This window comes from Triticum aestivum, chromosome 2A (genome assembly GCF_018294505.1).
Source record: "Triticum aestivum cultivar Chinese Spring chromosome 2A, IWGSC CS RefSeq v2.1, whole genome shotgun sequence".
NCBI lineage: Eukaryota > Viridiplantae > Streptophyta > Magnoliopsida > Poales > Poaceae > Triticum > Triticum aestivum.
In genome coordinates this window covers 626,943,011-627,015,099 of record NC_057797.1, presented here as the reverse complement: position 1 = coordinate 627,015,099, position 72,089 = coordinate 626,943,011, and positions in this window count along the sequence as shown.

The following is a 72,089-nucleotide window of genomic DNA, read 5'->3' as shown; positions in this document are numbered from 1 at the left end:
TCCACAAGTAAAGGGGTGCAAAGGAGAGCCTCTACTTTTGTACACCGACAGTGTTGGTTCCCTTTCTGTCACTGGGATCAAGCACCATAAGATCGAACCCACTACCGGGCAACTCTTCCCATTGCAAGATAAATAGATCAAGTTGTCCAGACAAAAACCAAATATCGGAGAAGAAATACGAGGCTACAAGAGATCATGCATAAAATAGATCAAAGAAACTCAAATACTTTCAGGGATATAAAAATATAGATCTGATCATAAACTCGAAGTTCATCGATCCCAACAAACACACCGCAAAAGAGTTACATCATATGGATCTCCAAGAGACCATTGTATTGAGAATCAATAGAGAGATATGAAGCCATCTAGCTACTAACTACGGACCCGAAGGTCTACAAAGAACTACTCACGCATCATCGGAGAGGCACCAATAGAGGTGGTGAACCCCATCCGAGATGGTGTTTAGATTGGATCTGGTGTTTCTGGACTCTGTGGTGGCTAGATGAATATTTCATCGGCTCCCCTAGGGTTCTGGTATTTTGGAGGTATTTATAGAGCAAAGAGGCGGTCCGGGGGGCACCCGGGGTGGGCACAACACACCAGGGCGCGCCTGGGCCTCCTAGCACGCCCTGGTGGGTTGTGCCCCCCTTGGGGCACCCCTCAGGTGCAACTAGGGCCCATTGCCTTCCTTCTGGCCCATAAAAAATCTCCATAAAGTTTCGTGGCATTTGGACTCCGTTTGATATTGATTTTCTGCGATGTAAAAAACATGGGGAAAACAACAACTGCCACTTGGCACTATGTCAATAGGTTAGTCCCAAAATGATATAAAATGATTATAAAACATCCGAGATCGATAATAAAACAAATGGAACAATCAAAAATTATAGATACGTTGGAGACTTATCAGCATCCCCAAGCTTAACTCCTACTCGCCCCTGAGTAGGTAAGTGATAAAAATAGAGTTTTTGATGTGAAGTGTTGTTCATCAGGTCATATCATATGTTTTTCTTTATAGCATGGACATTTGGGCTTTTGTGTGATTCAAAGCAATAGTCTAGTTTTGACATAATAATTTAGATACTCAATCATATCAACAAGCAACCATGTCTTTCAAAATATCAATGCTAAAACAAGTTATCCCTAGCCCGTCATGCTCAAACATTGATCCATTCATGAAACACACTCGAATATTAACTACACCCAATACTTGAGGACGATCATACTGCCACCTAGTTGGTGCTTTTTATGAGAGAAGATGGAGACTCAAATTTCAAAATAAAAATTGAATAAAGTAAAATAAAGGCCCTTCGCAGAGGGAAGAAGGGATTTGTAGAGGTGCCATAGCTCAAAGCGAAAAATTTGAGATAAAACATTTTGGGAGGTGTATCCATCCCACCAACGAAAACGACTTAGAGTTCTGAACACTTTCCATGCTAGATAAGCCATAGGCGGTTCCCAAACAGAAAATAAAGTTTATTCCTTTTTCCACCATTCTTTCACTTTCCATGGCTAGCCGTATCCACGGGTGCCCTCCATACCAACACTTTCCAAGGAATTTATTATTTGACAACATAAAGTAAATTCATTTTTATTTTTGCATTTCGGGATTGGGCATCCCTAATACCTTTGCCTTACTCTTGTGCAATGACAAGTGAATAAACAGTCATCTCGAGAATAACACATCTAGCATGGAAAATATTAGCCACCCCTCACCGCTCCGCGAGCGAAACAAACACACAAAAGAGAAGTTTATTTTGAAAATTAGAGATGGCACATGCAAATTTGCTTAGAACGGCAAAAGAATACCGCATATAGGTAGATATAGTGGACTCATGTGGCAAAACTGGTTTAAAGGATTTTCGATGCACAAGTAGAGGTCATACTTAGTGCAAATTGAAGGCTAGCAAAAGATTGGGAAGCGACCAATCAAGAAACGAATAATATCATAAGCAAGCATTAAGCATAGTTAACACCGAATAATGCACCACAAGTAGGATATAATTTTCATTGCATGATTACTGACTTTCGTGCATGCATAGGGAATCACAAACCTTAAACCAATATTCTTACTAGAGCACAATTACTCATCAACATAACTCACATATCACATCATCATATCTCAAAACTATTACTAAGAATCAAGTTTATTTTGTCCAATGATCTTCATGACATTTTCTTTACATTATCCTTCTTGGATATCTATCACTTTGCACTCATTTTCATGTGTTGCTCTTCATAAGCTCGAACAAATATAAGTGAAGATCATGAGCATAACAAAATTTCTTTCTCTCAAAATAATTTAAGTGAAGCAAGAGAGAATTTCTTAGAAATTTTACTAATTCTCAAAATAAATCTAAGTGAAGCAAGAGAGAATTTATTCAAAAATAACAAAGCACACCGTGCTCAAAAATATATAAGTGAAGCACTAGAGCAAGTCCTAACTCAGAAAATATTTAAGTGAAGCATAGAGAGCAATTCTAACAAGTCATGATATAATTTTAGCTCTCTCAAATAGGTGTGTCCATCAAGGATTGATGACTTAAAACACAAAATAAAACAAGCAAAGACACATATCATACAATACGCTCCAAGCAAAACACATATCTTGTGACGAATGAAAATATAGCCTTGAGTAAAATACCGATAGTTGTTGGAAGAAAGCGGGGATGCCACTCGGGGGCACCCCCAAGTTTAGTTGGTTTCTCATTATTGGATAATAGCTTGGGATGTCGGGGCATCCCCAAGCTTAGGCTCTTACATCCTTCCTTCATCCATCGTGAGATAACCCAAAACTTGAAAACTTCAATCACACAAAACTCAACAAAGCCTTCGTGAGATCCGTTAGTATAAGAATAATAAACTGTCGGGGAAACTGATCCACGAACACCTATGGGGCCGGCGGACCGGGCCCCTTTCGGTTCAGCGGGGGGCGGAGATCGCGCCAAGAGCAGATCGAGGTGAAGCACACGAGCAGTTTACCCAGCTTCGGAGCTCTCCGGAGAGATAACACTCCTACTGCTGCTTGTCTGGTTGTATTATGTTCTTGCTCCAGAGAGAGAGCGTAGTGTCTTTTTGGGTTACAAATGAGTCAAACCGAACCCTAACGTGGCCCACCCCCTCTACGTTGTGCATGGGCCTCCTTTTATACGCTAAAGGGGTCACCGACAGGTGGCAACGCAGAGAAGGGTACAAATGTAAAAAGTGAGGTAGTTGGTACAGTTATTTGTACAGTGCACCCTACCTAACTCTGACGGCAGGGGACAAGGGCATTAAATGCCCGTCTGGGTCGCCCAAACAGTGCAGAAAGGGACCGTTAGGGGCGCCACCGTTCGCCACGATGGCGATCCTGTCAGCTTCGCATGCCACTGCGCACCGCTGGCTGCACAGCCTCCCGCCACGCGCGCCCAGAGAGGCCCCCAGAGCGACACGTTGGTGGATGCGCTGGAGCGTGGGCACAGAGTGGCCGCCTGCCGCGGCAAGCGCCTTGTCGCTGCTGTTATCTTGTCGGGTCCGGAAGCTTGTCGCTCACCGGGCCTCGAGGTACCTGGGTTGGTCTTCCCGGCAAGCTCCTCTTGTCGGGACCTTGTTGCCTTGCCGGAGCGCGTGGCGCGTCGCGGCAAGTTCCTTGGCGTGCCTTGGTTGGCCTTCCCGGCAAGCTCCTCTTGCCGGGGCCTTGTCTCCTGAGCTTAAATACTTTGTTCTTGAATGGCTCCAAGGGAACCACGGAGGATCTTGGCGTTCTCCCGGCAAGCCTTGCCGCGGGGTGCTGCAACTGCCCGTGCACAAGTTCGGGGTACTAGGGTACCCCTATTCTAGTACACCGACAGGAGCCCCCGGGCCTGGGCCAGACACGGTGCCGAGCGCTGTTGGGCCAGGCCCAACACAGGGCACGGGCACACGCGGACTGGGCCACGCCGAATCTCGCTCCGTATCCACTGCGCTCTCCCCTAACGGCACGCGTTGAATGCGGCGTCGTGGGAGAGATCGTGGGTGGTTCTTTATTCGGAAGGGTGAAACGTCCGCCCCGTCCCTCTTTATAAGCAGAGGAAACAGGGGCAGTTCGTTCCCCCTCGCTGGTTGCTGCTACTCCATCTTCACGAACCTCTGCCGCTCCCCCCTTCTTCTTCTCGAAGCCGAGAGAGCAGCGCTTCGCCCCCCATTGCCTCCAGCATCACCAACACCATCGACCTCCCCCACCAGCTCCGCCATGGCTCCGAAAGCCGACAAGGGAAAGGGCGTGAAGTCGGCCGAGGCGCAGCGGCTTGCGGCGTTGCGGAAGGAGCGGGCGATCTTCTCCCCCCAGCTCGGCGTGCAGGAGCTGAGGGAGTACTTCTACCTCTTCTGGGCGACGGAGACGCGGGCGCATCCGCGCACGAGGGTACTCCCGGCCGCTGCTTCGGAGCTGGCTCCAAACGGGTACCCGTTCTTCGCGCTATTCTTCTATTGCGGGCTCTGCCCGCCCTTCTCGGAGTTCTTCTGCGATATCATGAACACATATGGCTTCCGCCTCCTTGACTTCACCCCCAACGCCGTTCTGACCATGGCAGTTTTCGCACATTTGTGCAAAAACTTTGTCGGAGTCCACCCCAATGTTGCCCTTTTCCGCCACTTCTTCATACCTCGGGTAGAGAGAGGAGAGCCGCTTGCCGGAGGGATCGCCTGGATCTCGAGAGTCGGCAAGAAGGATGCGTACTTGGAGGGTGAGCTCCGCAGCAAGTGGGATGAGTGGAGAGCGGAGTGGTGCTGGATCGTCGAGGAGAATCCGCAGCCCTTCACCGCTGTCCGCCAAGCTCCAATAGTGCGCGGCAATGACTGGAGCAACGTGGCCCCGGAAGACGAGAGGCTGAAGATCGCCATCACTAGGATCCTCCGCCTCAGGCTTGCCGGGCTCACTATAGGTGCTGTCGGCGCAGATTTCCTCCGCCGCCGCATTGCCCCCTTGCAGGAGAGGGGGAGGCCCGCCTGGGAGTTCAAGAACTCGGCGGACATCATGAGGCTGCGGCCGGGCCTCAACTATAACTTCACCATCTTGGAGCTGGATGCAATGCTCCTAGAGTTGTTCAAACGCGACCCCCAGCACCCATTCACGCTGCCAAGGGGCGTCGTTCCATTGTGCAATAATTCTTCGCTTGACCGGATCCGTGCCATGATGCCGTTGTGTGATTCACACGGAATCGTTCAACTTGGCAAGAGCCCGCGGATGACGTCGTGCAAGCGTTCTTCGACAACTTGGAAGAAGTGCCGGTCCACGCTGACGAGCAGAAGAGCCTCACCCGTGACACCACCGACGAGGAGCAGCAGCGCATCGCCACTAGGGCGGAAGAGGTTGCGGCTGCAGCTATCGCGGGCGTGTTCGGGTTCACTGTGGAGGAGGCGGAGGCGGCAGAAGCGGAAAACCTTGCCGAGCGCGGGGAGTTCATTGGCGAGGAAGAGCCTGCCGGTTCTGAAGCCGAGCTGAGCGAGGCCGGCGAGGAAGAGCCCGAGCCTTCAGAAAGCTTGCCGCAGGCGGAGCCCCTGGCCCCGCCAAGGAGGCGTCTTCGCAGGGCCACGGACATAGCGGGGCGGCAGACGGGTCTACAACCGCCGAGCCGTGCGACATGCTCCACCGCGGCAAGCAATGTTGCCGCGGGAGCGCCTCACACAGCAGCGGCAACTGGAGTGGGATCTTCCCGGGCCACCGCCACCGCCCCCGCCAAGCGGGCAAGGGATCCTACTCCTCCGCCTCGCTGCACCAGAGGGGAGCCAGACTTCGATCTTTCCGCGCTCAGCTCCGACGAGGAGGAAGAAGAGTAAGTTTCCTTGGTGCTCTTGTAGTTCTTCAATCTTGGCTATTTTTATCTTGTATCCGACTTGCTTCAATCTGGACTCCTTTCTTTTCAGGACGCTGGCCCAGAGAGCGGCGAAGAGGTCCAAGGCCGCGGTGATCGTCATCGAAGATGACCCCACCGTGTCAGCAGGGGGTGGGTCCGAGACCACCTTGACGGACCCGGCAACCACTCCTCAAAGCAGCCCCCAGCGCAGCCCCCAGCGTAAGTTCATAGTTAGCTTTCTGCTGTCAGGCGCACATGAGTGCTTTTTCCTTTGTTGATATCTTGCTTGTTGATTTGTGTAGGAGCAGAGCAGCCACATCAGGAACGCCCGGAAGCTGGTCCCGAAGTGCCATCTACTTCGACTACGCCGCCAAGGGAGGGGTCCCCGGCAAGGGAGCATTCTCCGGCAAGGGAGAACTCTCCGGCAAGGGGCAGCACTGTCGATCCTGCGGCGGCCGAGACCGCAACTGCAGATCTTGGCACAGGTAATTCCCTTGGTTTCTTCTTCTTCTGATTTTCTTTTGTCTTGGATTTTTGATTGATATTTCTTCCTTCTTCGTTCTTCAGACCCATCTGCGGCTGAGCCAATGGAGACAGAGGGCGCCGGCAAGGAAGGAGCCGGTGCTGATGAGGCCGCCGGCGAGGAGGCCGCCAAGGCTGCCGCCGCAGAAGCCGGCGAGGGGTCGGGCGATTGCACTGACGACCTGAGGCCGCAGGAGCGCCAGGCGCTGCACCGACCGCTGATCCCTCTGCCACTTCTGCGGAGCCGGGCTCCGAGGAGCCCCAGCCCGGCGCTTACTTGAAGGCCGGCGACGATATCTTCATCAAGCTACCCTGGGCGTCGAGCTCCAGGGTGCTGGTCGAGGGGGAAACTTTTGATGGGGAGGTGCTCGCCTCCGCCGGGTTGTCGTTGGTCGACGCGCCCAACAGCAGCAGTGGCGAGCCTGAGGAGGAGCAGCTGTTGTGGAAGCTGTTGTCACTCTACCACGCCCGACAAGCCAAACTGGCTTCCCGGGAAGCGCTTGTCGCAAAGGCGGGAGTTGACATCGAGAAGCGCGCGGAGGAGCTCCGGGGCCACAACCAAGAGGCTCTCCGGTCCCTAGCACAGGAGCGGGAGCGACTCGACGAGGAGCGCATGGCCTTCCTTCTCGAGAAGGCCGAAGCTGAGGAGGAGCAAAGGCTGGCCGCCGAGAAGCAGTCCACACGAGAAGGCGAATTGGTGCAGCGGATGTCACATCCCTAGCTGCTGGTAGTGCTCTAGGCTAGCTCATGTGTTGCATCATGTTTAAATTTTGCCTAAAATTGAAATGGGGATGCTCAAACCCTAGCATTAAATCAATTCAACTAGGGTCAAAATAAAATCTTTTTCAATGAACCCAAAATGACCTCTGAAAATGTTCATGATTTCTGGTAAAGGTGAAAACCTCTGCCAAAAATGATGCACATATTTCTAGGCCATTCTGGATTTTTGAATTAACACATATTGTATTTGAGTTGGAGCAAATATATGTTATATATATTTTTAATGCTTCAATAATTCTGATATTTTGTGAGGGGCTCTAGAATATTACTTTCAGTCCCTGCAAAAATTATTGGAAGAAACAAAAATGGTTTAGTGCTTGAACTAAATCAAAATAGATTGAAATAAATAGAAAACAACAATTAAAATAGAAACAGAGAAGGAGGGGGTACCTGTTACTTACCTGGCCCAGCAGAGAAGCCAGCCCACCAGGCCCATGTGCCAGTCATCCTCAACCTCGTGCCAGTGGGCACGAGGGTGTGTGGCCGCAGCGCGCCGGCACGCGTCCCGGCCACCTCCTGCTTGCCGCTTCCCCCTCGACGCCCTGGTGAAGCCACGACACCCCCCTGACCGCCCCTCTCTCTCTCTCTGCACCCCCTCCTCCCCTCTGCTCTCTCTCCCTCTCGCGACCGAGCGGAGCTCGTCGCCGCCGACGCCGCTACCGCGGCCGCAGCCATCCCGAAGCCTCACCGACGCCCCAGGAAGCTCCGCCCCGACCCCCTCTTCCTCCCCCACCGAGCCAAGCCCCTCGGGAAGCTCTGCTTCGCCTCCACGCCATCGTCTTCGTCCTCGACCGCCGCTGATGGTCGCCGTCGATTCGTCGCCGTCCGAGCTTCCCCGAACACGCTGAGGCCACCACTGCACTCCATGTGAGCTCCTAATCATCCTCCCCCTCTCCGTTTTCTCTCTAACATGCCGTAGCCGCCGCGCCCCTCTTCCCCGACAGTACACCGCCGCACAAGCTCATCGCCGACGAGGCTCCGGTGGCCATTTGGTCCCGTGCGTGCCTCCGTTGGGTTCGTGAGCTTTTGTAGAACACGTAGATGCTAACCATAGCTCCTCCCGTGCACGGTGTCGTCATTTCTATCGACGCCCGAACTCCGGCCGCCGCCACAACCTCGCCTCCGGCGAACTCCGTCCACCCCCGCACCTCCCGTTGGTTCCCCTAGATGCGCGCGGGCACGGGCTATCCTCTGGTGCCCCTGGCGCGTCGATCCGTCGTCTCTGGCGCAACTCCGGCGAGCCACCGCCGCTCTGATCGTCGCTGTCGTCCAACCGTCGGCGCCTCTGACATGAACCGTCATTAGCGGCTAATCCCCCCCCATTAACACACTAACAGACACTGACAGCGGGCCCCGTAGCGGGTCAAAGCCCGAGTCAACGCGGGATTAGCCCCTGTGTCGCTGACGTGTGGACCCCGCATGTCAGATTTGACCTGGACCTGGTCGTTGACTCGCTGACGTCATGCTGGCGTCAGGCTGACGCAATTAAATCATTTCTGGATTTAATTTAATTCTGAAATTCCAGAAAATGCCTAAAACTTCAATAAATCATAGAAAATTAACCGTAACTCCAAATTAAATAATTTATATATGAAAAATTATCAGAAAAATTCAAGGAATCCATCTGTACCATTTTCATGCATGTTAGAACAACTTATCACTACTGTTTAGGGCAAATGAAGTGAATGACATTTGAATAATCACATATGGAGTTTGAATTTGAATCTTGTATTCAAACCAACTTCATTTAATCTGTTGCTAGTTGCATTAGCTCAAAACACATTCATTTTGCCATGTCATGATCATGCATCATATTGTGCATTGCATTGATTGTGTTCCTTTCTGTGTTGCCGGTATTTGTCCCCTCTCGATAGACGTGATACCGATGACGTGATCGTTGACACTGATGAAGACTCAATGTTATCTTCAGAAGTGCCAGGCAAGCAAAACCCCCCTTGTTCATTCCGATAAAATCCCACTCTCTCGCTCCTGCTCTCTTTTACTGCATTAGGACAACAACGACATATTTGATACTTGCCGCGGTAGCTGAACCCTTTATCCTTTGCATGACCTGTCATTGCCACAGTAAATAGATGAAACCCACTAGCATGAGTAGGAGTTGTTTGAGCCCTGATGTGCCTACTCATTCATGCTTGTTTGTCATGCCTGCTACTGCTTAGAGTTGAGTCAGGTCTGATTCATCGGGGATGAATCAGAGGCGTGTGAACATGTCCTACTGTGTGTGAGCTAAGTGTGTGAACACGGTTTGGTAAAGGTAGCGGTGAGAGGCCATGTAGGAGTACATGGTGGGTTGTCTCATTGCAGCCGTCCTCAGGAACTGAGTTCTGTGTTTGTGATCCATGATCAGTTACTACCACACATTGGGCTCCGGGCGCTCCAAGCCCTCTCGACTTATTAATCAACTCGATCTCTGTCCAGGAGTTGCAACTAGTTTCTGGTGTTTGTAGGTAGTGTTAGTAGTCTACCAAGTGGCACCCGGTACAGGTGGGCTTGGGACAGACTAGGCACAGTGGCCCGGTGTACCAAGTGGCACCCGGTTGGTGGGCTTGGGAACCCTGCACACATCGTTTGGGGCCGTAAGCGACACCCCGGCCGGATCTCCTTGCGGATGGAACCCGAATAGGCGATAAACCTGGACTAGAGACTTGTTCGGTTAGTCAGGTCGTGGCCGACTCCCTCGCCCGGTTTCCGCTTGAAGGTTGCCGAGGTACATGACGTGTACAGGGCGGTAAGTGGCGAGAGCGTGTGTGAAGAAGTACACCCCTGCAGGGTTAACATCATCTATTCGAATAGCCGGATTCCTCGGATATGGAAACTTGGACCCCATTGCATAGTTCATAGACAAGTGAAAGTGGATACTCTAAAATACGCAAGATAAGCGTGAGTGCTATGGATGGCGTTCTCGTAGGGAGACGGGAACGGATCCATAGTGGTGTATTGATATGGTGAATATGTGGACTCGTGTGCGCCACCTCAAAAGAGTTACTTGCAGTCGTAGTTCAGGATAGCCACCGAGTCAAAGCTGGCTTGCTGCAGTCAAACTCCACCATCCCCTTTGTTGATAATGATGCATATGTAGATAGTTCTGATGTAAGTCTTGCTGGGTACATTTGTACTCACGTTTGCCTATTTTATGTTTTTGCAAAGAGACTTCGGTCTCGCTAGTAGTTCCGCGTGGACTTCGACGTTTAGCTTGTTACCTCAGCTACGATCTTGTGCCCTCGGCAGGATCTGATAGATAGTCAGGCTTCTCAGCCTTTTTCATTTATAGATGTCTGTACTCAGACATGATAGCTTCCGCTTGTGCTTTGACTTGTATGCTCTGATGTTGGGTCATGAGACCCCTGTTTGTAATATCTCGCTCCTCGGAGCCTATTGAATAATTACTTGAGTCGTAGAGTCATGTTGTGATGCCATGTTGTATTTGCACATATCGAGCATATTGTGTGTATGTTATTGAAATGCTTGGTATGTGTGGGATCTGACCTATCTAGTTGTTTATCTTTAGTAGCCTCTCTTACCGGGAAATGTCTCCTAGTGTTTCCACCGAGCCATGGTAGCTTGCTACTGCTCCGGAACACTTAGGCTGGCCGGCATGTGTCCTTCTTCGTTCCTGTGTCTGTCCCTTCGGGGAAATGTCACGCGATGAATACCGGAGTCCTGTTAGCCCGCTACAGCCCGGTTCACCGGAGTCCTGCTAGCCCAGTGCTACAGCCTGGATTCACTCGCTGATGACCGACACGTTCGATGCTGGGTCATGGATGCCTGTCCCTGTAAGTTTGTGCCACTTTGGGTTTACGACTAGCCATGTCAGCCCGGGCTCCTTATCATATGGATGCTAGCGACACTGTCATATACGTGTGCCAAAAGGCGCAAACGGTCCCGGGTAAAGGTAAGGCGACACCCGTGGGAATACCGTGCGTGAGGCCGCAAAGTGATATGAAGTGTTACATGCTAGATCTATGTGGCATTGAGTCGGGGTCCTGACAGCGTTGGTATCAGAGCTTGACTGCCTGTAGGATTACCAAGCCAAACTGGTCGAAGTTGAGTCTAGAAATGCTTTAGTTATATAAGGGAATTGATTGTGGGATGGAACATAAGACTCTTTTTACTCCTTATACTTTATGCCCTTCTGATCTGAGTCATCTTATCTTTCCTACGGGGATTAAGAACTAGGCTATCTCTTTTTTCTATCAGGATCACGTGTTACTAATCCGTAGACTTATAAGATTGTTGATTCAAGCCTCAGTTCGGCTCCTACTACCTCCGTATGTTAACTGTTGATCTCGAAAACCTTGATATTGTGCTTCTAAGTGGTTATGCCACCATTTTTGTGAATGTCTCAAATCTTTTGAAGCATTTACAGCCGTCATGCTGTCCGGGTCATCCCAGGTTTCTAAAATAGTCGGATGCATTTGCAAATCCCTTCCTTCTGTTTCCAATGTGCCTTTGGTCAGATTAATCACACAAATCAGTGAGTTGAGGTACTTTATTGCCTTGACATATATGTTGGAGCTGGTATTATGACCCTAGGTGTCTTAGGGGATCATCTAGTAATTTAGCCATGATTTGTGTCCCAGTGTGATGATTCTGGCCATCATTCTTGTAAGCATCCCGTGATGCCACTTAGTTAGTAGGCATTTCACTTCCGGGTTTTGAACCCGAGATTCACTCTACTTACTTCATGTAGATAGTGTTTCCTAGTTCCCTTAGGTTATTAGTAACCTTTGCGTTAGTCCTCGAGGTCCGTGGTATATCGTTCTTCCAAATACCATGAACCATTATGGCAGAAGTTTGTTGGATCAAAAGATCACAACAGGCCCTCTATGAGTTCTCCATTCTATATTGCGACTCTGCCAGCTCAACCTTTCTGCATGGGTTATCCGGAAGAATTATGTTGAACTTGGTTCGACATACTAATCTATGCATCCACAACTCAGAAAGTTATATGTTCCTTGAGTTGTCCCTCTTTAGTTGTTTTCTGGCCCTCGTCTATCAATTGATAGTCAGGAGTAATTGTGCATTCGTGTTATCAATGCTTATTACTCTTGTGGTCCGTCAAACCATTCCATTCAGGATGAATAGGAGAAACAAACTCCAGAACCTCATCCATATCTAGGATTGGGTCAAAACAATTGTATTCCGCAGATCAAGTTGCAATCCAACTTCTGGTCTGCTCTACCCTGAAGTATTACCTTCTTTATGACAGGAATTTCATGAGAATTGCACCACCTTTTGTGAATTCTAGACATAGTGATACTTCTCGCCATCCTTTTTCGTTCCTCGGTTCCGCGTTGTTGCAGCCGGAGTGCCGACAAGTGAATCATGATGTGTGAACTCAATACTCCTAGCAACCCCATTGCTTGGTAGTTAATGGACAATAATCTTATTCCTAGTATGTTGGTTATTGAATCACCATTCTAAGATTGATCGTGCTACCTAGTCCTTATTTCCTGATTCACTCTTTGATTGATGAGTAGGATTTTGTCAAGTCCTCGCTCATTTGATCATATCATCTTGCCCTGAAAAGCAAGATTGTTCTCGAGCTTAGTAACATATCGGTGGTTCGTGATTTCCGAAGATCTTCTCGGAAGTATTACCAGGTTGTCCCCTGACCGCTATGTTGAGCTCATGATCAAGTTGGTTTCTTGAGAACCACCTTCTCCCCAAGAATCGGTGTTAGATATCCCTGAGCTAGTTGGTTAAGCTAAACGACAACTTGGAGGGTTGGAAGATAAAAGCTTGCCTGACTTAGTTCGTTCCAAAGGGATATTCTTGTGTAGTGTGTGTTGAAGAAAGATGATATCTTCATCGATTGGTCCCTGTGATCAGTTGCTGCACCTACTGTCTTATCAATCCTTTGATTTGAGTGTGGACTATCGTCAAATCAAGTCAGAACCAACGATGTTCGTAATGTTGTCTTACTCGTGGTTGATCCCTCGAGCATACACCATTACATCTTTGGTCTGACCAATGCTATCATCGTGTTCACCTAACTATGGAATTTCTTTTAAAAGGAAACCCGGATGAATTGTTGTTGAGCCCATTGACAACATCCTTATCTCCTCCATGATTTTGAAGAACACTAAGCTAGTGTTGGAAACTTGTGTAAGCATTTTCTTCATGCCCCGTTCATGAAGTATATGTTTGGATGGAAGAAGTGACTTCCTTTGATTCACGTGCATTTGATGTAAGTTGCCGTCGTGAATTCGAGAAAGTTTGTTTTTGCTCCTCTGGAATCATCCCAAGTCCGTCATGCATGTGCGAAGTATTCTATGGTCTGATAGACTGATCATCTTCATCCCATATGTATCCCTAGCACACCAAGCCACTGAGTGATTTGTTCAAGGAAAAGGAGTTGTTGTGCAAATACTAGTTCATGCACAAGATTCCTATATCCTCAATGATGGTTCCTTACCAGAACTCGGTAGTGTTTTATTGTAAGACTACCATGTGATCATGTTTGTCTGGGACAGCGTGTTCACATGTTTGTAGCAGAACCAGCTCATGTTTTGGAGCTTACTATCGTAGTTCATTTCCCGAGAATCTCGCAACGTCATCTCGTCGATTTGTGTTGCAAACTTTCATTTTTTTTCCTAGACTCGATGAGTCTGGAATATCCTGACACCAACCAGATCTGAATCTCAGGCAGATATGATGGTTGGAACATTTCCCAAGACTTATAATATTGGTCTCGCGATAACCGGTAGAGTGGATATCGTGGCCAACACACCCAGCCGGAAGACCTGTTATTATAAGTCTTGATTGAGGAAGTTGGCCACCTCCCCATAGGGATTTCCTAGGATTTACTCCCTAGTTGCCCCTATGGATTCTTGAGCTCCCGAAGTCCGACCTTTTACTTGTTGTTCCAGTTATCAAACCATATCTATGAATGGGTTACACTAGCACATCAAGGAGAACATTAGGAGCGGAGTGCTAAATGTGTCTCAGTCGATCATCCAGATTTTATTTGCTTGGCCTCGCTAAGGTGAAATCCGAGAAAGTGTTATCCTCCTTTGCATCTGCATCGTCCATCGCTATTCATCATGGTAGTATGTTGTGTTGCCAGGATCCTTGACACGGATGTTGGTAAAACCTTGATGATTATGGAAATGCTCAAGTTCTTGAGAGCACGCACAAGCGCTACGTGTTATCATCGGCACTAATTGGGATTCCTCTCAGTTTCCTCGGAAATGCTATGACCTTTCAAACAGTGAATTCACTCTCGATTGTTGGGTTCTTCCCCAGTTAACAGAATCATTCCCAGCATTTGCATTTTGTTCCCAGCTTGCACCGTCAATGTGCCATTCTACCATGGGTCTCTTCCATTTCCGGTGGTAAGCAAATTCATCCATTACGTTGTCTTCAACAAGGTAATCCACATCATCCAAGTCCGAGTATGCCATTCTACCGACCCCGCCAATCGATTGCTATGATTTGCCTTAGGCTGATATAGAGAGTCTCAATGATCTCTATATCAAGGTAATTCTTTTTGCCACTTAAGATAATAATTTACGAATCACCCTTCTCCAGGATGTTTCGTCGTGGTATCATGGCAATTCAACTCCTCGCTACGTTGACAACCGATCGCCATATTCTTAAGTATGGAATTGTTGTCCACCTAGTGAACCTTGTCACCTGCTCCACTCCATCCCTCTAGAGGTATGCTTCGTCTCTCAGCTCGAGAGATGTTGCTATGTCACATTCCGGGAGTTAATCCTGAGTTGTTCGACCTTCGAGAAGACCGATCCTTCCAGAGTTTTCCTTTCCTCTTCTTGTCATGTTAGTTGGAGTTCTCAGAGCAAGACTTCGAGACAATGGTGGTGAACGAATCAACGTCCATTTGAAGTGCAACTGGATCGTGAAGATTATGCTAGTTTGCGTTTCCCCTTTCACCTTACCCTACGCTTGAATCTCGAGACGAGATTCTTGTTTAGTGGGGGTGAGTTGTCACATCCCTAGCTGCTGGTAGTGCTCTAGGCTAGCTCATGTGTTGCATCATGTTTAAATTTTGCCTAAAATTGAAATGGGGATGCTCAAACCCTAGCATTAAATCAATTCAACTAGGGTCAAAATAAAATCTTTTTCAATGAACCCAAAATGACCTCTGAAAATGTTCATGATTTCTGGTAAAGGTGAAAACCTCTGCCAAAAATGATGCACATATTTCTAGGCCATTCTGGATTTTTGAATTAACACATATTGTATTTGAGTTGGAGCAAATATATGTTATATATATTTTTAATGCTTCAATAATTCTGATATTTTGTGAGGGGCTCTAGAATATTACTTTCAGTCCCTGCAAAAATTATTGGAAGAAACAAAAATGGTTTAGTGCTTGAACTAAATCAAAACAGATTGAAATAAATAGAAAACAACAATTAAAATAGAAACAGAGAAGGAGGGGGTACCTGTTACTTACCTGGCCCAGCAGAGAAGCCAGCCCACCAGGCCCATGTGCCAGTCATCCTCAACCTCGTGCCAGTGGGCACGAGGGTGTGTGGCCGCAGCGCGCCGGCACGCGTCCCGGCCACCTCCTGCTTGCCGCTTCCCCCTCGACGCCCTGGTGAAGCCACGACACCCCCCTGACCGCCCCTCTCTCTCTCTCTGCACCCCCTCCTCCCCTCTGCTCTCTCTCCCTCTCGCGACCGAGCGGAGCTCGTCGCCGCCGACGCCGCTACCGCGGCCGCAGCCATCCCGAAGCCTCACCGACGCCCCAGGAAGCTCCGCCCCGACCCCCTCTTCCTCCCCCACCGAGCCAAGCCCCTCGGGAAGCTCTGCTTCGCCTCCACGCCATCGTCTTCGTCCTCGACCGCCGCTGATGGTCGCCGTCGATTCGTCGCCGTCCGAGCTTCCCCGAACACGCCGAGGCCACCACTGCACTCCACGTGAGCTCCTAATCATCCTCCCCCTCTCCGTTTTCTCTCTAACATGCCGTAGCCGCCGCGCCCCTCTTCCCCGACAGTACGCCGCCGCACAAGCTCATCGCCGACGAGGCTCCGGTGGCCATTTGGTCCCGTGCGTGCCTCCGTTGGGTTCGTGAGCTTTTGTAGAACACGTAGATGCTAACCATAGCTCCTCCCGTGCACGGTGTCGTCGTTTCCATCGACGCCCGAACTCCGGCCGCCGCCACAACCTCGCCTCCGGCGAACTCCGTCCACCCCCGCACCTCCCGTTGGTTCCCCTAGATGCGCGCGGGCACGGGCTATCCTCTGGTGCCCCTGGCGCGTCGATCCGTCGTCTCTGGCGCAACTCCGGCGAGCCACCGCCGCTCTGATCGTCGCCGTCGTCCAACCGCCGGCGCCTCTGACGTGAACCGTCATTAGCGGCTAATCCCCCCCCATTAACACACTAACAGACACTGACAGCGGGCCCCGTAGCGGGTCAAAGCCCGAGTCAACGCGGGATTAGCCCCTGTGTCGCTGACGTGTGGACCCCGCATGTCAGATTTGACCTGGACCTGGTCGTTGACTCGCTGACGTCATGCTGGCGTCAGGCTGACGCAATTAAATCATTTCTGGATTTAATTTAATTCTGAAATTCCAGAAAATGCCTAAAACTTCAATAAATCATAGAAAATTAACCGTAACTCCAAATTAAATAATTTATATATGAAAAATTATCAGAAAAATTCAAGGAATCCATCTGTACCATTTTCATGCATGTTAGAACAACTTATCACTACTGTTTAGGGCAAATGAAGTGAATGACATTTGAATAATCACATATGGAGTTTGAATTTGAATCTTGTATTCAAACCAACTTCATTTAATCTGTTGCTAGTTGCATTAGCTCAAAACACATTCATTTTGCCATGTCATGATCATGCATCATATTGTGCATTGCATTGATTGTGTTCCTTTCTGTGTTGCCGGTATTTGTCCCCTCTCGATAGACGTGATACCGATGACGTGATCGTTGACACTGATGAAGACTCAATGTTATCTTCAGAAGTGCCAGGCAAGCAAAACCCCCTTGTTCATTCCGATAAAATCCCACTCTCTCGCTCCTGCTCTCTTTTACTGCATTAGGACAACAACGACATATTTGATACTTGCTGCGGTAGCTGAACCCTTTATCCTTTGCATGACCTGTCATTGCCACAGTAAATAGATGAAACCCACTAGCATGAGTAGGAGTTGTTTGAGCCCTGATGTGCCTACTCATTCATGCTTGTTTGTCATGCCTGCTACTGCTTAGAGTTGAGTCAGGTCTGATTCATCGGGGATGAATCAGAGGCGTGTGAACATGTCCTACTGTGTGTGAGCTAAGTGTGTGAACACGATTTGGTAAAGGTAGCGGTGAGAGGCCATGTAGGAGTACATGGTGGGTTGTCTCATTGCAGCCGTCCTCAGGAACTGAGTTCTGTGTTTGTGATCCATGATCAGTTACTACCACACATTGGGCTCCGGGCGCTCCAAGCCCTCTCGACTTATTAATCAACTTGATCTCTGTCCAGGAGTTGCAACTAGTTTCTGGTGTTTGTAGGTAGTGTTAGTAGTCTACCAAGTGGCACCCGGTACAGGTGGGCTTGGGACAGACTAGGCACAGTGGCCCGGTGTACCAAGTGGCACCCGGTTGGTGGGCTTGGGAACCCTGCACACATCGTTTGGGGCCGTAAGCGACACCCCGGCCGGATCTCCTTGCGGATGGAACCCGAATAGGCGATAAACCTGGACTAGAGACTTGTTCGGTTAGTCAGGTCGTGGCCGACTCCCTCGCCCGGCTTCCGCTTGAAGGTTGCCGAGGTACATGACGTGTACAGGGCGGTAAGTGGCGAGAGCGTGTGTGAAGAAGTACACCCCTGCAGGGTTAACATCATCTATTCGAATAGCCGGATTCCTCGGATATGGAAACTTGGACCCCTTGCATAGTTCATAGACAAGTGAAAGTGGATACTCTAAAATACGCAAGATAAGCGTGAGTGCTATGGATGGCGTTCTCGTAGGGAGACGGGAGCGGATCCATAGTGGTGTATTGATATGGTGAATATGTGGACTCGTGTGCGCCACCTCAAAAGAGTTACTTGCAGTCGTAGTTCAGGTTAGCCACCGAGTCAAAGCTGGCTTGCTGCAGTCAAACTCCACCATCCCCTTTGTTGATAATGATGCATATGTAGATAGTTCTGATGTAAGTCTTGCTGGGTACATTTGTACTCACGTTTGCCTATTTTATGTTTTTGCAGAGAGACTTCAGTCTCACTAGTAGTTCCGCGTGGACTTCGACGTTTAGCTTGTTACCTCAGCTACGATCTTGTGCCCTCGGCAGGATCTGATAGATAGTCAGGCTTCTCAGCCTTTTTCATTTATAGATGTCTGTACTCAGACATGATAGCTTCCGCTTGTGCTTTGACTTGTATGCTCTGATTGTTGGGTCATGAGACCCATGTTTGTAATATCTCGCTCCTCGGAGCCTATTGAATAAATTACTTGAGTCGTAGAGTCATGTTGTGATGCCATGTTGTATTTGCACATATCGAGCATATTGTGTGTATGTTATTGAAATGCTTGGTATGTGTGGGATCTGACCATCTAGTTGTTTATCTTTAGTAGCCTCTCTTACGGGAAATGTCTCCTAGTGTTTCCACCGAGCCATGGTAGCTTGCTACTGCTCCGGAACACTTAGGCTGGCCGGCATGTGTCCTTCTTCGTTCCTGTGTCTGTCCCTTCGGGGAAATGTCACGCGATGAATACCGGAGTCCTGTTAGCCCGCTACAGCCCGGTTCACCGGAGTCCTGCTAGCCCAGTGCTACAGCCTGGATTCACTCGCTGATGACCGACACGTTCGATGCTGGGTCATGGATGCCTGTCCCTGTAAGTTTGTGCCACTTTGGGTTTACGACTAGCCATGTCAGCCCGGGCTCCTTATCATATGGATGCTAGCGACACTGTCATATACGTGTGCCAAAAGGCGCAAACGGTCCCGGGCAAAGGTAAGGCGACACCCGTGGGAATACCGTGCGTGAGGCCGCAAAGTGATATGAGGTGTTACATGCTAGATCGATGTGGCATTGAGTCGGGGTCCTGACAGCGTTGGTATCAGAGCTTGACTGCCTGTAGGATTACCAAGCCAAACTGGTCGAAGTTGAGTCTAGAAATGCTTTAGTTATATAAGGGAATTGATTGTGGGATGGAACGTAAGACTCTTTTTACTCCTTATACTTTATGCCCTTCTGATCTGAGTCATCTTATCTTTCCTACGGGGATTAAGAACTAGGCTATCTCTTCTTTCTATCAGGATCACGTGTTACTAATCCGTAGACTTATAAGATTGTTGGATTTAAGCCTCAGTTCAGTTCCTACTACTTCCGTATGTTAATTGTTGATCTCGAAAACCTTGATATTGTGCTTCTGAGTGGTTATGCCACCATTTTTGTGAATGTCTCAAATCTTTTGAAGCATTTACAGCCGTCATGCTGTCCGAGTCATCCCAGGTTTCTAAAATAGTCGGATGCATTTGCAAATCCCTTCCTTCTGTTTCCAATGTGCCATTGGTCAGATTAATCACACAAATCAGTGAGTTGAGGTACTTTATTGCCTTGACATATATGTTGGAGCTGGTATTATGACCCTAGGTGTCTTAGGGGATCATCTAGTAATTTAGCCATGATTTGTGTCCCAGTGTGATGATTCTGGCCATCATTCTTGTAAGCATCCCGTGATGCCACTTAGTTAGTAGGCATTTCACTTCCGGGTTTTGAACCCGAGATTCACTCTACTTACTTCATGTAGATAGTGTTTCCTAGTTCCCTTAGGTTATTAGTAACCTTTGCGTTAGTCCTCGAGGTCCGTGGTATATCGTTCTTCCAAATACCATGAACCATTATGGCAGAAGTTTGTTGGATCAAAAGATCACAACAGGCCCTCTATGAGTTCTCCATTCTATATTGCGACTCTGCCAGCTCAACCTTTCTGCATGGGTTATCCAGAAGAATTATGTTGAACTTGGTTCGACATACTAATCTATGCATCCACAACTCAGAAAGTTATATGTTCCTTTGAGTTGTCCCTCTTTAGTTGTTTTCTGGCCCTCGTCTATCAATTGATAGTCAGGAGTAATTGTGCATTCGTGTTATCAATGCTTATTACTCTTGTGGTCCGTCAAACCATTCCATTCAGGATGAATAGGAGAAACAAACTCCAGAACCTCATCCATATCTAGGATTGGGTCAAAGCAATTGTATTCCGCAGATCAAGTTGCAATCCAGCTTCTGGTCTGCTCTACCCTGAAGTATTACCTTCTTTATGACAGGAATTTCATGAGAATTGCACCACCTTTTGTGAATTCTAGACATAGTGATACTTCTCGCCATCCTTTTTCGTTCCTCGGTTCCGCGTTGTTGCAGCCGGAGTGCCGACAAGTGAATCATGATGTGTGAACTCAATACTCCTAGCAACCCCATTGCTTGGTAGTTAATGGACAATAATCTTATTCCTAGTATGTTGGTTATTGAATCACCATTCTAAGATTGATCGTGCTACCTAGTCCTTATTTCCTGGTGCACTCTTTGATTGATGAGTAGGATTTTGTCAAGTCCTCGCTCATTTGATCATATCATCTTGCCCTGAAAAGCAAGATTGTTCTCGAGCTTAGTAACATATCGGTGGTTCGTGATTTCCGAAGATCTTCTTGGAAGTATTACCAGGTTGTCCCCTGACCGCTATGTTGAGCTCGTGATCAAGTTGGTTTCTTGTGAACCACCTTCTCTCCAAGAATCGGTGTTAGATATCCCTGAGCTAGTTGGTTAAGCTAAACGACAACTTGGAGGGTTGGAAGATAAAAGCTTGCCTGACTTAGTTCGTTCCAAAGGGATATTCTTGTGTAGTGTGTGTTGAAGAAAGATGATATCTTCATCGATTGGTCCCTGTGATCAGTTGCTGCACCTACTGTCTTATCAATCCTTTGATTTGAGTGTGGGCTATCGTCAAATCAAGTCAGAACCAACGATGTTCGTAATGTTGTCTTACTCGTGGTTGATCCCTCGAGCATACACCATTACATCTTTGGTCTGACCAATGCTATCATAGTGTTCACCTAACTATGGAATTTCTTTTAAAAGGAAACCCGGATGAATTGTTGTTGAGCCCATTGACAACATCCTTATCTCCTCCATGATTTTGAAGAACACTAAGCTAGTGTTGGAAACTTGTGTAAGCATTTTCTTCATGCCCCGTTCATGAAGTATATGTTTGGATGGAAGAAGTGACTTCCTTTGATTCACGTGCATTTGATGTAAGTTGCCGTCGTGAATTCGAGAAAGTTTGTTTTTGCTCCTCTGGAATCATCCCAAGTCCGTCATGCATGTGCGAAGTATTCTATGGTCTGATAGACTGATCATCTTCATCCCATATGTATCCCTAGCACACCAAGCCACTGAGTGATTTGTTCAAGGAAAAGGAGTTGCTGTGCAAATACTAGTTCATGCACAAGATTCCTATATCCTCAATGATGGTTCCTTACCAGAACTCGGTAGTGTTTTATTGTAAGACTACCATGTGATCATGTTTGTCTGGGACAGCGTGTTCACATGTTTGTAGCAGAACCAGCTCATGTTTTGGAGCTTACTATCGTAGTTCATTTCCCGAGAATCTCGCAACGTCATCTCGTCGATTTGTGTTGCAAACTTTCATTTTTTTTCCTAGACTCGATGAGTCTGGAATATCCTGACACCAACCAGATCTGAATCTCAGGCAGATATGATGGTTGGAACATTTCCCAAGAACTATAATATTGGTCCTCCGATAACCGGTAAAGTGGATGTCGTGGCCAACACACCCAGCCGGAAGACCTATTATTGTAGTATCTTGATTGAGGAAGTTGGCCACCTCCCCATAAGGGATTTCGTAGGATTTACTCCCTAGTTGCCCTATGGATTCTTGAGCTCCCGAAGTCCGACCTTTACTTGATGTTCTAGTTATCAAACCATATCTATGAATGGGTTACACTAGCACATCAAGGAGAACATTAGAAGCGGAGTGCTAAATGTGTCTCGGTCGATCATCCAGATTTTATTTGCTTGGCCTCGCTAAGGTGAAATCTGAGAAAGTGTTATCCTCCTTTGCATCTGCATCGTCCATCGCTATTCATCATGGTAGTATGTTGTGTTGCCAGGATCCTTGACACGGATGTTGGTAAAACCTTGATGATTATGGAAATGCTCAAGTTCTTGAGAGCACGCACAAGCGCTACGTGTTATCATCGGCACTAATTGGGATTCCTCTCAGTTTCCTCGGAAATGCTATGACCTTTCAAACAGTGAATTCACTCTCTATTGTTGGGTTCTTCCCCAGTTACCAGAATCATTCCCAGCATTTGCATTTTGTTCCCAGCTTGCACCGTCAATGTGCCATTCTACCATGGGTCTCTTCCATTTCCGGTGGTAAGCAAATTCATCCATTATGTTGTCTTCAGCAAGGTAATCCACATCATCCAAGTCCGAGTATGCCATTCTACCGACCCCGCCAATCGATTGCTGTGATTTGCCTTAGGCTGATATAGAGAGTCTCAATGATCTCTATATCAAAGGTAATTCTTTTTGCCACTTAAGATAATAATTTACGAATCACCCTTCTCCAGGATGTTTCGTCGTGGTATCATGGCAATTCAACTCCTCGCTACGTTGACAACCGATCGCCATATTCTTAAGTATGGAATTGTTGTCCACCTAGTGAACCTTGTCACCTGCTCCACTCCATCCCTCTAGAGGTATGCTTCGTCTCTCAGCTCGAGAGATGTTGCTATGTCACATTCCGGGAGTTAATCCTGAGTTGTTCGACCTTCGAGAAGACCGATCCTTCCAGAGTTTTCCTTTCCTCTTCTTGTCATGTTAGTTGGAGTTCTCAGAGCAAGACTTCGAGACAATGGTGGTGAACGAATCAACGTTCCTATGAAGTGCAACCTGGATCGTGAAGATTGTGCTAGTCTGCGTTACCCTTCACCTTACCCTACGCTTGAATCTCGAGACGAGATTCTTGTTTAGTGGGGGTGAGTTGTCACATCCCTAGCTGCTGGTAGTGCTCTAGGCTAGCTCATGTGTTGCATCATGTTTAAATTTGCCTAAAATTTGAAATGGGGATGCTCAAACCCTAGCATTAAATCAATTCAACTAGGGTCAAAATAAAATCTTTTTCAATGAACCCAAAATGACCTCTGAAAATGTTCATGATTTCTGGTAAAGGTGAAAACCTCTGCCAAAAATGATGCACATATTTCTAGGCCATTCTGGATTTTTGAATTAACACATATTGTATTTGAGTTGGAGCAAATATATGTTATATATATTTTTAATGCTTCAATAATTCTGATATTTGTGAGGGGCTCTAGAATATTACTTTCAGTCCCTGCAAAAATTATTGGAAGAAACAAAAATGGTTTAGTGCTTGAACTAAATCAAAACAGATTGAAATAAATAGAAAACAACAATTAAAATAGAAACAGAGAAGGAGGGGTACCTGTTACTTACCTGGCCCAGCAGAGAAGCCAGCCCACCAGGCCCATGTGCCAGTCAATCCTCAACCTCGTGCCAGTGGGCACGAGGGTTGTGGCCGCAGCGCGCCGGCACGCGTCCCGGCCACCTCCTGCTTGCCGCTTCCCCCTCGACGCCCTGGTGAAGCACGACACCCCCCTGACCGCCCCTCTCTCTCTCTCTGCACCCCCTCCTCCCCTCTGCTCTCTCTCCCTCTCGCGACCGAGCGGAGCTCGTCGCCGCCGACGCCGCTACCGCGGCCGCAGCCATCCCGAAGCCTCACCGACGCCCCAGGAAGCTCCGCCCCGACCCCCTCTTCCTCCCCCACCGAGCCAAGCCCCTCGGGAAGCTCTGCTTCGCCTCCACGCCATCGTCTTCGTCCTCGACCGCCGCTGATGGTCGCCGTCGATTCGTCGCCGTCCGAGCTTCCCCGAACACGCCGAGGCCACCACTGCACTCCATGTGAGCTCCTAATCATCCTCCCCCTCTCCGTTTTCTCTCTAACATGCCATAGCCGCCGCGCCCCTCTTCCCCGACAGTACGCCGCCGCACAAGCTCATCGCCGACGAGGCTCCGGTGGCCATTTGGTCCCGTGCGTGCCTCCGTTGGGTTCGTGAGCTTTTGTAGAACACGTAGATGCTAACCATAGCTCCTCCCGTGCACGGTGTCGTCGTTTCCATCGACGCCCGAACTCCGGCCGCCGCCACAACCTCGCCTCCGGCGAACTCCGTCCACCCCCGCACCTCCCGTTGGTTCCCCTAGATGCGCGCGGGCACGGGCTATCCTCTGGTGCCCCTGGCGCGTCGATCCGTCGTCTCTGGCGCAACTCCGGCGAGCCACCGCCGCTCTGATCGTCGCCGTCGTCCAACCGCCGGCGCCTCTGACGTGAACCGTCATTAGCGGCTAATCCCCCCCATTAACACACTAACAGACACTGACAGCGGGCCCAGTAGCGGGTCAAAGCCCGAGTCAACGCGGGATTAGCCCCTGTGTCGCTGACGTGTGGACCCCGCATGTCAGATTTGACCTGGACCTGGTCGTTGACTCGCTGACGTCATGCTGGCGTCAGGCTGACGCAATTAAATCATTTCTGGATTTAATTTAATTCTGAAATTCCAGAAAATGCCTAAAACTTCAATAAATCATAGAAAATTAACCGTAACTCCAAATTAAATAATTTATATATGAAAAATTATCAGAAAAATTCAAGGAATCCATCTGTACCATTTTCATGCATGTTAGAACAACTTATCACTACTGTTTAGGCAAATGAAGTGAATGACATTTGAATAATCACATATGGAGTTTGAATTTGAATCTTGTATTCAAACCAACTTCATTTAATCTGTTGCTAGTTGCATTAGCTCAAAACACATTCATTTTGCCATGTCATGATCATGCATCATATTGTGCATTGCATTGATTGTGTTCCTTTCTGTGTTGCCGGTATTTGTCCCCTCTCGATAGACGTGATACCGATGACGTGATCGTTGACACTGATGAAGACTCAATGTTATCTTCAGAAGTGCCAGGCAAGCAAAACCCCCTTGTTCATTCCGATAAAATCCCACTCTCTCGCTCCTGCTCTCTTTTACTGCATTAGGACAACAACGACATATTTGATACTTGCTGCGGTAGCTGAACCCTTTATCCTTTGCATGACCTGTCATTGCCACAGTAAATAGATGAAACCCACTAGCATGAGTAGGAGTTGTTTGAGCCCTGATGTGCCTACTCATTCATGCTTGTTTGTCATGCCTGCTACTGCTTAGAGTTGAGTCAGGTCTGATTCATCGGGGATGAATCAGAGGCGTGTGAACATGTCCTACTGTGTGTGAGCTAAGTGTGTGAACACGATTTGGTAAAGGTAGCGGTGAGAGGCCATGTAGGAGTACATGGTGGGTTGTCTCATTGCAGCCGTCCTCAGGAACTGAGTTCTGTGTTTGTGATCCATGACCAGTTACTACCACACATTGGGCTCCGGGCTCAAGCCCTCTCGACTTATTAATCAACTTGATCTCTGTCCAGGAGTTGCAACTAGTTTCTGGTGTTTGTAGGTAGTGTTAGTAGTCTACCAAGTGGCACCCGGTACAGGTGGGCTTGGGACAGACTAGGCACAGTGGCCCGGTGTACCAAGTGGCACCCGGTTGGTGGGCTTGGGAACCCTGCACACATCGTTTGGGGCCGTAAGCGACACCCCGGCCGGATCTCCTTGCGGATGGAACCCGAATAGGCGATAAACCTGGACTAGAGACTTGTTCGGTTAGTCAGGTCGTGGCCGACTCCCTCGCCCGGCTTCCGCTTGAAGGTTGCCGAGGTACATGACGTGTACAGGGCGGTAAGTGGCGAGAGCGTGTGTGAAGAAGTACACCCCTGCAGGGTTATCATCATCTATTCGAATAGCCGGATTCCTCGGATATGGAAACTTGGACCCCTTGCATAGTTCATAGACAAGTGAAAGTGGATACTCTAAAATACGCAAGATAAGCGTGAGTGCTATGGATGGCGTTCTCGTAGGGAGACGGGAGCGGATCCATAGTGGTGTATTGATATGGTGAATATGTGGACTCGTGTGCGCCACCTCAAAAGAGTTACTTGCAGTCGTAGTTCAGGATAGCCACCGAGTCAAAGCTGGCTTGCTGCAGTTAAACTCCACCATCCCCTTTGTTGATAATGATGCATATGTAGATAGTTCTGATGTAAGTCTTGCTGGGTACATTTGTACTCACGTTTGCCTATTTTATGTTTTTGCAGAGAGACTTCAGTCTCGCTAGTAGTTCCGCGTGGACTTCGACGTTTAGCTTGTTACCTCAGCTACGATCTTGTGCCCTCGGCAGGATCTGATAGATAGTCAGGCTTCTCAGCCTTTTTCATTTATAGATGTCTGTACTCAGACATGATAGCTTCCGCTTGTGCTTTGACTTGTATGCTCTGAATGTTGGGTCATGAGACCCATGTTTGTAATATCTCGCTCCTCGGAGCCTATTGAATTAATTACTTGAGTCATAGAGTCATGTTGTGATGCCATGTTGTATTTGCACATATCGAGCATATTGTGTGTATGTTATTGAAATGCTTGGTATGTGTGGGATCTGACCTATCTAGTTGTTTATCTTTAGTAGCCTCTCTTACCGGGAAATGTCTCCTAGTGTTTCCACCGAGCCATGGTAGCTTGCTACTGCTCCGGAACACTTAGGCTGGCCGGCATGTGTCCTTCTTCGTTCCTGTGTCTGTCCCTTCGGGGAAATGTCACGCGATGAATACCGGAGTCCTGTTAGCCCGCTACAGCCCGGTTCACCGGAGTCCTGCTAGCCCAGTGCTACAGCCTGGATTCACTCACTGATGACCGACACGTTCGATGCTGGGTCATGGATGCCTGTCCCTGTAAGTTTGTGCCACTTTGGGTTTACGACTAGCCATGTCAGCCCGGGCTCCTTATCATATGGATGCTAGCGACACTGTCATATACGTGTGCCAAAAGGCGCAAACGGTCCCGGGTAAAGGTAAGGCGACACCCGTGGGAATACCGTGCGTGAGGCCGCAAAGTGATATGAAGTGTTACATGCTAGATCTATGTGGCATTGAGTCGGGGTCCTGACAGCGGAAGGCCAACCTCGACAGCTACGAGGAGGAGCTTGCCGAGCGCGAGCAAGCACTTGGCGGGGTGCTCACGGAAGCAAAGGTCGCTGCCGCAATCGCAGAGGCCGCCAAGAAAGAGCTGGAGGAGAAGGTGGCGCAGCTGGAGGCCAACATTGGGAAGAGCGGCGAGGAGCTTGCCGCGCTCAAGCGTGAGCGTGAGAAGGATGCTGCCGCCCATGGTGAGCTGCAAGGTCTTCTCGCTGAGAGGGGCAAGGAGCTCAGCGCCGCCAAGGATTCCAATGCAGACCTGGAGTTGAAGCTGGCCACGCTGACGCAAGGAGCCGAGGAGAGACCTTGTCGGAGAAGGTCAAGCTGACAAGGCGCTGCTGGAGAGCATCGTAGTTCACCCAGAACTCATTTCAGAGATACTGTGGAGCACTGACCGAGGGTCTGGTGAATATTGCCGCAGTTATCGACGAGGAGCTGGCGCAGCTGGGGATGGAGGACTTTGGGTATCCCTCCGACGAGAATCTCCAACCCAGCGCCAAGCTCAGCCTGTTCTTCAAGGGCATGGCGACGGCACTCCAGCGGCTCGGGAGAGGAATCCCAAAGCAGCTGGCCGACGAGTCGCGCAAATCTGCGCTAGGGTTCTCCAGACGGTGCTGATGAAGGTGGCCTTCCGCAATCCAGGCCTCACTTCACCAACGTCCTCAAGTTCTTGCCGCAGACACCGATCGTGACGCACTCAAGGCTCTTGTCCCACCCATTGTGGACAAGGTGAGCGAGATCAAGAGGGTTGAGGGCGATCGCATAGATAGGCGCCCATTTCTTCTTTTCCCTTGTCGCTGCTAATCATGTTATGAAAACAGTCTGTTAGAGCTGCGACAAGTTATCTTGTAATATAACTTTATTTCTGTTTATCAATTGCTATGTTATTTCCTCTACTAGATTCCTTCCTTTGTATGTTTTTACCCTACGCTTCTAGGGAACTTGTCGGCGCAGGCACCCGAGCCGCGAGCGCTGAGTGCGGAACGTCAGCAGCCTGCTGGCGGCGCTGCTTCCGACAAGAAACCTTGTCGCGACTAGATGCAGCACACTTAAGTTGTTGAGCGGACTCGAAACAAAGTAAGGGCGCAACTAGCCACGAGTTGGTTCCTCCGCGCACAGGTTTTCCATACAAAGCAGGGTCGTTCGAGGAAGATAACTCAAAAATTTAAAAACTGATTGCTCAAACTTTGGCAACTTAGCTTTTCTGTCGTTTGCTTCCTGGCAAGGCAAAACTTTGCTTGAACGACGCCTGGTCCATACCACAATCTTCTCCTTCCCCCCCCGGCAAACATGTGTGCGAGGGAACCTTCTTTTCCTTTGTTGAAAAGAAGAAAGAAGAGAAAATAATGATATGGAGCCCTTCGGCTCGTTATTGCTTACCGGATGTAGGTGCTGCACAAAGTGTCAGATAACGCATGCAAGAAAGAAACTAATGCATGAAATGGACAAGTTGTGCGGAGCACATGGGGTTTTGTTTATGCACGGGATCTGCGCCCGGCTTTGTACAAAGGATTACATGCAACAGCGGCAAGACTTGTACAAAAGGTGGTTGCCGGAACGGGGTTCCGGCACCGCCCTACGGGAAAAACTTACGAAGATGTTCTATGTTCCAGGAGTTGCTCACCGGAATGCATCTTCGGTCTCAAGGCGGACAGCGCCGGGCCTTGTGACTCGTTTCACCCGATAAGGGCCTTCCCACTTCGGCGTCAACTTGTTGGAATTCTTGGCGGACTGAACGCGCCGAAGAACAAGGTCGCCTTCCTCGAAGCTTCTGGCCTTAACTTTGCGGCTATGGTAGCGGCGCAAAGCTTGCTGGTATCGAGCAGCTTGTATAGCAGCCTGAAGACGATCTTCCTCAAGGAGCAGCGCGTCGTCTTGTCGCAGCTGTTCTTGCTCAAGCTCATCATAAGCGAGCACTCGAGGCGATCCGTATACGAGTTCCGTGGGGAGAACTGCCTCTGCTCCATAGACTAGAGCGAAAGGTGTCTGGCCAGTGGCTCGATTTGGCGTCGTTCTGATCGACCAAAGAACCACCGGGAGCTCCTCGATCCAGTTTCTTCCGCACTTGCGCAGCCTGTCGAAAGTTCTGGTCTTGAGCCCGCGCAGCACTTCAGCATTTGCCCTCTCTGCTTGACCGTTGCTTCTCGGATGAGCAACAGAAGCGAAGCAGACCTTGGCGCCAAGGTCTTGGACGTACTGCATGAAGGTGCGGCTCGTGAATTGCGTGCCGTTGTCGGTGATGATCCTGTTAGGGATCCCGAAACGTCAAACAATTGACCTGAAGAACTTGACTGCTGACTGTGCTGTCACATTCCTCACTGGCTGCACTTCCGGCCACTTTGTGAACTTGTCGATTGCGACGTACAAGTACTCAAAGCCCCCAACAGCTCGGGGGAAGGGGCCGAGGATATCGAGCCCCTAGACCGAAAATGGCCAGGATAAAGGGACCGTCTGGAGAGCTTGAGCTGGCTGGTGTATCTGTTTGGAGTGGAACTGGCACGCTTCACACTTGGTTACTTGTGCAGTTGCATCCTGGAGGGCTGTCGGCCAAAAGAAACCTTGCCGGAAAGCTTTGCCGTCAAGTGCTCTTGCGCCAATGTGGTGGCCACATATGCCTCCATGTATCTCTGCCAACAGCTTTTGTCCATCTTCCCGGCGAATACACTTCAATTTCACACCGTTGAGTCTTCTTCTGTATAGTATGTTATCGACAAACTGGTACATACTTGACTGCCGGGCTACTTTTTCCGCTTCTTCTTGCTCTTCGGGAAGTTCTCCTGTCTGAAGGAAATGGACAATCTGTTGTGCCCATGCTGGAGCTTGTGGCTCGACAACAAGGACTAAAGGCACATCTGCTGCTGTGGGAACATCCGCTTCTACGGCAAGGGCTTGCGGCCCTGCTGGAGCTTGATGTTCCCTGGCAAGCTTGCCGGAGAAAAACTTGTCGGGAGCGCCTGCTTCAACGGAACAACCATAAGGCTTGCCGGAGTAGACTGCCCCTCAGCATCCTTGGTGTTGATCTTGGGGACTTTCTTGGCGGCGGCTTCGGGGAGCTCTGCCGGAAAGTAGTCACTAGAAACCAACTTCCTCTTCTTGCCTTGTCCAGTTGATGGTGTTACGGATGGTTGAGTCAACTTGAGCACAAAGATCCCTGGTTCCACAGGTAACTTTAGTGCGGCGCACTTTGACAGGCCATCAGCAATGTCATTCTGAGCTCTTGGGATATGCTCCATCTGTAGGCCGTCAAAGTGCTCTTCTAGCTTCCTCACTTCATCAACATATGCTTCCATCAATGGACTCCGGTAGTTCTTGTTCACTTGGCGGACGACAAGCTGTGAGTCACCCCTGACAATGAGCTTCTTGATCCCAAGGTCTGCTGCGATTCTGAGACCGGCAAGCAATCCTTCGTACTCTGCAGTATTGTTGGTTGCTTGCTCCTTGGGAAAGTGCATCTGGAGTATGTACTTGAGGCGCTCTCCGATGGGCGCGACAAGCAGCACGCCCGCACCGGCGCCTTGCAGTGAGAAGGCACCATCAAAGTACATCAGCCACTCTTTGCTTGTCTCTTTGACGGGCATGCTCGTCTCTGGAATTTCTTCATCTGGTGTTGGCGTCCATTCTGCTATGAACTCTGCCAATGCTCTGCTTTGGATAGTTGAAGTGCTCTCAAACTTGAGGCCAAAGCTTGACAGTTCCAGCACCCACTCGACAATCCTCCCTGTCGCTTCTGGATTTTGCAGTATCCTCTTCAGCGGAAAGCGAGTGACGACTGTGATCTCATGTCCTTGGAAGTAATGGCGCAGCTTTCTCGAGGCCATGAGAAGGCCGAAAAGCAACTTCTGCACACCAGAGTACCTTGATCTAGCCCCCTGTAGAAGGGAACTGACAAAGTAAACTGGGCGCTGCACCATTCTCTTCTGCATCTTATCATGCTCCTGCGCAGATCCATCTTTGTCGGGACCAGAGCTTGTCGGCGAAGCCCCCTGCTTGTCGCTGGATGCATCTGCCATGGTTCCTGGCTCATCATCTGCCTCCCTCTCCGCCACTAACGCAGCACTAACCACTTGATTGGTTGCCGCTATATACAGCAGCAACTTCTCTTGCGGCTTAGGTGCGACAAGTGTTGGAGTGGAGGACAGGTATCTCTTCAAATCCTGCAGCGCAGCCTCCGCCTCTGGAGTCCATTTCATTGGACCTGCCTTTTTCAAAATTTTGAAAAATGGCAGGGCGCGCTCAGCAGATCTAGAGATAAACCTGCTGAGAGCAGCCACGCAACCGGCAAGCCTTCGTACATCCTTGACGTGCTTTGGTGCTTCGATCTGCTCAATGGCCTTGATCTTGTCGGGATTGGCTTCAATTCCCCGCTGAGACACGAAGAACCCGAGAAGCTTGCCGGAAGGGACTCCAAACACGCACTTCTCGGGGTTAAGCTTGAGGTTGATCTTGCGCAGATTTGCAAATGTCTCGTCTAAATCTTGAATCAGGGTCGCCCTGTTCTTGCTTTTGACCACTATGTCATCCATGTAGGCTTCCACATTTCTGTGCATCTGCGGCTCAAAAGCGTGGTGGACTACCCTTGCGAATGTTGAACCAGCATTCTTCAAACCGAAAGGCATCCGTACGAAGCAGTACGTGCCACACGGGGTGATAAATGCGGTTTTCTCTTCATCTTCTTCTGCCATGAAGATCTGATGGTATCCTGAGTATGCATCAAGAAATGAAAGCAAATCACATCCGGCTGTGGAGTCAACAATCTGGTCAATGCGCGGCAAGGGAAATGGGTCTTTGGGACAAGCTTTATTAACATCAGTGAAGTCAATACAAAGCCTCCATTTCCCGTTAGCCTTGCGCACGACAACAGGATTGGCCAACCACGTGGGATGGAGCACTCCTCTGACAAGGCCTGCTGCTTCCAACTTCTTGATTTCTTCTGCGATGAATTCTTGGCGCTCCACTGCCTGTTCCTGACTTTCTGCTTGACGGGCCGCGCATGAGGACAGACGGCAAGGTGGTGCTCAATTACTTTCCTGGGAACACCGGGGATATCAGACGGTTGCCACGCAAACACGTCGACATTCGCCCGCAGGAAAGCAACGAGCGCGCTTTCCTATTTGGGGTCAAGAGTGGCGCTGATGGTGAAGGTACCACCAGTGCCGTCCTCCTTGGCGGACACCTTCTTGGTCTCAGGTGGAGCTGCCATTGCCTTCTTACACTTGCCGGTGGAGCTCGATGGTGCGTCCTCGACGGTAGCGCAGCACTCCGAAGAGGTGCGCTTGCCGGAGTGGGCATCAGAGCTCTTGCCGGACTTGGTCTTCTTCTTCCCCCCGGGAGCTTCAGCGGCAAGTGTCTTGCGTTCTGCTGCGGCTGCTGCTTCCCGGTAGATCTTGTCGGCACAGATAAGAGCATCCTTCTTGTCGCCAGGGACAGAGATGACACTTATCGGGCCTGGCATTTTCAGTACGTTGTACGCATAGTGAGAGGCTGCCATGAACTTGGCGAGTGCCGGACGGCCAAGGATTCCATTGTAAGGTAATGGAAAGTCAGCAACATCAAATGTGACCCTCTCAGTCCTGAAGTTCAGCTCGCTGCCAAATGTTACCGGCAACGTGATCTTTCCCTTCGGCTTGCTCCTTCCCGGGTTGATTCCTTGAAATGTACCGGTCTCTTCGAGCTCGCTGTCAGGGATCTGGAGTTTCTGGAGCACCGCGGAGGAGATCAGGTTCAAGCCGGCCCCGCCGTCAACTAGCATCTTAGTGACCTTGAGGTTGCGGATTGTTGGTGAAACCAACATCGGCAAGCACCCGACCGCAGTTATGCGATCAGGGTGGTCCTCAATATCAAAGATGATAGGCGTGCTGGACCATTTCAGAGGCTTGCGTGACTCGACGGGTGGTTCTGCTGCATTAACTTCCCGCACCCACTGCTTGAGCTGATGGTGCGAGGTATGCAGAGAAGCACCACCGTCAACGCACAGGACCTCTGTGGCTTTCTGGAACTCCTGCTCATCAGTCTCCTCATCATCCATGTCTTCATCGTCGTCGTCATCTTCATCCTTGTCGCGGCCGCGAGGAGGTCTGTCTCCTTGCCGCTGCTTGGCCTTGCCGCGGCGTCCTCCTCGGCCGGGACGTTTCTTGCCGGATCCCCCAGCACCTTCCTGCGCCTTCTCCTTGTCGCGCCGCTCGTATTCAGCTTTCTATTGCTCAACAAGCTGCTCGACTTTCCTGCAGCTCTGGAGATCATGGCCCTTGGTGCGGTGGATCTTGCAATACTGCTTGTTGGTGCCGTCCTGCTTGTCGGCGACTGCCACCTCCGCGGCAACCTCCTTGCCGGAGTCACCAGCTTTGGCTTTGTTGGCGCCACCACCATTGCCGGACTGCTCAACAACTAGCACCTCTTTGCCTTTCCTCCTTCTGTTGTTCTGCCGCCGGTTTTTCCTTGCCGGGGCAGCATCTTCACTGTCAGATCCTCCCGCTCCTACATTCTCTCCGGGGAGTCTCCTCCCTTCCTCAGCACGTGCACACTTGTCGGCCAGTGCATATAACTCACTGACGTCCCTGATCTTGCACATCGCCATTTCCTCCCGCATCCTGCGGTTTCGCACATTCTGATGGAACGCGCTGATCACCATGGCAGGGTGGACGTCTGGGATGTTGTGCTGCACACTGCTGAATCTCTGAATGTACTTGCGCAGGGGCTCTCCTTCCTTCTAGGCGAGCAGATGAAGATCACTCTCCTGGCCATGAGGCTTGTGTCCGCCTGTGAAGGCGCCGACAAACTGATGGCACAGATCAGTCCAAGAGGATATGGAGTTGTCCGGCAAGTGCATGAGCCAGGACCTGACGTTGGGCTTGAGTACCAGCGGGAAGTAGTTGGCAAGGATCTTGTCATCCCGTCCCCCAGCAGCCTGCACCGCAATGGTGTAAATGTTGAGGAACTCCGACGGATGCGTCTTGCCGTCGTACTTCTCCGGTATGTCTGGTTTGAAGTTCTTCGTGCTGGGCCACTGGACCTGCCGCAGCTCACGAGTGAACGCAGGGCAACCTACCGCGTACGGCAGATCGCATGGTTCCCCTGGCGCATGCATGTCAACAGAGGGCCCAGTGCGCTTGTCGGATTGACATCGCGCTTCTCTTTGGCGCTCGATGCGAGTTTGAGCGTCTCCTTGTTGTCGATCATGAAGAACTTGGCGCTGATCGCGACGAGCTCGTGGATCCGAAGATGCGGTGGAGTCGCTATCGAGGTGGATCCGGCGAGTCGGCGATCTTGGCCTTCGGGGTGGTGACTGCATGGTAGTTGCACCTCCACCCGTTTCGTCGCCACCGGCTCACGCCTGGCAACCCTGCCGCGGCGGCGACGCGCTCGGCCGCCGTGGAGTGTCGCCGTTGGCGTAGCCGATGAGACTCTAAATGGTGGCCCTCCATTCGTCGATCTTGTCCGACGTCGGAGGGTAATCTAGGAGAAGTTGAGCTCGCGCCAAAGCTTCTGCTGGAGTGGTGGGTGGCAGTGGCAGACGGCGCGAGGAGCGGGACGTGCTCGAACTTCTAACTATGTTAGAAGGAGCAGTATCCCGTCCAGGCGATCGTGCCCCGCTCGTGCCAGCACGCTGGCGTGCATGCTGGTCTTGAGCGCCCCGAGATCCACCAGCTTGGTATTGGCCTATCATGCGTATGGCACTGCAAGTGCCATGACGCTGTTGGTTTTGCGCCTCCCGAGAGTGGCGTGGAACATGTACAGTCGCCGAGGTTTGTGCAGCCTTGTCCTTGGACCTGGTAGCATCATAAGCTTCCTCGTCGACGTCCATTCTTCCGCCGGCGTCCATTCCACCACCCGTTTGCTCCAATGGTGGCGGAAGTGACGTGGACGGGGCGGCCACCGCCGAAGTCTTCTTCTTCGATGGCATGTCGATGAAGGGAATGAAGATCTAGCTCGTGTGAACATCGGATCAGGTTCACACAATCTCGACGCCCCCTACCTGGCGCGCCAAAGATGTCGGGGAAACTGATCCACGAACACCTATGGGGCCGGCGGACCGGGCCCCTTTCAGTTCGGCGGGGGGCGGAGATCGCGTGAAGAGCAGATCGAGGCGAAGCACACGAGCAGTTTACCCAGCTTCGGAGCTCTCCGGAGAGATAACACTCCTACTGTTGCTTGTCTGGTTGTATTATGTTCTTGCTCCAGAGAGAGCGTAGTGTCTTTTTGGGTTACAAATGAGTCAAACCGAACCCTAACGTGGCCCACCCCCTCTACGTTGCGCATGGGCCTCCTTTTATACGCTAAAGGGGTCACCGACAGGTGGCAACGCAGAGAAGGGTACAAATGTAAAAAGTGAGGTAGTTGGTACAGTTATTTGTACAGTGCACCCTACCTAACTCTGACGGCAGGGGACAAGGGCATTAAATGCCCGTCTGGGTCGCCCAAACAGTGCAGAAAGGGACCGTTAGGGGCGCCACCGTTCGCCACGATGGTGATCCTGTCAGCTTCGCATGCCACTGCGCACCGCTGGCTGCACAGCCTCCCGCCACGCGCGCCCGGAGAGGCCCCCAGAGCGACACGTTGGTGGATGCGCTGGAGCGTGGGCACAGAGTGGCCGCCTGCCGCGGCAAGCGCCTTGCTGCTGCTGTTATCTTGTCGGGTCTGGAAGCTTGTCGCTCACCGGGCCTCGAGGTACCTGGGTTGTCTTCCCGGCAAGCTCCTCTTGCCGGGGCCTTGTTGCCTTGCCGGAGCGCGTGGCACGTCGCGGCAAGTTCCTTGGCGTGCCTTGGTTGGCCTTCCCGGCAAGCTCCTCTTGCCGGGGCCTTGTCTCCTGAGCTTAAATACTTTGTTCTTGAATGGCTCCAAGGGAACCACGGAGGATCTTGGCGTTCTCCCGGCAAGCCTTGCCGCGGGGTGCTGCAACTGCCCGTGCACAAGTTCGGGGTACTAGGGTACCCCTATTCTAGTACACCGACATAAACCACTACTATAAGTGTTGTATCAAACCAATTCATATTTTGTTTTGGTATTATCTCTACTGTATTCCAACTTTTCTATGGCAAAAATTCATCAAAGAAAACCATAGAGCCATCAAAATAAGCATACAACACAAAGAAAATAGAATCTGTCAAAACAGAACAGTCTGTAGCAATCTGACTATTTCGAAATCTTCGGTAACTCCAAAATTTCTGAAAACTTAGGACGACCTGAGAAATTTGTATATTGATCTACTGCAATTAGAATGGGTATTTTATCGCTCCCTGATTAAAAACTAAAATTAATTTCGTGGGCGTAAAAGTTTCTGTTTTTTCAGCAAGATCAAACAACTATTTACCCAAGAAGATCCTAAAGGCTTTACTTGGCACAAACACTAATTGAAACATAAAAACACAATCATAATAGTAGAATAATTGTGCTAAAACTCAAGAACAGAAAGCAAAAAGAAAAAATAAATTTTATTCATTGGGTTACCTCCCGACAAGCGCTATAGTTTTACACCCTTAGCTAGGCATAAAGCAAGGATCTAAGTTTTGTCATCCTTGTCCAACTCTTCAATCAAACACTTAGAATCTCTCAAAGATTTAGCATAAAGATTTTCAATAACAACACTCCTAGGAATAAACTCAAAGATTTCATTCTTGCAAAAAGGATCTTTTATCACTTCAACAAAATCTGAGTGGATACTAATCATCTTAAGATCTCCTTTATTGCTATCACTAGGAGTTGCACCCTTATTTTTGGATCTCCTACTCTTTACGGGAGTTTCCTCAATAATTTTAGTGGTAGTAAAAGCCATTCTTAGGTTACTAAATATTTCTTCCAATTTATCGATCCGAGATGAACTTTCTTCTATTCTTTCAAGGATTAAAGTACCCATTTCTTTTAACAACTTAAAAATACCGCCCGCTTTTGATCCAAGATTAGTGGCAAAAGTATGCGTCTTTTTATGTATAATTTCCATATGGTCTTCGGTGAGCATTTTCTTTTCGATAGCATCTAGTCTTTCCATAACATGCTCAAGAGTCAAAATTGTTTCATTAACCATAAGAGGTGGTGAGCCTACTAAATTTCCCATAGCATTAAGAGCATCAAAAGGAGGGCTCATTAAGAAATTTCCACCGGTAATCGTATCAAGGATGAATCTATACCAAGTGGTGATGCATGTCGGTGTCAAAACCGGCGGATCTCGGGTAGGGGGTCCCGAACTGTGCGTCTAAGGCGGATGGTAACAGGAGGCAGGGGACATGATGTTTACCCAGGTTCGGGCCCTCTCGATGGAGGTAATACCCTAATTCTTGCTTGATTGATCTTGATGATATGAGTATTACAAAAGTTGATCTACCACGAGATCGTAGAGGCTAAACCCTAGAAGCTAGCCTATGGTATGATTGTTTTGTCCTACGGACTAAACCCTCCGGTTTATATAGACACCGGAGGGGGCTAGGGTTACCCAGAGTCGGTTACAAGGGAGGAGATATACATATCCGTATTGCCAAGCTTGCCTTCCACACCAAGGAGAGTCCCATCCGGACACGAGACGAACTCTTCAATCTTGTATCTTCATAGTCCAATAGTCCGGTAAAGTATATAGTCTGGCCGTCTGAGGACCCCCTAATCCAGGACTCTCTCAGTAGCCCCCGAACCAGGCTTCAATGACAATTAGTCCGGTGCGCAGATTGTCTTCGACATTGCAAGGCGGGTTCTCCAAATTCTAGGTACCTGTTGAGTAGTGTTCGGCCTCCCATAAATGTTGCACTCCTTGGCTTCCGCACCTAATAATGGCTATCTTCCACGCGTCGAGTGAATGCGAGAAGCCAGGGCATTTTACATTTGCCACCCTAGCCATGTGAGTGAACCGTCTATTAAATAGACGGGGATTCTCAGATCCAGATCACACCATCCTCCCACAGCGAGCATCCGTCGAAGCGCGCCTGAAAAAATCCATTCCAACATGGCCGACCATCGCAGCTCCTCCTCTCGCTCCCGTAGCCCTAAGCCCGGCGATTAGAAGAAGTGTTCCATCCCTCACAGCCAATTAGTAGAGTTACAGACCCAAGGATTTCTCCCTCCAGCGTATATGGTCCCCGTTAAAGCCGGGCTCGCCACCTATAATGGCGGGGAGCAAGCGGAGAGCTTACCCAACCCAACCAATGGGGAGTGGGTATGCCTTGTCCCTTTCTTATTAAGGGGACTTGGATTTCCAATTCATCTGTTCCTCCGCGGGCTCCTGGAGTTCTACGGCCTCCAGTTACATAACTTTACCCCCGCTTCCATATTACACATCGCTGGTTACGTCGCCCTTTGTGAGCTGTTTCTGGGCTGCGAAGCTCATTTCGAGCTATGGCAGCGGCTATTCTGCCTTGTGCCCCATACACAGAAGGGGTCAATATATCAAGTGGGCGGAGCCGAAATATGGCGCCTTGCCGGGACCGTATACCTATCCGGTACCCCGAAGAAGACGTCCAAAGACTGGCCCTCGGAGTGGTTTTACATGGAGCACGTCCCCCTTCCAGATCCTATTCGGATGGGCCTTCCCGAGTTTAGCAACGCCCCTTTGAAGAAACACCGCAGCTGGCACCCTCGGAGCCCCCAGGTGGAAGATAGCGGGGAAGTCCTTTACCTGATGGGCCGGATAGAAATGCCGGCCAAATCAGGATTGACAATAACCGAGGTTATGTCCATATGTATAATGCGGGGGTGCAGCCGTTTCAATATCGGGGACAACCCATGTGGCACTTCAATGGAGAAGACGATGCCACCTGCTGCGGTCGCAAGGGTCCGGACTCCGTTGCTGCCCTAGCAAAGATACTGTCCGATTTGCATAAAGGAGAAGAAGAGGAGTTCATCTGTATTAAGCCACGGGATGGATTCTCCATGTACAACCCCCAAGCTGGGTGAGCTGCTACTTTCCACTCCAAACCTTTCCGCATTCTTTGTCATGAGTATTTACCTTGCTATTCCATAGCAGGAACCACGAAAAGTTGTGAAGGAGGTCCACAGCCCGTCTCCACAACCAGAGGACCCTGACCAGGCCCTCGACCCCGGGCTTGAAGAAGATCCGGACACATTTGTGGAGCTCATCGACAAAACGTTCTATCAGTTGAGCTGCGACGGTACCTTGGTGGCCATCATAGCCGATTATCCTGGACTACTTCCCGCATCACATGTAAGTAAATCCTAAGCCCTAACTTCCAAAAAGGATCTCTTTTTTTGCACTTCACCTACCGCACACATATGGTGTCTTTACAGGGAAGGTCCTCGGGATGTCGTGACGAACCCGCAGTGACTCACCAACAAGGGGCATCGAATCTGGGTAGGCTCAAAAGGAAGGCGGTCAGGACTGAGACGCCGTCGCAAAGGTACAAAAGAGAACCCTGCTACGTGGTAGTTGTCTTTTAAAATATAATAACGCCCATGTTCCCTAATAGGAAAAACGCTCGCCGGACTATATCCGAAGAGGTTGCCGGTCACGCCTCCACCAGTCGGGCTCCAGAGCTGGACATAGAGGCAGACGCTAACATGGGGTCAACGCCAGATGTTCCTCCTACAGAGGATGCGGATAGGCTATCCGTTACAAATTCTGAAGTGGAGAGCGCCATGAATCACAGGCATCGTCGGGCCGTACTCCGTGACGCTTGTTTCTCCCAAGAGGCGTTCGATGCCTTCAACTCAGGAGATGCGTATATCCGAGCTGCTCAAAATGATCTTGCCAGTATATCAGTATGTAAGAGATATACAAGTAAGGAAATCTAATAATTATGTATATCAGTAGCCCCTGAGACTTGAAACAGTTGGCACAACTGATTTAATGATCATTGTTTGCATAGGTTCTTACAGAGAAGAATGCCCAGTTGTCTCTAGAGTTGGAGCAGTGCAAAGCCCAGCTTCAGGCCGCAGTTGCCGCGGTGAAGGAGTCCGAGAAGGCCCCATCTGGTAACACTTGTTTTTATTGCAAAGAATGTCAGTTACCAGGTAGTATGTGGCATGCGTGCAAATCTAACAATAGATTATGCATATGGTCCCAGAGTGAATCTGGATGAGCAACACGCTCAACGACAGCTAAATGTTGGCGAGCGCATGCTTACGAAAGTTAGGTGGGAGAAAAACGATCTCCAAGACACCAATACCTGGCTGAGCGTTGAACTAAAAGATGTTTGGGCCCAGCTTGCTGACTCCATAAAGGAGAATAAGAGGCTTCGACACGGCATTTTCAGTAAGTGCTTGAACAAACTTTTATAGAGTTTGGCGAAGAAACCAGCTGACAGAGTTATATCTGTAGGTATGCTGACGGGTCGTCCCGCGGAGGAGATGCCTGGGTCTACACGCGATCTTCTGCCAGAGCTCTCACAACTACACGAACAAGTACGGCAGGTGATGTAAGGGATTACCCAAGCCTTGTGGCCGTCCGCCTCCCTGCCAGTAGGCATGAGAGAGCTTGTGGAAAAGCTCAAGGGAGCGCGGCGGCGCTTCTGACTATGGAAGATATCAGCCTGCCAACAAGGTGCAAGGGAAGCCTGGGCCATGGTGAAGACGCGGTATACCCAGGCTGACCCGAACCACATGGCCGAGGCCAGACCCGTGGGGCTTGACGGGAAAGAGATCTCCGTCAGTTTGGTTTATGACCAGGTAGAATTAGCCGCAAAGTATTCTCAACAGGACTGTAGGCTAGACAGCTTGTTGGATGGTATAGAAGAAGAATTTAGTCAGCCTAAGTGACTTTGTACTTCAAGTGACATATAGTGTCCCTAGCCGGATTGTAAATCATTTGTCATGGCGGACCTTTTTGCTTCAACCTCCGGACCCGACAGTCCGGAGTGTATCCGAATACCTTCTCAGTTATGTAAGAACTGGAGTATGCGTGGAAACCAGGCGTAGGGGTCATAAGTGCTTGAACAGACAAGTACCCAACTAGCTATGTTATATTACATGGATTGTAAGAAACATCTTCCAGGGAGAATAGTTCCGTTAAGGGTTCCTTTCCCTAGGTATGCATGCCCTAATGTGCATGTTGGGACTGCGAAAAGAGAAGCGGGATATAAACTTAATGGAGCATGTGGTACAATAAATAGAAATCATATTTTGTTCACCGACCGAATATTCCCTTAAGAATGCTAGCTTTCAGCTTCATCCAGTCTGAGGTACACATCCGGCTGACCCGGCAGTAACAATCATAGAGGTGCTCCCCTTATGCCCTAGCCGAATTAACGAGAACGTAGGGCATAAACACAAGAGCCAGGCAACCCAGCTTGGCCAAAACTTAAGTCATATCAATGCATATAATGGCAAAAAAGGTACATGTGAAAAGTAACACATGTGCTGGGCCGAAAGCCCGGACTGTAGTTATATTAAGCTTCTATATAGGAAGCCCCCAGGTATCATGAGCGCGGGTAGCACGTCAAGATTGTGTAGTCAATACACATTGTAGCCTTGTAAGGCGTTGAAGAAAAAAGGGGAAGAAAAAAGAAATAAAAGACAGATAATGACTATATAAAAAATTGGGAGAGGTAGGGAGACGCACACGGAGTCCGGCACTAGGCATAGAACCTTCGAAGTCAGGCCGCATTCCATGGATTTGGCTCGAGTCGATTGTCCGATGCATCCCGCAGACGGTACGCTCCACCGGTCAGAACTTGGTCAATAGTGAAGGGACCTTCCCATTTGGGCTTGAGCTTGTTCTTTTTCTTCTCCGATAGGCATAGAACGAGTTCACCAACGTTGTAAGTTTTGGCCCGTACTTCTCTGCTTTGGTATCTTCGAGCCTGTTGCTGATAGAATGCGGCACGGGCTTTTGCCACGTCGCGCTCCTCCTCCAGGGCATCCAAACTGTCCTGCCGATCAAGCTCGGCTTCTTTCTCTTCATACATGTGCACTCGAGGTGAGTCGTGAATTATATCGCAGGGCAGTACCACCTCTGCGTCGTACACCATAAAAACGGTGTGTATCTGGTAGTGCGATTCGGCGTGGTCCGCAGCCCCCATAGTACGGAGTCGAGCTCCTCTACCCAGTGCGTATTTGATGCCTTCAAGGATCGCACTAATCTGGGTTTAATGCCGCTCATGATAAGACCGTTAGCTCGCTTGACTTGACCGTTAGTTTGCGGGTGATAGACAGAAGCATAGTCGAGCTTAATGCCCATATTGCTGCACCAAAGTTTTACCTCGTCGGCTGTAAAGTTCGAGTTGTTGTCGGTGATGATGCTGTGGGGGACGCCGTAACGGTGTACAACCCCGGATATGAAATCTATCACTGGTCTGGACTTGGCCGTTTTAACAGGTTTGGCTTCTATCCATTTGGTGAATTTACCCACCATGACTGACGGTGTCCTGGACTAGGGGGTACTCACCACGTCGTCTCCCGATCTATTAGATTGGGCCGAGGCCCCCCATGGCCGTATACTCATGGGCCAGTTCGGATAGCTTCCGCATACAAGGAAGATTCCACAAAGACTTGGCGATTAAGACAAGGACTTCTCCCCACCGGCGTATCCGGCTAGGACTCTTGTTAACCTAGGCCTCTCGTGCATTATATAAACCAGGGCCAGGCTAGTCGATAGAATATACAACATACCCAACAACAATCATACCATAGGCTAGCTTCTAGGGTTTAGCCTCTCCGATCTCGTGGTAGATCTACTCTTGTACTACCCATATCATCAATATTAATCAAGCAGGACATAGGGTTTTACCTCCATCGAGAGGGCCCGAACCTGGGTAAAACTTCGTGTCCCTTGCCTCCTGTTACCATCCGGCCTAGACGCACAGTTCGGGACCCCCTACCCGAGATCCGCCGGTTTTGACACCGACATTGTTGCTTTCATTGAGAGTTCCGCTATGTGATCGACAAAAGGATCGATGGCTCGCCTGCAGATCAACTGCGACTTCGGCGTCTTCGTCACCAGTTCGACTGGTCACCTTGGTTCGACCAAGAATTGCGCCCCGTGTTTGGATCACCATGTTCGGACGAGGGCCTTCATCAAACATCAACTCCGATCTCTATCAAGATCACGGAGGAATCATCTATGGAGCTCGGGGGCTCAACGTCAACATTGCCCTCAAGCGACCGTGTTGTTTTTTTTTGGACAGCGAACTCGTATCTGTCGCCACCACCTCCTCGAGTATCGCTTTGACGATCGTTTTGGTGGAATTGTGCGGAATTGAGTCTATAACAACCCTGGAAAATTTCGTCGAGTTCCGATGGAGGAATCTCTCGCAATCCATGATATACCGGAGCCCTGTAAAATCTGGATGGGAATTTGAATGAGTTTAGGGCGTGGTGTCCAGCTTCTAGCTCGGATGTCCTTTGGAAAATCCAACCGTTGATCGGCTGCGGAATTCCTATATCTACCACCTCTCAAAATTTCAGCTCGATTCGACCGTCCAAACTCCGGGAACCTTCCGATTAGTGCATCACTTTCTGGATCTGTTTTCTGCGCGAAAACGAATCCGATCTGAGTTCATATTTTTTATGAACGGGATTTCGGACATCCCTTTTGAAGGAAGTTTTGTATGGGGTATTGTGTTTTGTTCCCGAACACATCCCACTAACTTTAAGATCTTTTGAACATGATCTTCAACATCATGCTGGTGTCAAACCAGTCCGGCAATATTACTCCACGGCTGCCGACCTACGCTAGACACGTCATCACTTTAGTCGGGCTCAACTTCTTCGGATCATCATCTCGGCAAGCCGAACAAGAGTCCGGCATCGCGAAGGATAATTCATCATCAACATTGCCGCCCCGCGAATTACACGGAGCGGGCATACCGGCATCACCGCACGGTCGCTTCATCAAGCCGGCATCGACCACGTCACGACCTGCACCGACAGGGCCGCGCTATTGCTTCTTCAATCTGGTGTCCATCACGCCGACCTACTTCGACTCATCGCTGACGTCGAGGCTTCGACATCTTGGCTGGACCGGGGGCTTCGCCATCTCTTCATCAACCTACTCCGAACACTTCGGCGTCACTAGCCGACCAGCTCCGTCACGTTAGCTGGGCCGAGGGCTTTGCCTCGGCGAGTCAACCTTTACCAGCATTGCCATGCTGCCATTTTATCACCCATCAGGCAATGGGTGTGCGGAGCGAGTCCCAATTTTGGGAATCACCTTCCTTCGGATTGCTACAACAAATAAACCAGGTGCTATTAATCCCAGTATTTTTTGCTTGTTTGGGTTCATTTTTCCCAAGGAATTATTACTCTAGTTTGTCCATGATATGTACACAGGTCTATCAAATGGTGACCGCATTAATGACGGTCAGTGGTGGTTCGATCAGTTTCCGTACATAGTCCGGCGAACGCCGCATCCGGAGCTCGGACCGACCTGTGAATTCAGGCTTTGCCACGCCTTTACTACATCACGCCGACGCCCTGCATCGACATTGACTTCGGCGCCAGGCCATATTTCTTCTATTCCTCACTTTGCATAAATTATTTATTATGCAACATTTTTTTTAATTATCATTGTTACCATTATCTTCAGTTTGCACTATTTTTTGTGCATAGGAAAATGATCCGAGGACTTTGGCGTCACTCTGCCGGTCTGCATTGACCGTGCTATGTCACCACTTCGGCGTGTCGGGCTCTCCGCTCCGCCACCTCGGGACCAGCTTGGGGGATGGAACCTTGCCCCGCATCAAGCTCGGACTGCGTCATCAATACCGAACACATTAACCAGCTAAGTCACTTTCATGCTCAAAGCTTTAATTTCTAACTTGTGTTCGGTTCGACCAAGCATTATACTTTTTTGGAAAAAAGTTGCTTGTAAAAAAATTCCTTGTCCAAACTTTGTTTTTGACGCATAAATTCAAATACCCAATTCATTTGGGGGCTTCCTTCATGAAGCTTTTCCACTTGCATATGATTATACTTGTACGGCTTCGTTCCTTGTTCGTGTATTACGCCACAATATGCACCATATTGACTTAAGCGATTTGCAAGCTGGGTTGCCTCGCTCCTGTGTTTATCCCTACGTTCCCGATTGTTCGGCTAGGGAGTAACGGGAGCACCTCTGCGATTGTCACGATCGGGTCGCCCGAGCCGGACCTCAAAAAGGGTGAAGCCGAAAGCTAGCGCTCTTATAGTTTTCAATGATGGTCGGCACACAACGGAACTCATGAGTACAAAAAATCTATTGCACAAGTCTCATAATAACAATGAGCACCGAAGAAAGGTATCGGTGGGGGTACTATTTTCTTCGAAGATGCTTCTTACACTTCACGGTAATATAGCATAAGTTCCCTGAGCGCACTTTGTCTGTTACAGCCTTATGGCCTAATTGCCTGGTTATTGGAAACACCGTCGATATTCTCGACCGATGGAGTACATAACACTTTTCGGTCCTTGACCAAAGAGGGAGAAGCTGACGGTCGGTTAAGACGCGTTTAAAGTTTGGTTGAACATAGATATGATATAAGTACTTCGATACATGCAATCATTCTTCTACCCAAGTCACTTGGGGGCTCTTAAGTTTATTTGAGCCGTTTTATAATAAGTGTTCTTCTTCTTAGTCATTGCAAAGTTTTATTATTATTATTTATCACTCCTTTTTTCGACACGAGTGTGTGGTCACTAGCCGGGGAGCCTAATTTCTCTCTCAAATCCGCTTGAGTTTAGTTTGCTAAACTGGCCTGATGAGAAGTACTCCGCCCTCGGGATAGGAGGTTGAAGCCGTAGGCTGACCCGCTCGAAGTCTTGAGATAGGATGTATCATGTTAAAGCACGACAAAAGCACTTCTTTTTTCTAAGACCAACTTTCGGATTGGCACCGAACACTTGATATTGTTCGGACGTCATGTTTTTACTGACATTTCTTGGTTTTCCAAGCTTTTTGGCACTTTTAAACTATTTGTGCTTTTCCAGCATTAGTCTCGCAGTGCAACGTCGGACACCTTTAGGGATTCGGCAAAAACATTCTCAGATATTGCTATATATATGCATCGGTTTCGAAATGTGTCTTCGGTCAATAGTTGGGTTGCCCGGCTCCTGCACTTGCTTCCTATGTTCCGTTTTGTTCGGCTAGGCGTGCAAAGGGAGAACCACTGCGATTGTGCTTCCAGCTCACATGGTTAAGCACCTCAGTGGAGAAAGCCGAAAACTGACTTTCACAATAAGCGTAAACTGGTCAGCGATCCAATGACTATGTTAAATGATGGGCCGTTCATAACATTGGCCGAAGTGTTTACGGCTTGACCCCGACTGTCGCCGAACACTACCGGGGGCTATTAACTGGCCTCCCAAACTAAATCCTCAATATTTTGCTCTTACATTAGAGCTGAGGTTTAATAATCATGCTTAGCATGACAACCCAAAGAAAGGAACTGATAGCGGGACTATTTTCTTTGCAAGACATTTCTTCTGTTAAACAGTAATATAACTCTCTACGTACCTTTGTTATAAAACCGTATGGCCAGATTGCCTTGTTTGTTGTAAAGCTTTACCCTCATAAAGGCTTTATAAAGTAGGACAAACACTCCTCGGCTACTGGCCGAGGAGGTGGAAGCCGATGGTCGGTCAACAAAGTTTTGTACAATGCGGATCCGAGCATTAATGACGTAAAGTACTTGGATACATAGAGTCATTACACATAATTTGTTATTTTACTATGGATATTGATTCTTAATTCGGCCACCCGTGCCCGCATTAAGGCTCGGGGGCTACTGGGCTTCGGGCTTATTATTTACAAATATTAAAGGGGCACATTGATCCCCTGATCTGGTGTTACCACCCGACCAGTGTCTCGGGGGCTACTACATTGTTTGTCCAATGCAGAAAATTTTATGTGCAATATAGTTTCCGAGGAGATTTTGATCCTTAGGTTGGTCGGCCGCACCCAACCTGAGTCTCGAGGACTGAGCACGCCGCTTTTAGTGTCCCGAAGTATTCTGCCGAGCTTGGACTTGATCCTCAGGCCGATTTTGTAAATCAACCTGAGTCTCAGCGACTACTGGGATCAGCGGTCTTACGTCATCCTTCAGGTGCATCTCGGGTTTTAGACCGATACACACCTTGAGGGCTACTAGCTATATATCTTGGCAGAGAATAAATTGCACCAATAAAAAATATTCACAAAAATCAGCCCACATTCGAGGTGGTGCACCACCTCGGAAGCAGCCCGGCATAAAGCTCGGGCGCTAGTGGCTGGCTCCATAGAGGGCATTTCCAGCATTAAGCTCGGCTAAACTCCTTCAAACTTCTTTGAACCAAGGTGATTTACGACACCTCGGATATAGTTCGGCGTTGGAACTCGGATATAGTCCGGCGTTGGAGCTTGGATATACAGTCCGGCGTTGGAGCTCGGATACATAGTCCGGCGTTGGAGCTCGGATACATTCTGGCGTTAGAGCTGAGAAGCGGTCCGGCGTTGGTGCTCGGTTGCAAAAGATACCTCGAATACAGTCCGGCGTTGGAGCTCGGACGCAAGAGGACGCTGCCGCCCGGGAACAACTTCAAACCCGAGGTGTGGCATAAAAATAACAAGGCATTGGTAAAGGCCGGAAACTTAAAGGGGCTCCTCGGATACCCGACATGTAAACTCGTCGAATGCATTTCAGCGATCCTCAAGATCGAAGATAAAGAAGATTTGTTAAACCAGTTTTCAAGACTGACGACCGAAGATGAAGAACAGTTCGGAAGAATCGAGGAGCGTACCTAACTTGAAGATCAGTTCAGGGGGCTACTGACGGTGTCCTGGACTAGGGGGTACTCACCACGTCGTCTCTCGATCTATTAGATTAGGCCGAGGCCCCCCATGGCCGTATACTCATGGGCCAGTTCGGACAGCTGCCGCATACAAGGAAGATTCCACAAAGACTTGGCGATCAAGACAAGGACTTCTCCCCACCGGTGTATTCGGCTAGGACTCTTGTTAACCTAGGCCTCTCGTGCATTATATAAACCAGGGCCAGGCTAGTCGATAGAATATACAACATACCCAACAACAATCATACCATAGGCTAGCTTCTAGGGTTTAGCCTCTCCGATCTCGTGGTAGATCTACTCTTGTACTACCCATACATCAATATTAATCAAGCAGGACGTAGGGTTTTACCTCCATCGAGAGGGCCCGAACCTGGGTAAAACTTCGTGCCCCTTGCCTCCTGTTACCATCCGGCCTAGACGCATAGTTCGGGACCCCCTACCCGAGATCCGCCAGTTTTGACACCGACAATGACCAATAAGTATTTTTTTTCTTATGGCTTCCCCCTTTGAGGGGTCCGACCATATCAAGCCCCCAGACCGCAAAGGGCCAAGTAATGGGGATTGTTTGGAGAGCAGTAGGTGGCATATGGCTTTGGTTTGCAAAAAGCTGGCAACTGACGCAACGTTGAATGAGGTCCTGTGCGTCTGCTCGGGCCGTCGGCCAATAGAAACATGTACGGAAGACCTTGCTTACAAGGGCCCGAGCTGCAGCGTGGTGGCCGCCAAGTCCAGCATGAATTTCTGCCAGAAGTTGTCGCCCTTGCTCTTGGGAGATGCACCTTTGAAGGACTCTGGTAGCGCTTTTCTTATAAAGCTCTCCCTCGTGGACCTTGTAGGCTTTAGACCGCCGCACAATGCAGCACGCCTCATTTGGGTCCTCGGGTAGCTCCTGCCTACCTAGGTAGGCCAGGAATGGTTCTGTCCACGGGGCGATGACAGCCATTATTACGTGGGCAGAAGGTGTTATTTCGATGGCAGAGCCTCTGATTATGTCAGAGTGCTCGATATCTACTGTTGTGGCCGGGTCCGGACTATTGTTACCGGTCTCCCCTTCCCATACCACGGATGGCTTAAACAGCCTTTCCAAGAAGATATTAGGTGGGACAGGGTTGTGCTTAGCGCCGATGCGAGCGAGAATATCCGCCGCCTGATTGTTTTCCCGGGCCACATGGTGGAACTCAAGCCCCTCAAACCGAGCTGACATTTTGAGGACGGCGTTGCGATAAGCCGCCATTTTTGGATCTTTGGCATCGAAGTCTCCATTTATTTGAGATATTGCGAGGTTCGAGTCCCCACGCACTTCCAGGCGTTGAATGCCGATGGAGACTGCCATTCAGAGACCATGTAACAGGGCCTCATATCCTGCCGTGTTGTTGGAATTTGTGTACAGTATTTGGAGTACGTATTGGACTGTATCTCTAGTGGGGGACGTCAGGACGACGCCAGCCCCTAGACCAGCCAGTATTTTGGAGCCGTCAAAGTGCATAATCCAATTGGAGTACGTGTCATACTCTTTAGGGAGTTCAGCTTCTGTCCATTCGGCGACGAAATCAGCCAGTACTTGTGACTTAATGACTCGTCGTGGTTTGTATATTATGTCGAACGGGAGGAGCTCAATAACCCAGTCAGCAATCTGTCCTGTTGCCCCACGGTTGTTTATTATGTCGTTGAGTGGCACTTTAGAGGCCACCGTAATTGAACACTCTTGAAAGTTGTGTCATAGTTTTTGGGATGCCATGAAGACCGCATAGGCTATCTTTTGATAGTGTGTGTACCGTGATTTGCTTGGAGTGGGGATAGTGGATACATAGTATACCGGCTTTTGAAGCGGGAACTTATGTCCATCCATCTCTCATTCGACGACGAGTACTGCGCTTACAACTTGGTGTGTTACCGCTATATATAGCACCATTGATTCGCCGACGTTAGGTGCGGCCAAGATTGGGTTTGTGGCCAAAACGGCTTTTATTTCTTCTAATCTGGTCATGGCCGCATCCGTCCACTCGAAGTGTTCCGTGCGTCGCAGAAGGTGATAAAGAGGCAGTGTCTTTTCTCCTAATCGGGAGATGAAGCGGCTTAACACAGCCACGCATCCAGTTAGTTTCTGGATTTGCTTGAGGTCTGTTGGGATGGCCAACTGTGACAGAGCTCGGATTTTAGCCGGATTTGCTTCGATTCCTCTGTTGGAGATGATGAAGCCTAAGAGCTTTCCGGCGGGCACGCCGAAGACGCATTTTTCCGGGTTGAGCTTAATGTCGTATGTTCGGAGATTGTCGAACGTGAGCCTCAAGTCGTCTATTAAGGATTCGACGTGTCTGGTTTTAATGACCACATCGTCTATGTATGCCTCCACTGTTTTGCCAATATGTGTCTCCAAGCATGTCTGAATCATGCGTTGATAGGTTGCACCAATGTTTTTTAGCCCGAAAGGCGTGGTGTTAAAACAGAAGGGGCCGTATGGAGTGATGAATGCCGTTGCGGCTTGATCGGACTCTACCATCTTAATTTGATGGTATCCGTAGTATGCGTTGAGGAAACACAATGAGTCATGTCCTGCGGTAGCATCTATAATTTGATTAATGCGAGGGAGGGGGAAGGGATCCTTTGGTCAAGCCTTATTAAGGTCCTTGAAGTCGACGCATAGGCTCCAGGATTTGTCCTTCTTTGGTACCATCACCAGGTTGGCTAGCCAGTCCGAATGTTTTTTTTCTCGGATGAATCCGACTTCCAGTAACTTGGCTAGCTCCTCTCCCATGGCTTGTCGCTTAGGCTCCGGGAAACGCCGGAGAGCTTTCTTGACCGGCTTGAATCCCTTTAGGATATTAAGGCTATGCTCGGCCAGCCTGCGTGGTATTCCTGGCATGTTTGAAGGATGCCAGGCGAAGATGTCCCAATTCTCGCGCAAGAACTCCCCTAGCGTGGCGTCTACCACGGGGTTTAATTGTGCCCCGATGGATGCTGTTTTTGTAGGGTGTGTTGGATGGACTTGGAATTTGACTATTTCCTCCGCTGGTTTAAAAGAGGTGGACTTGGATCTTTTGTCGAGTATCACGTCATCCCTGTCCACTGTGGAGCGCAGCGCAGTTAATTCCTCGGTCGTGAGGGCTTCAGATAACGCCTCGAGGGCCAGTGCGGCTGTTTTATTTTCGACACGGAGTGCTATGTCCGAATCACTAGCTAGAGTGATGATTCCATTGAGCCCGGGCATTTTGAGCTTCATGTACCCGTAATGGGGTATAGCTTGGAAGATCGTGAATGCCTCCCGCCCTAGAAGGGCATGGTATCCGCTATTGAACGGGGCCACTTGGAATATGATTTCTTCGGACCTATAATTCTCCGGCGTGCCGAATACCACATCTAGTGTGGTTTTGCCAGCACATCGTACCACCCGACTAGGGATGATTCCTCTGAAGGTCATGCTGCTTTGCTCAATCCGGCTTCTATCTATTTCCATTTTCAAAGAGTTTCCTCATAGATGAGGTTTAATCCGCTGCCGCCGTCCATGAGCACTTTGGTAAGTCGGAAGCCGTCCACAATTGGAGTAAGGACCAAGGCGGCTGGTGCTCGGGCTGTCCGGAATTTAGGTTTGTCACTGGCGTTAACGGTGATAGCCGTATCACTCCATGGATTTATTGCTGCTACTTGGCAGACTTCGGCAAGGCTGCGGAGTGCTCGCTTGCGCCTATTATTTGAGGTGAAGGTCTCGAAGACTGTCAATACTGTATTGTTGTTCTCCACGGGATGGTGCTTTGTGGTATTGTTGATGAGGATATCCTCACCGCTCTTGGCCACCTACCAGAGTAGCCAACATCCTCTAAGGCTGTGTGTTGGTATGGTATCCGATGTACTGTGAATTTTGCATGGCCCGTTGAGCCATCCCTCCAATACGGTTCCATGCCCTATAGTGGCCTTTTGTTTTTTGTAATTGTATCGGGTGACTTATGAGAGTACACCCTTTTAGTTCGGACTGGGGGTTTAGTGAGAGCCGGAGGATCCCAGAATTTTGTCTGGGTTTTCCAGGCGCTTTCCATAGCACAGTATTTCTATACTATGGTCGCCAAGTCAGTGAAGTGTGCTATGTCACGGTGACTTATGGCGTTGAGAATTCCCTTGTCCGTGCAATTTTTGCAAAAGAATGAAATTGCGTCTTCCTCGCGACAGTCCTTGACCTTGCTCATTACAAGGAGGAATCTGGCCCAATAGTGATGTACTGTTTCTTGGGGCTCTTGTCTAATGTGGGAAAGATTGCTTATATCTGGGTGGGTGGGTGGATTTAGGTCCGAACCCTGACCCGATCTGAGACCCAGGAGCGCCGGAGTTTCCGATCTTGAAAGTTTGGGCTCCGGGATTTTGCCCAATAGGTCTGGCCCGCTGTCTGATTCTAAGTTCTGAACTTGGGCCATGTCCTCCCGTAGACAGGTATCTGGCTTAGAGAGCTCGGGAAATCGGACATATCTTGTCCTCAAGATAGAGTAAGAATCGCTGTATTGCTCCTCCACCACCGCTATCTGATGGGTGACCGGCGAGAGTTAATCTCCCTTTGGTCGGGTTTAAGCCCGATCCGATCATAATCTGTGGTGACTCCCAAGGCGGCGATGCGATCCAAGAGCTCGTTCAAAGAAGAGAGATCCATCGAATCCATCTGCTCGGTGAGTTCCGAGCCGATGTGGACACTGCTTTTGATGACCCAAGAAGTCATTGTCAGCGCAGCGGCCGAACGGGCGGTCATGATGAAGCCGCCTGGTCGGAGAGTTTGGCCTATAGCCAGGGCTCCCCCAGAGGTGATGTTGTCCTTGACAACGAAACGAGCCATCCAGCCTTATGATGACGGCACAGTGGAACTCTCAATGAAAGCACCAATGTCAGTGTCAAAACCGGCGGATCTTGGGTAGGGGGTCCTGAGCTGTGCATCTAAGGCAGATGGTAACAGGAGGCAGGGGACACGATGTTTACCCAGGTTCAGGCCCTCTCGATGGAGGTAATACCCTACTTCCTGCTTGATTGATCTTGATGATATGAGTATTACAAGAGTTGATCTACCACGAGATTGTAGAGGCTAAACCCTATAAGCTAGCCTATGGTATGATTGTTTTTGTCCGACGGACTAAACCCTCCGGTTTATATAGACACCGGAGGGGGCTAGGGTCACACAGAGTCGGTTACAAGGGAGGAGATCTACATATCTGTATTGCCAAGCTTGCCTTCCACGCCAAGGAGAGTCCCATCCGGACACAAGACGAAGTCTTCAATCTTGTATCTTCATAGTCCAATAGTCCGTCTAAAGTATATAGTCCGGCCGTCTGAGGACCCCCTAATCCAGGACTCCCTCAATGCCAACATAAAAACAACGCAAAAGTACAACGGTAGATTGTTTACGGAGAGATCTATTATGAGCATTGCAAATTCTATACCAAGCATCTTTTAAACTTGCTCCTCCCCTTTGTTTAAAGTTGAGAACCTCGTTCTCGGGAGTGCAAGTAGTAGAGGAGGAATTCTCCATAGTGGCAAACAAGATCTCACACACAAAAACAGATCCGACAAGAAAATGGCAAATGGAAAAGAGAGGCGAATAAAATGGCAATATTTTGTGAAGTGGGGGAGAGGAAAACAAGAGGCAAATTGGAAATAATGTAAATTGCAAGGAGATGAGATTTGTGATTAGGAACCTCGTTATGTTGAAGATCCTCCCCGGCAACGGTGCAAGAAATTCTCCTTGATGGCAGCTGGAATTACGTCGGTATTTCCCCGGAGAGGGAGGGATGATGTAGCACAGCGGCAGTAGGTATTTCCCTCAGTTATGAAACCAAAGTATCGAACTAGTAGGAGAACCAAGCAACACAACGTAAACAGCACCTGCACACAAATAACAACACCTCGCAACCCGATGAGTTAAAGAGTTGTCAATCCCTTTCGGGGTACGGCGCCTCAAGATAGGCAAGCGGACGTGAGATAAATTGTAGTAGATTGATAGATCGAACGCCAAATAAAATAAATAAAGATAAAATGCAGCAAGGTATTTTTGTATTTTTGGTTTTAATAGATCTGAATAAAAAGGCAAAGGAAAAGTAGATCGCAAGGCAAATATATGAGAAATAAGACCCAGGGCCGTAGGTTTCACTAGTGGCTTCTCTCGAAAAATAGCAAACGGTGGGTAAAAAAATTACTGTTGGGAAATTGATAGAACTTCAAATAATTATGAAGATATCTAGGCAATGATCATTACATAGGCATCACGTCCAAGATTAGTAGACCGTCTCCTGCCTGCATCTACTACTATTACTCCACACATCAACCGCTATCCAGCGTGCATCTAGTGTATTAAGTTCATGGAAAACGGAGTAATGCAATAAGAACGATGACATGATGTAGACAAGATCTGTTTATCTATATGGCGGTAGATATAGATCTCGTCTTTTTATCCTTAGTAGCAACGATACATACGTGTCGGTTCCCTTTCTGTCACTGGGATCAAGCACCATAAGATCGAACCCACTACCAGACACCTCTTCCCATTGCAAGATAAATATATCAAGTTGTCCAGACAAAACCCAAATATCGGAGAAGAAATACAAGGCTATAAGAGATCATGCATAAAAGAGATCAAAGAAACTCAAATACTTTCATGGATATAAAAACATAGATCTGATCATAAACTCGAAGTTCATCGATCCCAAAAACACATCGCAAGAGAGTTACATCATATGGATCTCCAAGAGACCATTGTATTGACAATCAAGAGAGAGAGATGAAGCCATCTAGCTACTAACTACGGACCCGAAGGTCTACAAAGAACTACTCACGCATCATCGGAGAGGCACCGATGGAGGTGGTGAAACCCATCCGAGATGGTGTTTAGATTGGATCTGGTGTTTCTAGACTCTGCAGTGGTTGGATGAATATTCGTCGACTCCCCTAGGGTTATGGTATTTTTGGGGTATTTATAGAGCAAAGAGGCATTCCGGGAGCACTCGAGGTGGGCACAGCCCACCAGAGCACGCCTGGGCCTCCTGGCGCGCCCTGGTGGGTTGTGCCCCCCTTGGGGCACCCCCCAGCTGCAACCAGGGCCCATTGCCTTCCTTCTGGCCCATAAAAAATCTTCATAAAGTTTCGTGGCATTTGGACTCCGTTTGATATTGATTTTCTGCTATGTAAAAAACATGGAAAACAACAACTGGCACTTGGCACTATGTCAATAGGTTAGTACCAAAAAATGATATAAAATGATTATAAAACATCCAAGATTGATAATAAAATAGCATGGAACAATAAAAAATTATAGATACGTTGGAGACGTATGAGAGAAACATAGCAATGAGAGGGGAGAGTGTGTCCACGTACCCTCGTAGACCAAAAGCGGAAGTATTTAGTTAACGCGGTTGATGTAGTCGAACGTCTTCACGATCCAACTGATCCAAGTATCGAACGCATGGCACCTCCGGGTTTAGCACACGTTCAGCATGATGATGTCCCTCGAGCTCTTGATCTAGTAGAGAGTCGAGGGAGAGTTTTGTTAGCACGATGGTGTGGCGACGCTGTTGGTGATGTGATCCGTGCAGGCCTTGCCTAAGCACTACGACAATATGACCGAGGTGGTAAACTGTGGAGGGGGGCACCGCACACGGCTATGAGAAATCTTGGTTTGTCTTTGGGGTGCCCCCCCCCCCCCCGCCCCCGCATATAAAGGAGGAGGAGGTGGTGGTCGCGCCAAGGGGGAGTCCTACTTGGACTCCTAGTCCAAGTAGGATTCGGCCCCCCTCCTTCCAATCAACGGAAAGGGGAATGGGGAAAGGAGGAAGAGGGAGAAGGAAAGGGGGGTCGTGCCCCCCACCCCCAGTCCAATTCAGTTTGGGCTTGGGGGCGCCACCTCCTGTGGAAGCCTCCCTCTCTCCACTATGGCCCAATAGGCCCATTAACTTTCCCGGGGGGTTCCGGTAGCCTCCCGGTACTCCGAAAAAAATCCCGGAACCTTATCAGAACTATTCAGGTGTCCATATATAACCTTCCAATATATCAATCTTTACCTCTGAACTATTTCGAGACTCCTCATCATGTCCGTGATCTCATCCGGGACTCCGAATAAACTTCGGTCACCAAAACACATAACTCATAATACAAATCATCATCGAACGTTCAGCGTGCGGACCCTACAGGTTCGAGAACTATGTAGACATGACCGAGACACATCTCCGGTCAATAACCAATAGAGGAACCTGGATGCTCATATTGGCTCCTACATATTCTACGAAGATCTTTATTGGTCAAACCGCATAACAACATACGTGTAACACCCCGGATGTAACTTTCCCAATTTGTACTCCAACTCTTGCCGTTTCCGTCGTTAAGTTTTATTTATTTCCTCGGGTTCGGGTCTTTGTCTCCTTGTGTTGTTGTTGTTGTCATGCATCTCATATCATGTCATCATGTGCATTGCATTTGCATACGTGTTCGTCTCATGCATTCGAGCATTTTCCCCATTGTCCGTTTTGCATTCCGGCGTTTCGTTCTCCTCCGGTGGTCATTTCTACCTTTCTTTCGTGTGTGGGGATTAAACATTTCCGAATTGGACCGAGACTTGCCAAGCGGCCTTGGTTTACTACCGGTAGACCGCCTGTCAAGTTTCGTATCATTTGGACTTCGTTTGATACTCCAACGGTTAACCAAGGGACCGAAAAGGCCTCGTGTGTGTTGCAGCCCAACACCCCTCCAATTTGGCCCAAAACCCACCTAAGCCTTCTCCATCATCTAGATCGTTCGATCACGATCGCGTGGTGAAAACCGCACCTCATTTGGACTCTCCTAGCTCCCTCAATGGCTATAAATAGACCCCTCTCGAAAAATCCGGATCCTCCCCCGTCCAAACCCTAAAAATCCACCGCGCCGCACCGGACTTTGTACGCCCCGCGCCAGACAAATCCCGCCGCCGCCAGCCACTCCTCGCCTGACACATGGCGCGCCGCCACCCGCTCCCGCGCCGGCACGCTCGCCCCGAGGAGAGCCCCCGCGGCCCACCCGCCCGCGCCGCCTCCTTGCGCCCGGCGCCGCCGCCTCCCTCGACTCCGGCGGCCGGTGCCGCCGCACGCCATCGCCGCCCGGCGCCGCGCCTCCTCTCGCCAACCCCGCCGCCTTCTTCCCGCGGTCCGGCCACCGCCGCCACCGCAAGCCGCCGCCCGAGCTCGCCGGCCGGTCGCCGCCCGCGCCGCCCCGGCCTCCGTGCTCGCCGCCGCCGCCTCCTGTCCGGCCGGCCTCCTCTCCCTCGTCGCCGACCAGTCCTCTGGCGAGCCCCGCACCCTCCTCCGACGAAACCCCGGCCGGCCGACCTCGTTTTGCGCCAGATCTGGATCGGGTGAATAGTAAACCCTAGATCCGCGGGTGTTTTTTTCCTAAGTCCCAAAATTCCAGATCCAAGTTGTCATGTTCATAGCCTCGTAACTTTGCATCCGTAGCTCCGATTCATGCATATAGCATATCAAAATGTTCATCCCAGAGAGTACATCATTTCATTCCATTGCATCATTTTCATTTGAGTTCATCTTGATGCCCGAAATGCTGTTAGAAGAGGGCTACTTGAGTTAATTGTCAGATCTGCTACTCCGTTTAGCTTTTTGTTATTTTTGCCAGGATTAATGTGTGCATGATATGCCCATGAGTTCTACATATGTTTTGTTAAGGGTTTTGTCATCTTTACAGAGGTGCAACCCATGTATTTTTGTGATGTGTGTGTTGACTAGTGCAAGCTTGCAAAGTGGTGCACTTGCTAATTCTGTTTTCAGGGACTTAGCAATTCCACTAAGTCCTTGAGCTGTTTATCTCATGATGCCATATGTTCATGTTGTTTCCTAGTGATCCGTGCCTCTTTTGAGGATGATCAGTAAGGATGTTTTGTCAATATTGTAGTGCTCTATCCATCCATGTCTTCGTTTGCAATTATGGAGCACCCTAGCTTGAGTTAATCGAGCTCTATTTTTGCTACTTTGTGAATCTGGGCAAATTGTCAACTTGTTTGCAATTTTGCCAACGATGTTGTAGTTGATCCATGCATGCTATGCTATTGTTCCTACCATGTCTAGCTTGCATTTTGTGCCTTCTTGATGGGTATATGCTTGTCTTGCCATGACTTGCACTGTAGTGAGTGCATTGAGCTCGTAAACATGCCTACTTGAGTTATATTTCAGCATGTGTCAGTTTTTCACAAAGTCCGAAAACTGATTATGTTTTTGCTATGTTCACATGCTTGCAATTGTATTTTCTGATCCCTTTTGGCTCAAGGTCACTAAGAGACTTTTGTTAAGCTCTTTGAGTAGCTCCATGCCATGCTTTACTTTGCCATGTTCAGATCCTGTAGCATATAGTTTTGTTACTCCGAAGAGGGCTACCTGATCTGAAATTCCAGACAAGTGTTAATTTCACTAAGTCTCAGATCTATTTGTCATATGCATTTTTGCCATGCTATTTTGAACCTGTTAATGGATGAATTGGCCGTAGCTCAGTGCTAGACTTTTGTTAAGCATCTTGAATGCATCCCTGCCATGTATTTTGTTGTCATGTTCGGGTGCTGTAGCATGTTCATCTCATTGCATCTAGATGGCTACTTGCTGTAAATCGCAGAACGTGGCCATATTTGAATCGCTTGCCATTTCCAAACCGTAACTCCGATTCCGGCGTTCTTTATATCGTTTTCAAGCGATTTCATCTCATCTTTCCAGTGGCACACTTGGTTTTCCAAGTTGAGACCAGGTTCACGCATTTCCTGTCATATCTTGCATTTTGCATCCCGCATCGCATTCTGCATAGCATATCATCATTGCATCATATTGCTTGGTCTTGCACGTGGTTGATTGTATCCTTGTTGCTTGTTTGTCTTGTTTGGGTAGAGCCGGAAGACGAGTTCGCTAACAAGGAGCCCGTTGAGTTTGCTTTTGAGGATCCAGTCAACTCTGAAAACTGTGCAGGCAAGATGATCATACCCTCGAAATCACTACTATCTTTGCTATGCTAGTTTGCTCGCTCTTTTGCTATGCCATTGCTACGATGCCCACCACTTGTTTTCAAGCCTCCCATATTGCCATGTCAAACCTCTAACCCACCTTGTCCTAGCAAACCGTTGTTTGGCTATGTGACCGCTTTGCTCAGCCCCTCTTATAGCGTTGCTAGTTGCAGGTGAAGATTGGAGGCCGTTCCTTGTTGGAACATTTATTTACGTGTTGGGATATCATTATATTGCCATGTTATCTTAATGCATCTATATACTTGGTAAAGGGTGGAAGGCTCGGCCTCTCTCCTAGTGTTTTGTTCCACTCTTGCCGCCCTAGTTTCCGTCATATCGATGTTATGTTCCCGGATTTTTGTGTTCCTTACGCTGTTGGGTTATAATGGGAACCCCTTGATAGTTCGCCTTGATTAAAGCTTTTCCAGCAATGCCCAACCTTGGTTTTACCATTTGCCACCTAGCCTTTTCTTTCCCTTGGGTTCTCCAGACTCAAGGGTTATCTTATTTTAACCCCCCCCCCCCGGGCCAGTGCTCCTTTGAGTGTTGGTCCAACCGAGCGATGTCCGGGGCTACCAGGGGCAACTCTGGGCTGGCCTACCCGACGTCTGGCTCATCTGAGTGTGCCCTGAGAATGAGATATGTGCAACTCCTATCGGGATTTGTCAGCACATTCGGGCAGTGTTGCTGATCTTGTTTTAACCTGTCGCAGTGTCTTGAATTACCGAGATACCGAGTCTGATCGGAACGTCTTGGGAGGAGGTCTATTCCTTCGTTGACCGTGAGAGCTTGTCATGGGCTAAGTTGGGACTCCCCTGCAGGGATTTGAACTTTCGAAAGCCGTGCCCGTGGTTATGGGCAGATGGGAATTTGTTAATGTCTGGTTGTAGATAACTTGAACCTTAACTTAATTAAAATGAATCAACTGAGTGTGTTACCGTGATGGCCTCTTATCGGCGGAGTCCGGGAGGTGGACACGGCGTTGGAGTAATGTTTGCGCAGGTTGCTCTCTAGTTTCTCGCTCGTGCTTTGCCTCCTCTTCTCGCTCTCTTTTGCGAATAAGTTAGCCACCATATATGCTAGTCGCTTGCTGCAGCTCCACATATATTTACCTTGCCTTACCTATAAGCTTAAATAGTCTTGATCGCGAGGGTGCGAGATTGCTGAGTCCCTGTGGCTCACAGATTACTATTACACCAGATGCAGGGCCTGATGATTTTGCTCCAGGAGACGCGTTTGAGCTCAAGTGGGAGTTCGACGAAGACTCTCAACGCTACTATGTTTCCTTTCCCGATGATCAGTAGTGGTGCCCAGTTGGGGGTGAACGAGACCGTTGTCGCATGTTGGGTTCTCTTTTATTTTGGCGCCGTAGTCGGGCCATGAGTGTTTGGATGATGTAATGTTATTTTTGTACTTGATTGACGTGGCGAGTGTAAGCCAACTATTGTTATCTGCCCTTTATTATTTATATTACATGGGATGTTGTAAAGATTGCCTAACTTGCGACATATGCCTTCAATGTGATTATGTCTCTAAGTCGTGCATCGACACGTGGGAGCTATATTCGCATCGAGGGTGTTACAAGTTGGTAATCAGAGCCTTCCCCGACCTTAGGAGCCCCATTGCTTGATCGTTATTAGCGACCGAGTTGTGTCTAGAAAAATGTTTTGAGTCATTTATGTATTATATATCGGAGAGCTTAGGAATTCTTTTTACTTCCCAGTCTCCTCATCGCTCTGGTAAGGCATCCTGACGTAGAGTTTTGACTCTTCTATTCTCAAATTTCACTAAAAAAAATTAGGATCACGCGGGTATCTTGGAATTGTTCCGATGGTTTTATGATGAGAACATTGTCTTGGTGCCTCCTGTCAGGGGTTTAGTGGAAGTGTCCCGAGGAGTTGAGCTCTGAGGTGTTGTCATCATAATTTTATCATTGCAGTTCTGGAATACCTGAGTTTAGTACGCCGACATCGAAAATCTCTTCTATGCAGTTCGTTGGTGAGATAACCTCGACGCCACCCAGTACTGGGGCGGGAGTTCGGGAGTATCGCCATAACTTGTATAACGGATGCTTTTCGAAGGTTGAGGTAGATGGTTTCCAAAGGTTTCTTGGTTATGTGTTGAAGGATGGATACAGCTGGATGTAGGAATTGCTAGTTTGGGTGAGATATTATGCTTCCCCTCTATCCCCAACACCTGATTGCATAACCGGAAAGGTTCGGGAGTTTCATAGGTGGGAATTCTTGTAGCTCTAGTTCTTCTTCCACGGATATTGGTTTGAGATTGGGATTTCTTACCGATTATTTGTTCTTGATCCGTACCTTGTTGATTTATTTCTCTACCTTAATTCTACGTGGCTTCTCAATTTATGGATATGTGACCATTTCAAGAGGAATGCATTCATTCATTTTGCTCGGATGTGAAGACTGTATGTTGCAATTTTCATTCTGTTGGATTCAGCTTCAATATTTGTCTATCATTGTGCTAATGGTGGTCAACCTCTTCAGGATGGCTCCTCTAACGCGCACGACTCCGAATCCTGATCCGCCACCACCTCCACCTCCTCCGGAGGCATGGCAAGTTGTGATGGCCGCAACCAATGCAAACACACAGTTGATCATGCAAATTCTTCAAGAGCGCAATCAAGGCAACCAAGGGAATCAAGGCAGCAATCAGAATCACTTTGCTTCACTCAACCAGTTCCTTGCTAACGGGCCAAAGACTTTCAACAATTGTGTTGAGGCAACCGATGCTGATGATTGGCTAGTGGATCTGTGCAAGCATTTCGAGTGCAGTAACGTCAGGCCTGAGGACTTTGTTAAGTTCGCTTCCTTCCAACTCAAAGATCAAGCTGCAGAATGGTTCCAACAGTACAAGGATTCCAGAGGTGGACGTGTTATCACTTGGGATGATTTCCGTCGAGATTTCCAAGCTCATCATATTCCCCAGAGCGTGGTTGAAAGCAAGCGTGAGGAATTCCGCAACCTGAAGCAAGGCTCTTTGTCTGTCTATGACTACAACAAGTTGTTCCAGAAGCTCGCCCACTTTGCCAAGCAGGACGTCCCTGATGAGAAGAGCATGATATACCAATTCAGGGGTGGTCTCAGAGAAGATATTCAGCTCGCTCTTGTTCTCTTCGAGCCCTTGAGATACGATGAGTTCTACAACATGGCACTGAAGCAAGAGGCTGCTCAGTTGAGGTGTGATGCTTCCAAGAAGCGAGCCAGAGATGTTACTCCTTCTTCCTCTACTCAAGTGGCCAAGCAGCAGAAGTTTTGGCTTCCTCCTCCTCCGTTTCGCCAGCCGTATCAGCAGAAGAGCAAAGGTGGCAGTGGTTCTTCCCACCCACCCAACCCTGGCTTTCAGAACAAGACTTCGTCTCAAGCTCCAAGATCGAGTGCTCCGTACCACCGTCCGCTTTCAGAGGTCACGTGCAACAAGTGCCAACAGAAGGGTCACTATGCCAACAAGTGTTTCAACCAGAGGCGTCTTCCTCCTCCTCCTCCTCCTGTGAGATCGGCAAGTACAGTTGTGGTCAAGCATAATCCCAAGTCCGCCAAGATCAACTTACTGAATGCAGCTCAGGCAGAGGACTCACCAGATGTCATCATGGGTAACCTTCCTGTTAATGATATTCCAGCAAAAGTTCTTTTTGACACGGGTGCGTCGCATTGTTTCATCTCGAGACCATTTGTTTCTAAGCATGAGTTGCCTTTACAAGATTTGCCTAGACAGTTATCTGTTGTTTCTCTGGGTAAATTCATGAATGCAAGCGCTATTGCCCCAGATGTTTCTATCACATTGGGCGATTACAAGTTTCTCTCTTCTCCGGTGGTTCTTGGTAACTCGGATATTGATCTTATTCTCGGAATGGATTGGCTTTCTAAGCACAAGGCTCGGCTTGATTGTGCAGCCAGGCAGATTCAATTGACTCATTCGTCTGAGGATGTAATTGTCTTTGCCGCTCGTGATGATACCATCCGTCTGTTTTCTCTCAATGAGAAGGGTGAACTCGATGCCATCTCTCAAATTCCAGTCGTTTGCGAATATCAAGACATCTTTCCAGAAGAGCTTACAGGAATGCCTCCGCACCGGCCAGTTGAATTCGTTATTGATCTTGAGCCTGGCACGGAACCTGTGTGCAAACGTCCTTACAAGCTCGGACCTGAAGAGTTGAAGGAGCTGAAGAAGCAACTCGATATTCAAGAGAAAATGGGTCTCATCCGGCCTAGTTCTTCTCCGTGGGGTTGTGGTGTTCTTTTTGTGAAGAAGAAGGATGGAACGGACCGACTTTGTGTTGATTACCGTCCAGTGAACAAGAAGACCATCAAGAACAAATATCCACTTCCCAACATCAATGAGCTGTTCGAACAAATCAAAGGTGCCCAAGTATTCTCCAAGCTTGATCTCAGTATGGGTTATCATCAGATTTGAATCCGTGAGCAAGATATTCCCAAGACGGCTTTCAGGACAAGCTTTGGTTCATATGAATACACTGTCATGTCTTTTGGTCTTGTCAACGCTCCTCCGACGTTCTCTCGCATGATGAACTTCATCTTCAACGCCTACACCAATGACTTCGTTTTGGTCTATCTTGACGACATTCTGGTTTTCTCCAAGAACAAGGAAGATCATGCCAAGCACTTGCGTTTGGTTCTTGATAAGCTCAGAGAACATCAGTTCTACGCCAAGTTCTCCAAGTGTGAATTTTGGCTTGATGAGGTTCTTTATCTTGGTCATATCATCTCTGCCAAGGGCATTGCCGTGAATCCTAAGAAGGTGTCTGCAATTGTGAATTGGGAACCTCCTCAGAACGTGAAGCAACTCCGCAGTTTTCTCGGTCTCGCAAGCTATTGCCGAAGATTCATTGAAAACTTTTCTAAGATCGCGAAACCTCTCTCAAATCTTCTTCAGAAGCACGTCAAGTACGTTTGGTCTCCGGAGTGTGATATCGCTTTCAACACTTTGAAAGAGAAATTGATCACTGCTCCAGTTCTGACTCCGCTTGATGAATCCAAGCCGTACGAGGTCTTTTGTGATGCCTCTCTCCAAGGTCTTGGCGCGGTATTGATGCAAGAGAAGAAAGTTGTTGCTTATACCTCTCGCCAGTTGAAGCCGAATGAGAAGAACTACCCCACTCATGATCTCGAGTTGGCGGCAGTTGTGCATGCTCTTTTGACTTGGAGACATCTTCTATTGGGAAGAAAAGTGGACATTTTCACTGATCACAAGAGTCTCAAGTACATCTTCACTCAGCCTAATCTCAACCTCAGACAAACTCGATGGGTCGAAATGATTCAAGAGTATAATCCGGGTATTGAGTATACTCTAGGTAAGGCCAATGTGATTGCTGACACTTTGAGTAGGAAAGCTTACTGCAACAGTCTAATTCTCAAGCCTTATCAACCCGAGCTTTGTGAAGCCTTCCGCAAACTAAATCTGCAAGTTGTTCCCCAAGGTTTCCTTGCCAACCTTCTAGTCTCTCCTACCTTGGAAGATCAGATTCGCCAAGCCCAGCTTCTTGATGCTATGGTGAAAAAGGTGAACATTGGTATTGCCAAGAGTCAACCCAAGTACAAGTGCTACCGCCTTGATGACAAGGACACTCTCTTCTTCGAGGATCGTATTGTTGTACCCAAAGGTGACCTTCGTAAAGTGATCATGAACAAGGCTCACAATTCTCTCCTCTCCATCCACCCTGGGAGCACGAAGATGTATCAGGACCTCAAGCAAGCTTATTGGTGGACTCGAATGAAGCGCGAGATTGCTCAATTCGTGAATGAATGTGATGTCTGCAGAAGAGTGAAGGCAGAACACCAAAGGCCAGCAGGTCTCCTCCAACCTCTTGCCATTCCAGAATGGAAGTTTGACCACATTGAAATGGACTTTGTGACTGGGTTTCCAAAGTCCAAGCGTGGCAATGATGCTATATTCGTTGTCATCGACAAACTCACCAAAGTGGCCCATTTTCTGCTTATCAAAGAGTCGATCACTGCAGCTCAATTGGCGGAACTCTATACCTCTCGTATTGTTTCTCTGCACGGTATTCCACAAGTGATCTCTTCAGACCGTGGCAGCATCTTTACCTTGAAGTTTTGGGATTCTTTTCAGAAGGCCATGGGCACGAACATCCGCTTCAGCACAGCTTTCCATCCTCAAACTAGCGGTCAAGTCAAGCGTGTCAACCAGATTCTTGAAGATATGCTCAGGGCTTGTGTGATCTCCTTCGGCATGAAATGGGAGGATTGTCTTCCTTATGCTGAATTCTCCTACAACAACAGTTTTCAAGCAAGTTCGGGCAAGGCCCCATTTGAAATTCTGTATGGCAGGAAGTGCCGTACCCCTCTCAACTGGTCTAAAACCGGTGAACGTCAGCTTTTGGGTAATGACTTAATCACAGAGGCAGAAGAAATGCGCAAAGTCATTCGAGATAACCTCAAAGCAGCCCAATCCCGTCAGAAGAGCTACTGTGATAGTAAGCACCGTGATTTGGCTTTCGAGATCGGAGATCATGTTTACCTCCGCATCTCTCCTATGAAAGGTACTCGTCGCTTCGGTATCAAAGGGAAGCTTGCCCCTAGATACGTGGGACCTTTCAAGATTGTCAGCAAGAGAGGCGACCTCGCCTATCAACTCGAGCTTCCTTCAAACTTTGCAAATGTTCATGACGTGTTCCATATCTCTCAGCTTCGAAAGTGCTTCAAGACTCCTGACCGCACCATCAACTTCGAGGACATTGATCTCCAAGAAGATCTCTCCTATCGTGAGCACCCAGTTGCTATTCTCGAAGAGACTAAACGCAAGACTCGCAACAAGTCAATCAAATTTCTCAAAGTCAAGTGGTCACACCATTCCGACCATGAAGCTACCTGGGAACACGAGGATCACCTCCATTCTGGGTACCCGGTGTTCTTTCAGTCCTAGATCTCGGGACGAGATCCTTTCGTAGTGGTGGAGTGTTGTAACACCCCGGATGTAACTTTCCCAATTTGTACTCCAACTCTTGCCGTTTCCGGCGTTAAGTTATATTTATTTCCTCGGGTTCGGGTCTTTGTCTCCGTGTGTTGTTGTCGTTGTCATGCATCTCATATCATGTCATCATGTGCATTGCATTTGCATACGTGTTCGTCTCATGCATTCGAGCATTTTCCCCGTTGTCCGTTTTGCATTCCGGCGTTTCGTTCTCCTCCGGTGGTCATTTCTACCTTTCTTTCGTGTGTGGGGATTAAACATTTCCGGATTGGACCGAGACTTGCCAAGCGGCCTTGGTTTACTACCGGTAGACCACCTGTCAATTTTCGTATCATTTGGACTTTGTTTGATACTCCAACGGTTAACCGAGGGACCGAAAAGGCCTCGTGTGTGTTGCAGCCCAACACCCCTCCAATTTGGCCCAAAACCCACCTAAGCCTTCTCCATCATCTAGATTGTTCGATCACGATCGCGTGGCGAAAACCGCACCTCATTTGGACTCTCCTAGCTCCCTCTATGGCTATAAATAGACCCCTCTCAAAAAATCCGGATCCTCCCCCGTCCAAACCCTAAAAATCAACCGCGCCGCACCGGACTTTGTCCGCCCCGCGCCGGACAAATCCCGCCGCCGCCAGCCACTCCTCGCCCGACACATGGCGCACCGCCACCCGCTCCCGCGCCAGCATGCTCGGCCCGAGCAGAGCCCCTGCGGCCCAGCCGCCCGCGCCGCCTCCTTGCGCCCGACGCCGCCGCCTCCCTCGACTCCGGCGGCCGGCGCCGCTGCACGCCATCGCCGCCCGGCGCCACGCCTCCTCTCGCCAACCCCGCCGCCTTCTTCCCACGGTCCGGCCACCGCCGCCACCGCAAGCCGCCGCCCACGCCGCCCGCGGCCGCCCCGGCCTCCGTGCTCGCCGCCGCCGCCTCCTCTCCGGCCGGCCTCCTCTCCCTCGTCACCAACCAGTCCTCCGGCAAGCCCCGCGCCCTCCTCGGGCGAAACCCCGGCCGGCCGACCTCGTTTTGCGCCAGATCCGGATCGGGTGAATAGTAAACCCTAGATCCGCGGGTGTTTTTTTTTCCTAAGTCCCAAAATTCCAGATCCAAGTTGTCATGTTCATAGCCCCGTAACTTTGCATCCATAGCTCCGATTCATGCATATAGCATATCAAAATGTTCATCCCAGAGAGTACATCATTTTGTTCCATTGCATAATTTTCATTTGAGTTCATCTTGATGCCCGAAATGCTGTTAGAAGAGGGCTACTTGAGTTAATTGTCAGATCTGCTACTCCGTTTAGCTTTTTATCATTTTTGCCAGCATTAATGTGTGCATGATATGCCCATGAGTTCTACATATGTTTCGTTAAGGGTTTTGTCATCTTTACAGAGGTGCAACCCATGTATTTTTGTGATGTGTGTGTTGACTAGTGCAAGCTTGCAAAGTGGTGCACTTGCTCATTCTGTTTTCAAGGACTTAGCAATTCCACTAAGTCCTTGAGCTGTTTATCTCATGATGCCATATATTCATGTTGTTTCCTAGTGACCCGTGCCTCTTTTGAGGATGATCAGTAAGGATGTTTTGTCAATATTGTAGTGCTCTATCCATCCATGTCTTTGTTTGCAATTATGGAGCACCCTAGCTTGAGTCAATCGAGCTCTATTTTTGCTACTTTGTGAATCTGGGCAGATTGTCAACTTGTTTGCAATTTTGCCAACGATGTTGTAGTTGATCCATGCATGCTATGCTATTGTTCTTGCCATGTCTAGCTTGCATTTTGTGCCTTCTTGATGGGTGTATGCTTGTCTTGCCATGACTTGCACCGTAGTGAGTGCATCGAGCTTGTAAACATGCCTACTTGAGTTATATTTCAGCATGTGTCAGGTTTTCACAAAGTCTGAAAACTGATTATGTTTTTGCTATGTTCACATGCTTGCAATTGTATTTTATGATCCCTTTTGGCTCAAGGTCACTAAGGGACTTTTGTTAAGCTCTTTGAGTAGCTCCATGCCATGCTTTACTTTGCCATGTTTAGATCCTGTAGCATATAGTTTTGTTGCTCCGAAGAGGGCTACCTGATCTGAAATTCCAGACAAGTGTTAATTTCACTAAGTCTGAGATCTATTTGTCATATGCATTTTTGCCATGCTTGTTTTAACCTGTTAATGGATGAATTGGCCGTAGCTCAGTGCTAGAATTTTGTTAAGCATCTTGAATGCATCCCTGCCATGTATTTTTTTGTCATGTTCGGGTGTTGTAGCATGTTCATCACATTGCATCTAGATGGCTACTTGTTGTAAATCGCAGAACGTGGCCATATTTGAATCGCTTGCCATTTCCAAATCGTAACTCCGATTCCGGCGTTCTTTATATCGTTTTCAAGCGATTTCATCTCATCTTTCCAGTGGCACACTTGGTTTTCCATGTTGAGGCCAGGTTCATGCATTTCCTGTCATATCTTGCATTTTGCATCCCGCATCGCATTCCGCATAGCATATCATCATTGCATCATATTGCTTGGTCTTGCACGTGGCTGATTGTATCCTTGTTGCTTGTTTGTCTTGTTTGGGTAGAGCCGGGAGACGAGTTCACTAACAAGGAGCCTGTTGAGTTTGCTTTTGAGGATCCAGTCAACTCTGACAACTGTGCAGGCAAGATGATCATACCCTCGAAATCACTACTATCTTTGTTATGCTAGTTTGCTCGCTCTTTTGCTATGCCATTGCTACAATGCCTACCACTTGTTTTCAAGCCTCCCATATTGCCATGTCAAACCTCTAACCCACCTTGTCCTAGCAAACCGTTGTTTGGCTATGTGACCGCTTTGCTCAGCCCCTCTTATAGCGTTGCTAGTTGCAAGTGAATATCGGAGGCCGTTCCTTGTTGGAACATTTATTTACGTGTTGGGATATCATTATATTGCCATGTTATCTTAATGCTTCTATATACTTGGTAAAGGGTGGAAGGCTCGGCCTCTCGCCTAGTGTTTTGTTCCACTCTTGCCGCCCTAGTTTCCGTCATATCGGTGTTATGTTCCCGGATTTTTGCGTTCCTTACGCGGTTGGGTTATAATGGGAACCCCTTGATAGTTCACCTTGATTAAAGCTTTTCCAGCAATGCCCAACCTTGGTTTTACCATTTGCCACCTAGCCTTTTCTTTCCCTTGGGTTCTGCAGACTCAAGGGTCATCTTATTTTAACCCCCCCCCCCCCGGGCCAGTGCTCCTCTGAGTGTTGGTCCAACCGAGCGATGTCCGGGGCTACCAGGGGCAACTCTGGGCTGGCCTACCCGACGTCTGGCTCATTTGAGTGTGCCCTGAGAACGAGATATGTGCAGCTCCTATCAGGATTTGTCGGCACATTCGGGCGGTGTTGCTGGTCTTGTTTTAACTTGTCGAAGTGTCTTGAATTACCGAGATACCGAGTCTGATCGGAACGTCTTGGGAGGAGGTATATTCCTTCGTTGACCGTGAGAGCTTATCATGGGCTAAGTTGGGACTCCCCTGCAGGGATTTGAACTTTCGAAAGCCGTGCCCGCGGTTATGGGCAGATGGGAATTTGTTAATGTCCGGTTGTAGATAACTTGAACCTTAACTTAATTAAAATGAATCAACTGAGTGTGTTACCGTGATGACCTCTTCTCGGCGGAGTCCGGGAGGTGGACACGGCGTTGGAGTAATGTTTGCGCAGGTTGCTCTCTAGTTTCTCGCTCGTGCTTTGCCTCCTCTTCTCGCTCTCTTTTGTGAATAAGTTAGCCACCATATATGCTAGTCGCTTGCTGCAGCTCCACATATATTTACCTTGCCTTACCTATAAGCTTAAATAGTCTTGATCGCGAGGGTGCGAGATTGCTGAGTCCCTGTGGCTCACAGATTACTATTACACCAGATGCAGGGCCTGATGATTTCGCTCCAGGAGACGCGTTTGAGCTCAAGTGGGAGTTCGACGAAGACTCTCAATGCTACTATGTTTCCTTTCCCTATGATCAGTAGTGGTGCCCAGTTGGGGGTGAACGGGACCGTTGTCGCATGTTGGGTTCTCTTTTATTTTGGCGCTGTAGTCGGGCCATGAGTGTTTGGATGATGTAATGTTATTTTTGTACTTGATTGACGTGGCGAGTGTAAGCCAACTATTGTTATCTCCCCTTTATTATTTATATTACATGGGATGTTGTGAAGATTGCCTAACTTGCGACATATGCCTTCAATGCGATTATGTCTCTAAGTCGTGCCTCGACACGTGGGAGCTATAGTCGCATCGAGGGTGTTACAATACGTCATTCCCTTTGTCATCGATATGTTACTTGCCCAAGATTCGATCATCGGTATCATCATACCTGGTTCAATCTCGTTACTGGCAAGTCTCTTTAGTCATTTTGTAATGCTTCATCCCACAACCAGCTCATTAGTCGCATTGCTTGCAAGGCTTATAGTGATGTGCATTACCGAGAGGGCCCAGAGATACCTCTCCAATACACGGAGTGACAAATCCTATGAAGGAAATATGCCCTAGAGGCAATAATAAAGTTGTTATTTATATTTCATTATATCATGATAAATGTTTATTATTCATGCTAGAATTGTATTAACCGGAAACTTAGTACATGTGTGAATACATAGACAAACAGAGTGTCACTAGTTTGCATCTACTTGACTAGCTCGTTGAATTAAAGATGGTTAAGTTTCCTAGCCATAGACATGAGTTGTCATTTGATTAACGGGATCACATCATTAGAGAATGATGTGATTGACTTGGCCCATTATGTTAGCTTAGCACGATGATCGTTTACTTTGTTGGTACTGCTTTCTTCATGACTTATACATGTTCCTCTGACTATGAGATTATGCGACTCCCGAATACCGGAGGAACACTTTGTGTGCTACCAAACGTCACAACGAAACTGGGTGATTATAAAGGTGCTCTACAGGTGTCTCTGATGGTACTTGTTGAGTTGGCATAGATCGAGATTAGGATTTGTCACTCCGATTGTCGGAGAGGTATCTCTGGGCCCTCTCGGTAATGCACATCACTATAAGCCTTGTAAGCAATGTGACTAATTAGTTAGTTGCAGGATGATGCATTACGGAACGAGTAAAGATACTTGCCGGTAACAAGATTGAACTAGGTATTGAGATACCAACGATCGAATCTCGGGCAAGTAACATACCGATGACAAAGGGAACAACATATGTTGTTATGCGGTTTGACCGATAAAGATCTTCGTAGAATATGTAGGAGCCAATATGAGCATCCAGGTTCCGCTATTGGTTATTGACCTGAAATGAGTCTCGGTCATGTCTACATAGTTCTCGAACACGTAGGGTCCGCACGCTTAACGTTCGGTGACAGTCTGTGTTATGAGTTTATGTGTTTTGATGTACCGAAGGTTGTTCGGAGTCCCGGATGAGATCAGGGACATGATGAGGAGTCTCGAAATGATCAATTCGTAAAGATCGATATATTGGAAGGCTATATTCGGATATCGGAAAGGTTCCGAGTGATCCGGGTATTTTCGGAGTATCGGGGGAGTTACGGGAATACGGGAGTACATATGGGCCTTAGTGGGCTTTAAGGGAAAAGGAGGATAAGTCACGAGGGTTGGCCGCGTGCTCCCCATGGGCCTAGTCCGAATTGGACTAGGGGAGGGGCTGTGCCCCCTCTTTCCTTCTCCTCCCACTCTCCTTCCTTCCCCCTCCTAGTAGGACTAGGAAAGGAGGAATCCTACTCCTACTAGGAGGAGGATTCCTCCCCCTTTGGCGCGCCTAGAGAGGCCGGCCGGCCTCCCCCCCTCCTTTATATACGCGTGGAGGGGGGCACCCTAGAGGACACACAAGTTGACCAGTTGATTTTTTAGCCATGTGCGGTGCCCCCCTCCACCATAATCCACCTCGGTCATATCGTAGCGGTGCTTAAGCGAAGCCCTGCGTCAGTAGCATCATCATCACCGTCATCACGCCGTCGTGCTGAAGGAACTCTCCCTCGAAGCTCTGCTGGATCGGAGTTCGTGGGACGTCACCGAGCTGAACGTGTGCTGAACTCGGAGGTGCCGGACGTTCGGTACTTGGATCGGTCGGATCGTGAAGACGTACGACTACATCAACCGCGTTCTCATAACGCTTCCGCTTACGGTCTACGAGGGTACATGGACGAAACTCTCCCCTCTCGTTGCTATGCATCACCATGATCTTGTGTGTGCGTAGGATTTTTTTTAAAATTACTGTGTTCCCCAACATTGGCAT